General features: G+C 46.6%; 3 protein-coding genes across 4 annotated transcripts in view; 1 reads left to right on the top strand and 2 right to left on the bottom strand.

Moving 5' to 3' along the window:
* LOC310769729 (maestro heat-like repeat family member 5) overlaps positions 1-29372 on the bottom strand; it is a 57861-nt gene extending 28489 nt beyond the window's left edge. The window contains exons 1-18 of the mRNA XM_083629400.1: positions 29334-29372; positions 20692-20759; positions 20377-20545; positions 19556-19697; positions 19359-19477; positions 19107-19256; positions 18551-18693; positions 18283-18397; positions 18035-18171; positions 17729-17848; positions 17481-17595; positions 17079-17213; positions 16763-16927; positions 16305-16469; positions 16092-16196; positions 15869-15974; positions 15561-15623; positions 14830-15012 (exon numbers count right to left, since the gene is read on the bottom strand). Coding sequence (XP_083485526.1) covers positions 14830-15012; positions 15561-15623; positions 15869-15974; positions 16092-16196; positions 16305-16469; positions 16763-16927; positions 17079-17213; positions 17481-17595; positions 17729-17848; positions 18035-18171; positions 18283-18397; positions 18551-18693; positions 19107-19256; positions 19359-19477; positions 19556-19697; positions 20377-20545; positions 20692-20759; positions 29334-29357 — 2224 coding nt within the window. The 5' untranslated portion in view covers positions 29358-29372. The remainder of the gene's footprint in view (positions 1-14829; positions 15013-15560; positions 15624-15868; positions 15975-16091; positions 16197-16304; positions 16470-16762; positions 16928-17078; positions 17214-17480; positions 17596-17728; positions 17849-18034; positions 18172-18282; positions 18398-18550; positions 18694-19106; positions 19257-19358; positions 19478-19555; positions 19698-20376; positions 20546-20691; positions 20760-29333) is intronic.
* Positions 29373-40783: 11411 nt separating this feature from the next.
* Positions 40784-52322, top strand: LOC310769858 (surfactant protein C-like). 2 transcript variants are annotated; one of them, XM_083629699.1, is made up of 7 exons: positions 40784-40928; positions 41966-42292; positions 43034-43171; positions 44948-45049; positions 46190-46292; positions 48601-50954; positions 51320-52322. In XM_083629699.1, the coding sequence occupies exons 1-5, from the start codon at positions 40866-40868 to the stop codon at positions 46286-46288; spliced, it is 729 nt and encodes a 242-aa protein (XP_083485825.1). In that variant the 5' UTR covers positions 40784-40865; the 3' UTR covers positions 46289-46292; positions 48601-50954; positions 51320-52322. The 2 variants fall into 2 exon arrangements, with proteins under 2 accessions (XP_083485825.1, XP_083485824.1); XM_083629698.1 differs by having other exon boundaries at positions 46181-46292.
* A 2932-nt stretch (positions 52323-55254) lies between these two features.
* Positions 55255-67242, bottom strand: LOC310769888 (uncharacterized protein). The gene is made up of 2 exons (XM_083629753.1): positions 66658-67242; positions 55255-55878 (listed from the first exon to the last, which is right to left on the bottom strand). Exon 2 carries the CDS (start codon positions 55866-55868, stop codon positions 55398-55400), a length of 471 nt encoding a protein of 156 aa, XP_083485879.1. The 5' UTR covers positions 55869-55878; positions 66658-67242; the 3' UTR covers positions 55255-55397.
* Positions 67243-70367: the final 3125 nt, after the last annotated feature.

The raw sequence follows: 70367 nt of genomic DNA, 5'->3' as shown, positions 1-70367 counted from the left end.
AAAATCCTATTAAAGAATAGAACTGATCCCTTGTGTATAGAGGGCAAAGTAATCGAGATTATGAAGGAGATCCCAACCAGGTTGTTGAAGAGGAGAGATAATTCTAGATTCTTAACGTCAGCGCTGAAGAAGAATACAATTTTGTTCAGGTGGGAATTTCCCGAAGGACTTACCTTTACATATAAAGAGAGAAGAAGAACCCTTAGATCGGTGGAGGAGACCAGAATTTTTTGGAGGAAGTACTGGGAGGAGCTGGGAGGAGAAAGGCTCCAAGAGTGAGAAGAAACAAGATAAAGCTAGAATTATTATAACGACTTCTACCGTTTGTGCCATTATATTATTATTATTATTATTATTATTATTATTATTATTATTATTATTATTATTTCCTTTTCTTTTTCTTTACCAACTATCCCCGATTTTAAAGTAGTTCATATAAATTTAACAAAACTGTATGGCCTTTAAGTGTATTTCCTGGAATATTAATGGTTTGAACAGTAAATTGAAAAAGAACAAAGTAGAATGTACCTTAAAGAAAGGAAAATGGGATATAATATGTCTACAAGGGACCCATGTATCTAAAAATCATATACGGGTACTAAAAAACAAGAACTTGGGTCTGGAGAAAAAAGATTGCCCAACAGTAAAGAAATTTGAAGAATTAAAAGAGAGGGGGTGAATTGGTTAGAATATTTCCAATTAAAAACAATATTTGAGAAGGATCATAAGCTTAAGGGGTTTGATTAAAAAAATCTCGGTATGGGAAAAAGAAATTTTATATAACAACCAACAAAACCCATACCGAGAGTGCCTAGGGAGTGCCTAGTTGATGTGCATCAGCAAGGCTCCCCCTGCTGGTGTTAACCCTTCCGGGTCTTCAAGTAAGCAGGCCGAAGCCGGATAATCGGATAGGACCAATAAAGTTGTGGCCAATTTTAGCCCATTAACCTTAAAACAACGGTGTCATGTGTCTTTATTCTTACTGGTGGGAGGTGGGAACTCGCCACGCAACCTGACTTGGCCAATTCAGCTCACAATGCGTTCTCAAAGTCTATGGGGTCAGTTTGAGACCCCTTTTGAAAGCCCTTTTGAAATCTGCTATCATACAGCCCAGTGGAGTGCTTGAATTACAAGCTGTTGAACACTCCCCCCGCATCGCTATGTCCCTTGTGAAGTGCTACTCACCAGATTCTCAGAGATTCGCTTCCCTTTGTTCCCGATCAAAATGCAGTCGCCTGATTTGGAAATGTGGTAGTGAAAGGTCCACATTCAGTGCCCCGGCGCCCTGTTACCATCAATTCTGTTGGAACCGGTTCAGACTGGTTGGAAACCAGTTGGGAAAAGTCCATGCGGGTTCCAACTTGCCCAGACCAGTTTGAACTGGCCCAGACTGCTTGGAACTGGCTCAGACTGCTTGGAATAGGTCTAGGCTGGTTTGAACTGGTCCAAGTCGGTTGAAATAGGTCCAAGCCGGTTGGAACCAGTCTAGGCCACTATAAAACGGTCTAGGCAGGTTTGTGCCAGTCCAAGCTGGTTTGGACTAGCTTGGACTAGGTTGGTTTGAACCGGTCCAAGCCGGTTGGAACCGGTCTAGACCAGTTTGAACCAGACTAGGCCAGTTGGTGCCGGTCCAAGCCGGTTTGAGCTGGTCTAGGCCGGTTTGAACTGGTCCAGGCTGGTTTCTGCCGGTCTGAGCCGGTTTGAAGAGGTCTAGGCCGGTTGGAACAGCTCTGTGTCACTTGGAAGCAGCCCAGACCTGCTAGGACCCCTTAGGCTGGTTGGATCCAACCCAAGCCAATAGGAACCAGCCCAAAGCAGTTTGAAAAAGTCCAGGCGGATTCTAAGTTCCCAAGGCCGGCTTTCTCCCGGGTAGACACTTGTCGGACAATACAAGGAACATAATCAACATCTTGGAGAAGTTGCAAGTGAATATAAACACCAAAGCAGTTTTAATCTTTATAGATGCGGAGAAAGCCTTTGACAACATTTCTTGGAGTTTTATGAAGAAAAATCTTCAGGGGATGGGGGTGGGTCAAGGGTTTGAAAATGGTATAAGTGCAATTTACTCAGAACAAAAGGCTAAATTAATTGTGAATAATATGGTGACAGAGGGATTTAAGATAGAGAAAGGTACACGACAAGGCTGCCCAATTTCCCCATTGTTATTCATCACAGTCCTGGAGGTATTATTGAACATGATTAGAAGGGACCGTTTGATAAAAGGCATTCAGGTCGGAGCTAAGCAATATAAATTGAAAGCTTTTGCAGATGACTTAGTTTTAACATTACAGGAGCCAGAATCTAGTTCGAAAAGAGTTTTGGAAGTGATCCAAGAATTTGGGCAGATGGCTGGTTTTAAGCTGAATAAATCTAAAACAAAAGTTCTTGAGAAAAATTTAACACCGATTGAGAAAGACAGGTTTCAGAAGGAGACAGGCCTAACAATAGTAAAGAAGGTTAAATATTTGGGGGTTAATATGACTGCTAAGAATCTAAACTTGTTTAAAGATAACTATGAGAAATGTTGGCTAGAAGTGAAGAAAGATCTAGAGATATGGTCAAACTTGAAGCTTTCCTTGTTGGGAAGAATTGCGGCTATAAAGATGAATGTATTGCCAAGGATGTTATTTTTGTTTCAATCTTTGCAAATTGTGGACAAGATGGACTGTTTCAAGAAGTGGCAGAAGGATATTTCTAGATTTGTCTGGCAGGGCAAGAAGCCTAGAATAAAATTTAAAATACTAACCGATGTAAGAGAAAGAGGTGGTTTCGCCCTGCCAGACCTGAAACTCTATTATGAATCGGCCGCATTTTGCTGGCTGAAAGAATGGCTGCTTCTTGAAAACACAGACATTTTGGATTTAGAAGGTTTTAATAATGTCTTTGGGTGGCATGCATATCTGTGGTACGACAAGGTTAAAGCTCATAAAGCATTTAAAAATCATATTGTCAGGAAAGCATTGTTTAATGTCTGGTCAAGATATAAAGACTTATTGGAGAACAAAACCCCAAGGTGGTTGTCACCAATGGAGGCAAAGGCACTTAAAAAGTCCAATATGGAGGCCAAATGGCCGAAATATTGGGAAATACTGGAACAAGAAGGAGATAAATTGAAATTGCAGAGTTTTGAGAAATTAAAAGATAAGGTGCGAGATTGGCTGCACTATTTTCAAATAAGAGAAGCCTATAACATGGATAAAAAAATAGGTTTCCAGGTGGAAAAATCAAAATTGGAAACTGAGTTGTTAGAACCCAAAACTAAAATACTTTCAAGAATGTATAACTTGCTGCTAAAATGGAATACGCAGGATGAAACAGTTAAATCTGCTATGATTAAATGGGCACAAGATGTTGGTCATAACATCATGTTTGCTGACTGGGAACGGTTGTGGACCACAGGTATGAAATTTACGGCATGTAATGCCCTAAGAGAGAATATTATGAAAATGATATACAGGTGGTACATGACACCAGTCAAGCTTGCAAAAATCTACCATTTGCCTGACAATAAATGTTGGAAGTGTAAAGAAAGTGAAGGAACATTCTTTCACCTTTGGTGGACATGCCCAAAGATTAAGGCTTTCTGGGAGATGATATATAACGAAATGAAAAAAATCTTTAGATATACATTCCTTAAGAAGCCAGAGGCCTTTCTCTTGGGCATGGTGGGCCAATTGGTGCCAAAGAAAGATAGAAATTTCTTTATGTATGCAACAACAGCAGCAAGAATTCTCATCGCAAAGTATTGGAAGACACAAGAGCTACCCACCCTGGAAGAATGGCAGATGAAGCTGATAGACTATATGGAATTGGCGGAAATGACTGACAGAATCCGAGACCTGGGAGAAGAGTTGGTGGAAGAAGACTGGAAGAAATTCAAAGACTATTTTCAGAAATATTATAAAATTAATGAGTGTTAAAAATGTGCTTGGATGGGTAATAAGTGGTAATTAGTGATAAAAGTTATTAAGATTATGCAAAAAAGGTATTGATAATTGGTTGAAAAATAGGGATATAGTATATGTTATGGTACAAAGTTTAAACATTTGATAAAGGGTAAGAATTTGCTGAATTAAATATTTGAATGGGAATACAAAAAGGGGAAGGTGCGAGGAGGTCAAGAACATAAGCATATGAAATTGAGGTTATTGGAAAAATGGAATGGTTTTATTTTTTCTTTGTTTAAATGTAATTTTTCTTAATTAGTTGTGTTTTTCTTTCTGTATTTTTTGTTTTTTTTTCTCTTTTGTGTGTTTCTTTTTTCTGTAATTTATGGTTTTTTATTCTGTGAATTTCTATTTTTCTTTTTTGTAAAACTTTAATAAAAATCTTTTTTTAAAAAAAAAAAATGAATTGGCCCAGACTGCTTGGAACTGGCTCAGACTGGTTTGAACAGGTCTAGGCAGGTTTGAACCGGTCCAAGCCAGGTGGAACAGGTCTAAGCCGGTTGGAACCGGTTCAGACCGGTTGGAACTCGTCCAAGCCGGTTTGAACCAGCTGAACCCAATTGGGAAATGTCCAGGCGGGATCCAACTTGCCCACACCAGTTTGAACTGGCTCAGACTGTTGGAAGTGGCTCAGACTGCTTAGAACTGGTCTACCGGCCTAGACCGGTACAAAACTGCTTCAACCAGTTCAAACCGGCTTGGACCGGCAGAAACCGGCCTGGACTGGTTCCAACTGGCCTAGACTGGTTCCAACCGGCTTGGACCTGTTTCAGCCGACTTGGACTGGTTCAAACCAGCCTAGACCTGTTCCAACCAGTCTGGGCCAGTTCCAAGTGGTCTGTGCAAGTTGGAACCCGCCTGGACATTTTCCAACTGCTTTGGGATGGTTCCAACCGGCGTGGACCGGACCCAACAGGTATGAACTGGTTCCAGTTGATGTGCATCAGCAGGGCTCCCCCTGCTGGTGTTAACCCTTCCGGGTTTTCAAGCAAGCAGTTGGAAAATGTCCAGGTGGGTTCCAACCTGCCCAGACCAGTTGGAACAGACCCAGACTGGTTGGAACAGGTCTGGGCTGGTTTGAACCAGTCCAAGTCGGTTGAAACAGGTCCAAGCCGCTTGGAACTAGTCTAGGTCAGTATGAACCGGTCTAGGCCGGTTTGTGCCGGTCCAAGCCGGTTTGAACCGGTCAAGTCAGGTTTGTCTAGGCCGGTTTTAACAGTTACAAGTGGGTTGGAACTGGCCCAGACAGGTTGGAGCAGGTCCAGGCCAGTTGGAGCAGGTGCAGGTCATTTGAAACTGGCCCAAGCTGGTTACAACAGGTCCAGGCTGGTTGGAACAGGTCTATGTCGCTTGGAACCAGCCCAGACCTGTTGGAATCATTTCATACCAGTTGGATCCAGCCCAAGCCAGTTGGAAGCAGCCGAAACCAGTTGGAAAAGGTCCAGGTGGGCTCCAACTTGCCCAGACCAGTTTGAACTGGCCCAGACTGGTTGGAACAGGTCTAGACTGGTTTGAACCAGTCCAAGCCGATTTGTGCTGGTCAAAGCCGGTTTGAACTGGTCTAGGCTGGTTTGAACTGTTCAAATTCAGTTTCAAATGACCTGCACCTGCTCCAACTGGTCTGGACCTTCTCCAACCTGTCTGGGCCAGTTCCAACCCACTTGGAACTGCTCAAACTGGCTTGGGCCTTTTAAAACCGGCCTAGACCTGTTCAAACTGGCTTGTACCGGCAATAACCTACCTAGACCGGTTCAAACTGGCCTAGACCAGTTCCAACCCGCTTGGACCTGTTTCAACCGACTTGGACCGGTTCAAACCAGCCTAGAACTGTTCCAACCAGTCTGAGCCAGTTCCAACCAGTCTGGGCCAGTTCAAACTGGTGTGGGCAAGTTGGAACCCGCATGGACTTTTCCCAACTGGTTTCAGCTGGTTCAAACTGGATTGGACTGGTTCCAACCCATCTAAACCAGTTCCAACTGGTTTGGACCTGTACCACCCGGCTTGGACTGGTTCAAACCAGCCTAGACCTGTTCAAACCAGTCTGGGCCAGTTCCAAGTGGTCTGTGCAAGTTGGAGCCCACCTGGACCTTTTCCAACTGGTTTCGGCTGCTTCCAACTGGCTTGGGCTGGATCCAACTGGTATGAAATTATTCCAACTGGTCTGGGCTGCTTCCAAGAAACATAGACCTGTTCCAACCAGCCTGGACCTGTTGTAACCATCTTGGGCCAGTTTCCAACTGGCCTGGACCTGCTCCAACTGGCCTGGACCTGCTCCAACCTGTCTGGGCCAGTTCCAACCCACTTGGAACTGTTCAAACCGGCCTAGACCGGTACAAAACTGCTTCAACCAGTTCAAACCGGCTTGGACCGGCAGAAACCGGCCTGGACTGGTTCCAACTGGCCTAGACTGGTTCCAACCGGCTTGGACCTGTTTCAGCCGACTTGGACTGGTTCAAACCAGCCTAGACCTGTTCCAACCAGTCTGGGCCAGTTCCAAGTGGTCTGTGCAAGTTGGAACCCGCCTGGACATTTTCCAACTGCTTTGGGATGGTTCCAACCGGGGTCACTATACTATGTAATGCAAATCTTAGGCCGGAGGTTCTGAGCCGAAAAAAGATAATGATGGTAGGTTTATATTCTTAAAAATTAAACTGTCACAAAAAATCTTTACAATAGCTAATATATACAGGCCTAACACAAGACAGAAAAAAATTATAAAGAAAACCTTCAATAGACTGCAGCTTTACGCTGAAGGGGAAGTCATCGTTACAGCAGACTTTAATTGGAATATAAAGAATAGTACTTTCAGATTATCTAAATGGGGATTAAAGGATGTTTTTGAGAGGGGAAACCCCAATACCAAACCTACCTTCTTTTCCAACAGACATAAGACTTTCTCTTATATTGACTATGTGCTAATTAAAGAAGGGAATGAAATCAGTGTTAGAACAGCAAAGACTATGGGAATATGGATTTCAGACCATGCTCCACTATTTGTGGAGCTGGGACTGGAAGAGGATGGAAAAAGTAGGAGATGGCGGTACAATAACCTAATGATGGCAAAAGAGATTGACAGGGAATATATTAGAAAACCAATTGGTTGGTATTTTAAAGAAAACAATAGTTCAGCCGAGATCCTGATAGTATGGGACGCTTTCAAAGCTGTTATAAGAGGACATTGTATACTGAAAGAGATTGTGATTAAGAAGGATTGGTACTCGGGGAGACAGGAAAAAATTAAAGAGATTGAAATCTTGCAACAACAGCAACAAGTTACATTTCTACGGAGGAGACAGGAGCAGTTAAGAAAGTTAAAACAGGAATTGGATGAGCTGGATATAGTTGGAAGAGAGATAATATGATCAAAAATGATTTTCAGAGAACCTCAATAGGATCATATAAGAATCTGGCAAACAATTTAAAGAAAAGAAGGGATCAACAGAGGGTGGAGGCCATTAAGACCAGAAGGAAAATACATACACAAAGCTCTAGAGAAATAAGGAAAGAATTTGCAGGATTCTATCAATCTTTATATAAAGAAGAAAATAAAAATATAAGTAGGGAAAGTTTAGGGTTTAAAATCGAAGAAAGTGATAGATTAAGACTGAAGAAGGAAATTTCTCTGGAAGAAATAGAGAATGTAGTTAAATCATTTAAAAGTAAGAAATCCCCAGGATTAGATGGAATTACGCCAGACTTTTATAAAGAAACAATTGATATCCTGGGCTCAGAACTGAAAAAAGTATTTAATAATATCTTAGAAGGGGGGGGGTAAGCCCCAGACACTTGGAAACTAGCGGAAATAGTAGTGATAGAAAAACCGCAAAAGGACCCTACAGAGGTGGGGTCATACAGACCAATTAGCCTAGTAAATCAAGACTATAAGATATTTACAAAGATCCTGGCAAGGCGACTGGAAAAGGTGTTACCTAAAATAATTAAGGAAGATCAATATGGATTTGTTAAGGGAAGATACATAGGCCATCCTATAAGAAATGTGTTTTAATAAACACATTTAATAAATACATTTTTATTTTTTATTTTTTATTGTTTTTTTATTTTTATTGTTTTAATAAATACATTTATTAACAAGCAGGGTAAAAGGAAAATTGGTGGTCTTAAAATTGGATGTGTATAAGGCCTTCGACACAATTAGACATAAATTTTTATGGACTATTATGCAAGAGGTGGGATTAGGAGAGAACTCTGTCGAAACAATCCGGGAATTGTATAGAGAAGGGAAGGCTGTGGTCAGAGTGAACGAGGGGGTTTCAGATCAATTCAATATACAAAGAGGTGTTAAACAAGGATGTTCACTCTCACCACTACTATTTGCATTGGGTAAGGAGTACTTGGCAGACAGAATACGAAACTCAGTAAGGATAAAAGGATATAAGGAAGGAAAGGAAGAAATTAAGTTAAAGATTTATGCAGATGCTATCCTATTATTATTTACAAACCCCTTAGAGGGTGTAAGAGAATTTATGATAATCCTGAAGAACTTTAAAGAAGAGTTGGGATTGGGAGTAAATTTGGAGAAGTCTGAAATTTTATTTGGGGATGTAAATAAAGAGGAGAAGAAGGAAATTGCAAAAATGACAAAAATGGATATCAATAGCAAAAGAATTGAATACTTGGGGTAAATATTATTAAAAATAGTGCTAGGATTCCAGATGTAAATTACAAAGAAGCGTGGAGAAAGATCAAGACAGATATAAAATCATGGAAAAATAAGAATTTATCTATTCTAGGTAGGGTTAGAGCAGTTAAAATATTTTATTTTTATTTTTATTTTTATTTATTTTTTTTTATTTATTTTTTTTATTATATTTATTTCAAGTAATTACACTACCCATTAGGAAAATATGGTTCAAAACATGGAATAAGGTATTTAAAAATTGGATTTTTGGAAGTAAAAGAGTTAGAACCCCAGACATAGTAAATTATTCATCTCAAGAAGAGATGGGATGGGGAATACCGAACTTAGAATTTTACTATGAAACGTTCCAGTTGAAAAATCTAATAGATATTGGATATATGGAAGGGAATAAATGATAAGGCTGGAGAATGAAATAAATGAAGGAATAGGAAGAGAAGGGCTATTTAATAGAGATATTAACATGGCTTTTAAGAAGATAATAGGACCAAGGAAAACTGCGTTAGGAATCTGGAAGAACTGGAATACAAAATGGATGCCAACATACTCAAGGTGGATGCCGTTAAAATATATGCAGGAGGGTCAAAGGGAGCCTGCTTGGTGGAAGAAATTAGAAGATCAGGGATTTTATAAATTAAAAGATATGTTTGATGAAGAGGGGAATTTAATTACAAAAAAAGTTTTTAAAGAAAAAATAGGAAAACAATATTGGGTGAAAGTGCAAGGACTTTATGATTTAATAAAAATGGAAAGAGCAGATGAAACGATGAGGACACAAATGAAAATAGATATGGTGCTGAACAAAAGACAAATGACGAAGAAAGGGATAGTCAGGATGTTATATAAACTGATGATAAGCAACAAAGAAAGAATGATAAGGATTATTCAGATTAACTGGGAGCAGGAAGGTATGATCCATCCAAACACGGCCCAAGAAATTGTGGCACTCACTAGGGCCCTACAGCTATCAACAGGCTGCTGTGCCAATATCTATACTGATTCAAAGTTTGCCTTCTTAACCCTGCGTGCCCATGAAGCCCTATGGAAGGAGAACGGACTCATTGGTACAAAGGGCAAAGCTCTCAAATACGGCCCACAATTAGAAAATCTCTTGGAAGCTGTATGGGCACCCAAGAAAATTGTTGTAATGCACTGCCGGGGCCACAGTCCACCAAAACGGCAAAGGGCAATCATTTGGCAGACAAGGCAGCAAGGAAATCAGCCCTGGAGGAACCTCCACCAGACTCTATGACTCTATGATAGCCTCCCTTTTGCTGACAGTTATTAATATGCAGGAAATGAAGCCCATTTATACAGAGAGAGAAGCAAAATGGGCCCACCAGGAAGGAAGAACCAGTTTACCTCCCCATAAAGGGTGGTTCATATTGCCAGATCAGCGGGTTTTTGTCCCAGAAACCCTAGGCAGAGAGGTGGTGAAGCGGTACCACGAGTCCACTCATTATGGAGCCACAGCGTTGGGAGAAGGCCTAGGCAGGCAATTCTATATCGCCAGGCTATCTCAGCTGGCTGAGGCCGTGTCAAGAACGTGTCTCCTATGTGCCAAAAACAACCCCAAGCAGGGCCCAGTACTTCCTCCAGGAGTACAGCAGACAGGCTTAATGCCAATGGAGAACATGATTGTGGAATTCACGGAAATGCCTGGGGCAAGAGGCTATCATTATCTGCTCATCTTTGTAGATACTCCAATGGGGTGGGTTGAGGCCTATCTCACAAGGACTGAGAAAGCCCGGGAAGTTGTTAAGCACCTCTTAACCGAGATCATCCTGAGATTTGGGCTACCAAGCAGTATAGGCAGTGATAATGGACCAGCCTTTATCACTTTGTTAGTGGCAGGTGTATGCAAAGCCCTGCAGATACAATGGAAACTGCATGCTGCCTACCGACCACAGCGTTCCGGCAAGACAGAAAGAATGAACTGGACTCTTAAATCACAGCTGGCCAAATTGTGCCAGGAAACTCATGGCAATTGGGTGGACTTTCTACCCGTAGCCTTGCTCAGGATCAGATGTGCACCCACCAAGAGGCTAAAGCTCTCTCCCTTTGAGCTTTTGTATGGAAGACTTCCTCCACTTACCACAGAAATAAGAGCAGACTTGGTGCAAACGGGAGGACAGATTACATCAGAACAAATCGAGTCTCTCTCTCGTGTTTTGATTTCTCTCAACAGGTGGCCCCTTGAACGTATGCCAATCAGCCTGGCTGAACCCATACAGCCCTTACAGTCTGGAGATGACGTGTGGGTGAAGGAGTGGAAGAACAACCCATTGGCTCCTAAGTGGCATGGTCTTGCTTGCAACGCCATCTTGCTTGCAACGCCTACCACGGTGAAAGTGGCCGAGGTGACCCCCTGGATTGGTCGCTCTTGTCTGAAGTGGTCTGAGGATCATCGGAACTGTGAGCAGAATCCTTCGGACCCCCTGAAGTTGAAGATCACCAGGAACCCCTGCCCCTAGCCCCACCGGGAGTGGGTTAGGGCACGAGCCCCAGACACCCGGTCTGTTCTCACTGCACCGGAAGCCAGTGAGTCTACGCACACCTGAAGATTGAGGAACTGCACCAGCAGATGGGAGGATCTTTACCAGTTGAATTATCAGCCAGTCCTCAATTTGTGCCAGATTTAAATACAGACCAGCTGTACAGATAGTAGTAAGGAATGTGGATGGGCTAGGGAACATAATTGATAAGTGGGTAGAGTTGTTGGAGGATTACGGATGTCATATCCCCTTGTATTTTCATGATTGGTACATACCCGTTTGGGTACAAGCATTACCAAGGCAGCTGTGCCATATACCCATATACCCTTAGAAGGGTTTTGGCCGAGACCAACCTATCATAGGAGGTAAATGCCCGGAGAACCTAAAAGAACTGTTGTCGGGTTCTCTCACCCACCACCCCAAGGTGTACTTCCTCCCACCATACTGGTCACAGTAGCCTTCTTTCCTCCCCCCACCCAAACCCTTTTTGAGTAGCAATAGGAGAGTGTATACAGTGTGAATTGACCACTCCAGTTCAACCAGAACCCGGGAACCACTAAGAGGCTCTACTGGGTGCAGCTGAACGGAGGGTTGGCTCACTCTCCAGGTATGCTCTGGTCTTGGTTACCTCCAGTTCTTCTTACAGTAATAATAACTGTTCTCCTTATCTTCTTTTACATATACAGGAAGTATTTCTTCGGAAAGACTACCCACGAGGAATTGTTGATATCCTTGGGCTCCTTGAACCCATGGAGTTCCTTGATCATGATGAAGTTGATGTTAACCCTGATGTGCATCTTGACCTTGAGGGGACCAATGACAAAAGAAAATGTTTTTGTAAAGCATGCTAAGCAGATGTTTAAATATATGGCGAAAATGTCACCCTTTATTATGAACACCCTAGAAAGGTAGCTGACATATCCCAGGACTAATCAGGGACCTTGACATTGTCTTGGCAGGCCTACTGTATAATCATAGTGGCCTTTTCGCGACACCTCCTTCTGAAATGAATGATACCTCCTACCGATATTTCCAGTTCTCCAGAACCACCCAGGGCTTGTGCTTTTGTTGTTATGCCTCTGGATCATGGAACACCAAATGGAAAGATTGGCCGAATGTCCAGCACCACCAACATAAAGGTTGGCTGGGAAATTACACACAGTGCACTGCTAAGTTTTGGTTGTGGGGTTCCTTCAACGCCTCTTACCAAAGCAACACCACCTCCTCAGATCTGTACCCATACTTTCCCAGTCAACTTCACTGGACAGGGATCCATCTGCTCTGGCTGGCTGATCAAGGACCCCAATCTTTGGTTCTTGTATAATGGACTAGCCACTAATTACCACCCTGGTGATTATCAGTGTGTGGGAATAGGTGCCTTTACTTTCCCTGTGACTGTGGAGGCTTTTCCTCCTCTACCCTCTCTTAGAAACAGAAAGAGGAGAGAAGTCCAAGGGGAACAGTGCAGGGATGAGATTTTCCCGGCCCGCTCTGTGGGTGCTGTTGGTGGAGGCTTTGTTAGCATCCTCACCATCGGCATACATCCGGGAGTTGTGGCTGAACAAAACCGTGAAGCACTATTTGCCCTAACATGCAGGTTGGAGAAAACCATCAATGCCGCTACACATATCCTCCGACAGTTGCAGTCTGAGATTGAGGATTTGAACCAGATAGCAGCAGCTAATAGACTTGCTCTTGACTATCTTCTCGCCAAATCAGGAGGTTTTTGTAAAATAGTCCCGGAAGGCAAATGCAGAGTGAAGTTTCATGACCTCAACAACACTATTGAGGACGAGTTGCCAAAATTACAGGCCCTTATAAATGATAACCAACCCAGTCAGAATCCTTGGGAATGGATGTGGTCTTGGGTCCCAGGAGTAGGATGGTTACATAGCCTTTTGACCGCCATTGCAGTAGGAGGATTCGTCTTCCTAATACTTCTTTGCATCACCCCTTGCTGCATATCTCTAGTCAGAGGAATGGTGGCCCGAAGCATTAAGAATCTCACTGAAACCCACATCATGGCCATATACCGAGCCCCGCCCCCTCTGCCAGAAGAAGAGCATGAGTACGCTCAACTAATTCGTGAAATACCCCCTGAAGAGATCCCCTTGAGAGACACAGTTGTCTATACCGGGGTTCAACATGAGAGTCAAGCTGGAGAAACAACTGTGACTTGTTTCTAAGCTTGAAAGAGGGGAATGTGGCAAGGCCACCTGGAAGAGTTTTATGTATAACCATGTATCCTAATAATGCTTAAATTGTTAAGGCTAGAAGTGCCTAAAAATCTTAAGAATCAAGATTATATGCTTGCAACATACGCTTCTGGTTTCTTGTTGAATGATTTTTTAAAAATCTTAATGATTTCTTCATGAACTTGTTCCAAAAGCTTTTTATCTCCTTACACCCCACCATATATGGTACATTGTTCCTATCTCGGTGTTACATCTCCAACACACATTGTTTTTTTGCTTATAGATTTTTGCCGATTCCTCGGGGCAGGGGTTAGGTACCATCGGTAGATCATTTTCAGTAGATTCTCCCTTATTGTATAACATGCTGTGAACCTGATGTCAAATTTCCACAGCTAGCATTATGTTGTGGCCAAAATCCTGCGCCCACTTTATCATAACGTCCTTTAGCATCTCATCCTTGAGTTCCCATTCCAAAAGTAGATCATACATCCTAGATAGGGTCTTTTTATTAATTTGTACTAATTCCTTTTGTAAGAATGACTTCTTTTCTCCAAAACCAATCTTCTTTTCTCCAAAAGCACTTTTCTTATCCTGATTAAATATATGCACTATTAGGTGATAGTGAATCCAGCCGTTACAATACTGTTTAATTTCTTCATACAATTTGATTTTTAATTGGCCCTGTTCTACCTTTATTAATTGTTGCTAAGTTGCCCAATTTGTGTCCATGTTTGTCTTTTTTACCATTATCATCTCCACTGGGGATACCCACCAGGGTATTTTGGGCTCTAATTGTCTGTAGTACTTATCCCAGACCTTGTATAATGAAATTCTGACTATATGATTTAAAAAGTCCTTATGCACTGCCACTTTGTTGTATGTTAGGTAGGCGTGCCATCCAAACCTCGTATTCCAACCTTCTAAATCTAATATATCAGCCTTCTTCAAGAAGGTGGGGTTGTTTAAAATGATTGTTAAATGTGTTGTGCTGATTTAGATTTTGTATTTGTGGGCTGGAGTGCTGTTTCAGGGCTCTTGTATTGTTTATTAGTGTGCAAACATTAGTCTTGTGGCTATTTTTAGTATGTTTTTATTATTTTAATTTATATTATGTTCTGATATTTTTATTATGAATTTTGTGCAGTGATTATTCTTATTATGTATTTTGTGCTTCGTATACTTGGTGTTGTGAACCACCCTGAGATTCAAAATCAATAAAATCAACAATCAAAAACAGCATCAACAAGAAACACAACAACAACAAAAAGGTTTCGTACCGCTGTGTACGGAGGGTCGTGAGGCCAGCACCACTCCTCTTGGTCCATCCTGATGGCGTTGATGTTCCTGGCGCTGGTCCAGACTGGATCCCGCGGAGAGCAGAAGATGGTATCTCTGCAGCACAACTCTGATGTTATGTTGCCTTGGCCTGGCGCTGCTGCGGATGTTCTGTCAGGAGGAGAAAGGGGCTCCTTGAGAAACGTCACCTCCAAACAGCCCACCAGATGTCCCAATAGCCCACCAGATGCCTCACTCACCTGGCATGCAGCTCAGGAAGTCCTGCGGGTAAGGTTCCCTGTGAATGCAGTGGAGCAGCCTCCTCAAAAAGCGCTGGACCCTGCCTTTCTTCCGATGTTTATAGGCCCGCTGCATGATGTTCAGGCAGCTCCTCCCTGTCTGCCTGAGCCCTTCTTCCTCGTGCTGCTGCATCTCTTCCAGCCCTGAGTGGCAAGGGAGAAAGGTTGAGCAAGGCGGAGATACACAGGAAAAGAGCCATCCATCAACAATATGAAAACAGCCATCAGGTGTGTTTGTGTGTGAGAGAAGAAGAAGAAGAAGAAGAAGAAGAAGAAGAAGAAGAAGAAGAAGAAGAAGAAGAAGAGGAGTTTGGATTTGATATCCCGCCTTTCACTCCCCTTCAGGAGTCTCAAAGCGGCTAACAATCTCCTTTCCCTTCCTCCCCCACAACAAACACTCTGTGAGGTAAGTGGGGCTGAGAGACTTCAAAGAAGTGTGACTGGCCCAAGGTCACCCAGCAGCTGCATGTGGAGGAGCGGAGACACGAACCCGGTTCCCCAGATTACATGACTACCGCTCTTAACCACTACACCACACTGGCTCTCAAGAGAGCAGTGAAGTCACATTCCAATTCTCTTTGCATGTTCATCTTGTGGCACCTCTGTCTGAACATACATCTGGGAATTTGCCTTCCCCTGAAGACCTTTCTCAGCAGAAGCATCCCTCCCTGCCCTCCGTACGTCTCACTCACATGTTCCGTAGGATGCCATGTCTTGATCGTGGATGAAACTGGCATCCCGGAAAGCCATATGACCTAGAGAGAGGGGGGGGCAAGAAAAGGGACATCATCTCAGTGCAAAGCAAGTGGAGACAGAGGCAGCTCGGCAGGAGGACAGGTATGCTCTAGAGGTCTCCACCCTCGCGGAGCACTCAGAGCAAGATCTGGGCGCAGATGGAGGCCTACCTAGCAGGTGGCCTGGGGACATGCCCATCCTCCCTGGCATCGTTACCAAGACGTTTCTGTCCATCCCTACCAGGGAAGAACGTTGCTTGACTTACCCAGAAACAGAGCTGCCACCCTGGAGACTGATGGCAGCCTGTTGGCGGACGGCTTCGTACATGTTAAGGCAGCACTCCGAAGGGTGTCCTTGCTGAAGGTCTTGCTCTGTGGGCAAAGACAAAGGAGAAGTGGCATCAGAGAGGCTTGAGAGCACGGCAGAAGAGCCTTGCACTGCCAAAGACATGCCTGGGCAAAGGTGCCAACGAAGCAGAGGGACCTTACCAGATGCTTGGCAGCCTGGTGGAGAGCAAAGTGGAGGCTAAATTTGTTGGGATGAGCCCACCACTTCACTTGTGGGGCTAGATGGGAAAGAGCCCTCCTTGCAGCCTGCAACACAAGAAGAGAAGAGGGTTACAAATTGCAGCACATAGTCTCGTAAGCTCCTGAGAACAATCCCTCCCTCCTACTGTGTAAGTCCACCTCTTTGGCCCTCACCTTGGCCACCTCGTCCTCGTCTTCGAGGTGGATGAGGACCACAACCAGTTCGTGAATGGCTTCTTCTTCTGTTGTTGTTGTTATTATGGGAAGCCTTTGGTCTCTCACCCAGCCCCGAAGCAGCCCCAGATGTTGGATGGCTGATGTCCGGACGGAGGCTTCCTCCTGTAGGCAGAAAATATCAGAGGTTGTGTTTCTCATCAGATCAGTTTCCTTTCTCCTGCCCACTGGGGTGTTTTGAGGCTGCTCAGCCCCCTATCCTCCTCCTGGGGGAGACTGGGGGCAGGGGTGACTCTCTCCCTGCGTTTTCCAGGCAGGCTTCCAAGAGAAGGTGTTCCAGAGGAGCACCCTCCTGAAGCCAGAACATCTCCGCTGCATGCCAGTCTAAACCCCACCCTTCCTCTTCCAAAGCATTCCTCCTCCACCGGGTGTGGTGTCATGTTTCCCCTCATACTCACATGGGCAGCCAGACCGCAGTAGGTTGCCGCCAGCATCTTCAGGTCTTCCTCTCCCAGCTCCCTGGAATGGTAGGCTTGGTCTACCAGCTCTATCAACTCTGGGAGGACATCAGCTTCTGCAGAAGGGAGGGAATCCAGCAGCAACAGCCGCAGAAGCGAAGGGTCCTACACAAAAGAGAGAATCTTTTCAAAGGTCTGAAAGGCCTCACGCCTTTTAGCACAGGCCCTTCAGTATTGTGCCAGCAAAAGAGTGCTGGACCATGATTAGAATCAAGATCTGTACCCCCCTCCCTCCCTCCCTCTGAGCATCACTTGCCATGTCAGAGTCCAGAAGCAGGGATATTCCTCTGACGCTGAGCTTCCGGACTTGCAGGTGGTCGTGTGCCAGCCAGTTGAGGAGCTGCTCCAGTGTATCTTCACAGGGATAGACCTCCAGACGGCAGCTGAGCAGCTAAAGAGGCCCAAAGAGAAAGAAACTCTTCAGTGATGAGAGGCTGAGGCAGGTTCTCCTTTTACCCACCATTTGCAATTCTGCACAGAGCAAACCCACTGAAGTGGATGGACCAAAGTTTGTCATGTACATCAAATCCAGTGGGTCTACTCTGAGGAGCACTAAAACAGGCAACAGTCCGTAGGCTCAAAGCAGCCCAACACTCGGCAGAAACCAAGCCAGGGCCTCCTTGCTGCACCCATTTCCTCCCGCGTCAGTCCCCCTCACCTCGATGTAGATAGCTGCCGCGACTTGTGGCATTCCGGCAAAATCCTGGTCCTTGAGAGCAGCGATGATGCTTTCCACCATGGGAGGGATCCACCAGTGTCGCTTTCCGACAGCTCTGAAATGGAGAAGGAGATCTCAGTAAGGAAGGGAAAGACACCGCAGGAAGCAAACAGGGGCACAGTCCGATCCCGTGCCTTCAGCTCCATTTGCCAGACCACTGGGGAAGGTCACCGCGTTCTTCCTCTTACCTCACCATGGCAGACAACCCCTGGCTGAAAGTCTCCCGGCAGAAAAGTTGGTCAACGATGGCCGCCTCCACTTGCTCTCCAGTGGTGCCAAGAAGGAGGTGCAGAACTTCCTTAGCCCCTCTGCAACAAAAACAAGGCCAGTTTTACCAGAAGGGTCATTGCCACACACTCAAATTCCTTCCCCATCTTTCCCTCCCTAGCAGCCGCCTGAAGGAGAGCCTCCCTTGCAAAACCAAGCTGGACTGGAAACCCCCCAAGGCTGAAGGGGAAAAGACTCCATTGGTCCCTTTGCAACACACTACTCACCCGAGGAATTCCTGGTCGTAGTGGAAGTTCATAACCATCCCCAGGAGAGCGATGAGCAGCTGTGGGAAGTTCTGGCGCACAGCTGCCTTGTAGTCCTCCATCCTGAGGATGGCGTGCAACAGGCTGATGAGATGTTGCTGGAAGAGAGAGAGGTGCTAGTCACTTTCCCTGCTTTTCTGCAGAATACAGGAATCCCTAGATATTACCCTGGGAAGAAGGAAGCCAGAAAGCAGGTGCTAGGTCCTTACCACTTCGGTGGCAGATTCTGCCAAGGGGCTTTCGTAAAGCTGCTCGGCCGTGAGATGGATCAGTTGTTCTGGGTCGGCCGATGCTAAAACCTCCTTCCACACTCTCTCGCAGTCTCTGTGAATGCAAAAACAAGAGCAATGGTCAGATTCAAGTCTTCTGCTTGCTGCCATGCTCCAGAGAGAGGAAATGGCAGCAAGGGCTTTCTGAGCAAGCCCTGCAGCTTACCAACCTCCCCCTTAGCCCAGTAGAACCTGGAGGGCTCCATACCTGAAAGGAAACTGGAGGAGATATTCAACCACTGTCGCCAGGTGGTGGTGCGACAAGATGGACAGAGCGAAGACGGCCATGCTTCTGCCTTGCACTGCAGGCCCCTGGCTGATCTTATAGAAGCCCTCCAGCAGCACCTTCACCTGTCAGAGAAAAGGAGAGGGTTGCTTGGAAAGTACAAGGAAGCGGGGCTGTCTGCAGGCGGATCCCTCCATCCCTCATTGAAAGAGGAACCTTTGACCTGTGCCACCACAGCCATCTTCCTTCCAAGGTACCACTCATGGTCCTTGGAAGTACTGAACCCAGGCAGCTCCAGGGCGCCAGTTCCCCTATCCATTGTGGACCAAGAGAAGAAGCTTGCCAGTCTGCTCCCAGAAGGAGGAGGATTCCCCATTCCTGAATCCATGTTTCTCAGGACCCTTGGCTGAGGTTCTTCTCCTGACATTGCCAGACCCCTCTCAACTAACATGTGTCCTGGCCACCCAATGGCATGAGGTGGCCTCCCCTACACCAAAGCAGAGAATCTTCTTCTCTCCTACCTTTGCAGACGCCTTACCTTCACTTTTGTGCCGCCAAACTGCTTGAGGAATTCTTGCAGTAAGTGGGAGATATCCAGTGGGTTGAAGCTGCTCTCGACAACCAGGTCTCTGGCCAGGAAGCACATGGCCTCCAAGAGCTGCTCCGCAGGGAGAAAGGCACCAAAGACCTGAAGCAAGAGAGGAAGGTCAGAGATGCCCGCAGGGCAGGGCTGGGGAGCAGAAAGCCTCTGCGGAACCCAGAACATGTGGCTTGAGAGACAGCGACTTACCCTGGCAAGATGGTAACAATTATTCACGAACAATTCAGGAACCGGTCCTCCGGTGGATTTGAGGACCTTCTCAGCTCTGGTGATAAGTGTTTGGTTCCATGACGTTCGTGGCAGCATCTCTGCAAAGGAAAGCCAAAGGGTTAGTTTGGGTCTTGCTCACCCCCACCCCATGCTGGGATGCATTCTTCCAGTCTTACCTTCGTTGCGCCGCAGGATGGGCAGAAGATGGCAGAGAGCCTCTGCTGCCCGCTGCCTGCTCTCCGGGTCCGGATCCAATGCACAAAGGCAGGAAATCGCCACCAGTTGGCCAAAGGAGCATGCAGGAACCGCTACCGATGGCTGAGAAGAAACCCAGAGAAGGGACTGATAAGAGAAGCAACCCATCACCAGCGCTATTTAGGGCCGGCGCGCCTGAGGATTTCCCTTTTTCTCCCAGCGCCCCAGCAGCTCCGGTTTTCCCACCCTCCCAGCCTTTAGGTTTGGCTCTTTGACATGGCTGTGGACTTCGGTTGGTCGCTGTCAAGGGGCCTGGTAGGAATTTTTCCCACTTGGCAAATTGGCACCAGCCATTTGGTTTTTTGCCTACCTCGTAGCAAATCATCACAACTTCCTCGGCATTGGCGGTTAGGCATTGCTATTGTTCTGCAGTTGGAAGAGGGGAGGAAGCGCCATCGCCTGCCCCACATATTGAAAGGTAGTCCGGTAAATGATTCCGGGGGGCGTGGCCCCGTCCGAAGCCTATGGAGGCCAGGGCCCAAGGCACGCCCCCGAGTGGTGACCCCGGGGGAGCTCCTAGTTGATGTACATCAGCAAGACTCCCCCTACTGGTGGTTAATCCTTGCCGGTCTTCTAGCAATCAGGCTGAAGCCGGTTAGTCGATAGGACCAATGCCTAAGCCAATACCGCTCAATTCCTGTAATCAATAAAGTTGTGGCCTAATTTTGCCCATTAACCTAAAATACTGGTGTCCCGTGTCTTTATTTCCGTGGGGGAGGCGGGAACTCGCCACGCAACTCACAGATTCCTGGATCTTCTGCAGGAGGGCGGAAAGATCTCGGAGCGCCTTCCTTCGGATCTTCCCACTCTTCATCGTTGCGACGACTTCCGTAAGTCTGTTCTTCAGCTGGTCCCTGCTGTCGCTTTCAGGAAGAAGATCAGCCGCATCCAGAGAAGCTGTGGTTCGGATGCTGAGGGGAGAGAGGAGTAGCACTTTTGTCAAAAGGGTTTATTTCCTCCCATCCTTCACAGACCCCAAGCGCCACCACCATAGAAATGGACCGGGTTGTTTTTTAAAAGCAGTTGATTATGGGGGAGGGGATTAGCACAGGATTACCTTGGAGAAAGATCCTCCTCATCTTCCAGGCTGATTTCTGGTATTTGATCTTCATCAAAATCAATTCCCTGTCCACAAGAAAAGAGAAAAGAGAAACAGGAACGTCAGAATGTGAAGAATGGATCAGACCCATTCATGTTTTTGTGTTGATCAGGAAAGCACAGACGAGGTAGGTTGGGAAACAAACTGAAAATCTCTGGCCTCCATTTCCTTAGAGACCTTATTCATCCTTCTATTCTTTTAAGCCTTCCGTTAAGAGTTTGGGTGTAATCCTTGACACCTCCCTTTCCATGGAGGCGCAGGTTACAACAGCCAAGGCGACATTTTTCCACCTTCGCCTCATCAAGCAGTTGGTCCCTTACCTTTCCCGCCCCAACCTGGCCACAGTGATCCATGCGATGGTCATCTCCAGGCTTGACTACTGTAATTTGCTCTACGTGGGGCTGCCCTTGAAGCTGTCCCAGAAACTCCAGTGGGTGCAGAATGCTGCAGCGAGGCTCCTCACGGGGTCTCTGCCATGGGAGCATATTCACCCAGTGCTTTTCCAGTGGCACTGGCTCCCAGTGCAGTACAGGGTCAGACTGAAGGTGCTGGTTTTGACCTTTAAACCCCTTCACAGCCTCATACCCTCGTACCTATGGGACCGCCTCTCCCGGTATGCCCCACGGAGGACCTTAAGGTCCATATATAGCAACACCCTAGAGGTCCCGGGCTCTAAGGAAGTTAGATTAGCCTCAACCAGAGCCAGGGCCTTCTCAACTCTGGCTCCAGCCTGGTGGAACGCTCTGCCTCATGAGACCAGGGCCCTGCAGGATCTGATTTATTTCCGCAGGGCCTGTAAGACAGAGTTGTTCCACCTAGCCTTTGGGCTTAGAATCAGTTTGATTCCCCCCCCCTCTTTCTTTTTCCTTTCTCCTCCTGTGAAGAGGCTGCATCCTAATGTTTTAATGTTGTATCTTAATCTTTTAAATTGTATTTTAATCAACTTTTTTATTATTGGTTGTTAGCCACCCTGAGCCCGGTCTTGGCTGGGGAGGGCGGGGTATAAATCTATTATTATTATTATTATTATTATTATTATTATTATTATTATTATTATTATTATTATTTTGAGCATTTGTACCCCTCTCTTAAGCCAAAAAGGCTCCAAGAGAGCCTTCCATGAAATCAAATGCAACAAACTCCCTAATGGCAGACTTCTATTGTAAGAAACAATCTGACCAACAGAACACCCAAGGAAAGGGGGCAAGGAGGGCAGAGGAAAAGACAACTCACAAGCTCAGGCCCCAGTGTCTAGAATGCTGTTGTCATCTCTCCCACTGAGGCAGCCTGCTGAAATGGCTGCCGCCAGATGACAGTTGGGGGAGAGGAGACCTGAGGGAGATGGCCTGTCTCAGCAGAGCCCATGGCGCTGTTTCTCATCCGTCCTTCCTCCAGGAGCAGAGCTCCGCCAGGGCCCCTGTCTCTCCCTCGCCTGCACCTGGGAGCAGCCCTTTCCTGTGATGGACTCTGTGGACAGGTGGGCAGCAGGGCTCCCTGCCTCAGCTCTGCAGAAAAACCAGCTCCACCCGGTACCCCCTTCCCCTGAACTGGGCCAGCCACTCATACTTTCTTTTCTTCTTCTGTTTTTCCCTTCCAAACTATAGTACAAAGATAACATCCAGCATGTATAAATAGAAATGAAGTCTCTTCCAGATTCACATGTACATAAATCAGAAGGAATCCTCTGTTCAAAATAATATTCAATCGACTTCAATATAGGACACTGAATTTCCCTTTTTGGCATTCCTTCTCCCCTTCCAAAAACTTGGGCAAAGCTCAACCCTTTCTTTGACTTTGGATAGCTCTTTGCCTAACTTGGTGATACCATTAATCTAGGTTCCAGATGCCGATGATGCGGTAATTCTATCTAGAACCCCCATTGGACTCAAAAGAGCACTAAGAAAGCTCGCAGCATACTGTGAATCTGAATGTCTCAAAATCAACTATCAAAAGACCAAGATACTCGCTTTTGGGGGAAAACCAAAGCTTAGAAGCTGGGAACTCCAAGGCCATAAATTAGAACAAGTCACAAACTACAAGTATCTAGGAATGGTGGTACAGCCCTCAGGAACCAACAAACTACACATAAACTCCATCGGGAGTTCAGCGGGGGAAACTGCAAATTGTATCCTTAAATTCTTCAGAGCACAAGGGGGCTTCTTCGTCCCCGCAGCTCTAAAATGATACTAGGCCAAAACTTTGGCGCAACTCCTGCATGGTTCCTTTTTGGGTCCGCCTTCCTCTGCTTTCTCCCCCCTTGAGAGAGTTCGATCTAGACTTCTTAGAGCTCTCCTCCAAGTCCCCAGATGCATGGGTGAGATTGGAAACGGGGATGATGAGAGTGGAGGCTACCATCTACCTAACATCAATCTACAAATGGCTGACATTGAATCTGCTCCCCCGAGGGATAGCCCCTTTGATCCTCTGTGACCAATTCCAGTCGGGCTGGCAGACTGCAGTCCTAAACACCCTCCGGAAACTGGATTTTACCCCTCAAGCCCTTCTACGTCTGGGCTTGGGCCAGGCAAAAGCTACGGTCAGGCAAAGAATATTACACACCGAGAGACAGCAGGACTGTGCAAGGTGCCCCGACTATAGAATTGGAAAAATCGAGAAATATATAGCCGCACCGGCAGCATATCTCTCCTTTCTTGTATCTAGGGATGCAAGAAGGGCCTTTACACTCGCCAGAAGCACGGCTTTTCCCTCGCCGGTCCTGGATGGAGCCTTTAGAAGGGTATGCTCAGAGTCTTTGCACATGTCCATTGGGAGAGATAGGAAGCCCAGAACACTAGTTCTTTGTTGTTGTTGTTTAGTTGTTTAGTCGTGTCCGACTCTTCGTGGCCCCATGGACCAGAGAACGCCAGGCACCCCTGTCTTCCACTGCCTCCCGCAGTTTGGTCAGACTCATGTTTGTAGCTTCAAGAACACTGTCCAACCATTTCGTCCTCTGTCGTCCCCTTCGCCTTGTGCCCTCCATCTTTCCCAACATCAGGGTCTTTTCCAGGGAGTCTTCTCTTCTCATGAGGTGGCCAAAGTATTGGAGCCTCAGCTTCACGATCTGTCCTTCCAGTGAGCACTCAGGGCTGATTTCCTTAAGAATGGATAGGTTTGATCTTCTTGCAGTCCATGGGACTCTCAAGAGTCTCCTCCAGCACCATAATTCAAAAGCATCAATTCTTCAGCGATCAGCCTTCTTTATGGTCCAGCTCTCACTTCCATACATCACTACTGGGAAAACCATGGCTTTAACTATACGGACCTTTGTTGGCAAGGTGATGTCTCTGCTTTTTAAGATGCTGTCTAGGTTTACCATCGCCTTTCTCCCAAGGAGCAGACGTCTTTTAATTTCGTGACTGCTGTGACCATCTGCAGTGATCATGGAGCCCAAGAAAGTAAAATCTCTCACTGCCTCCATTTCTTCCCCTTCTGTTTGCCAGGAGGTGATGGGCCCAGTGGCCATGATCTTTGTTTTTTTGATGTTGAGCTTCAGACCATATTTTGCGCTCTCCTCTTTCACCCTCATTAAATGGTTCTTTAATTCCTCTTCACTTTCTGCCATCAAGGTTGTGTCATCTGCATATCTGAGGTTGTTGATATTTCTTCCGGCGATCTTAATTCCGGCTTGGGATTCATCCAGCCCAGCCTTTCGCATGATGCATTCTGCATATAAGTTAAATAAGCAGGGAGACAATATACAGCCTTGCCGTACTCCTTTCCCAATTTTGAACCAATCAGTTGTTCCATATCCAGTTCTAACTGTAGCTTCTTGTCCCACATAGAGATTTCTCAGGAGACAGATGAGGTTGATCAGGCACTCCCATTTCTTTAAGAACTTGCCATAGTTTGCTGTGATCGACACAGTCAAAGGCTTTTGCATAGTCAATGAAGCAGAAGTAGATGTCTTTCTGGAACTCTCTAGCTTTCTCCATAATCCAGCGCATGTTTGCAATTTGGTCTCTGGTTCCTCTGCCCCTTTGAAATCCAGCTTGCACTTCTGGGAGTTCTCGGTCCACATACTGCTTAAGCCTGCCTTGTAGAATTTTAAGCATAACCTTGCTAGCGTGTGAAATGAGTGCAATTGTGCGATAGTTGGAGTATTCTTTGGCATTGCCCTTCTTTGGGATTGGGATGTAGACTGATCTTCTCCAATCCTCTGGCCACTGCTGAGTTTTCCAAATTTGCTGGCATATTGAGTGTAGCACCTTAACAGCATCATCTTTTAAAATTTTAAATAGTTCAGCTGGAATATCATCACTTCCACTGGCCTTGTTATTAGCAGTGCTTTCTAAGGCCCATTTGACTTCACTCTCCAGGATATCTGGCTCAAGGTCAGCAACCACACTACCTGGGTTATACGAGACATCCATTTCTTTCTGGTATAGTTCCTCTGTGTATTCTTGCCACCTCTTCTTGATGTCTTCTGCTTCTGTTAGGTCCTTTCCACTTTTGTCTTTTATTATGGTAATCTTTGTACAAAATGTTCCTTTCATATCTCCAATTTTCTTGAACAGATCTCTGGTTTTTCCCATTCTATTGTTTTCCTCTATTTCTTTACATTGCTCGTTTAAGAAGGCCTTCTTGTCTCTCCTTGCTATTTTTTGGAAATCTGCATTCAATTTCCTGTATCTTTCACTATCTCCCTCGCATTTTGCTTGCCTTCTCTCCCCCGCTATTTGTAAGGCCTCGTTGGGCAGCCACTTTGCTTTCTTGCATTTCCTTTTCATTGGGATGGTTTTAGTTGCTGCCTCCTGTATAATATTACGAGCCTCCATCCATAGTTCTTCAGGCACTCTGTCCAGCAAATCTAAATCCTTAAACCTGTTCTTCACTTCCACTGTGTATTCATAAGGGATTTGACTTAGATTGTATCTTACCGGCCCAGTGGTTTTTCCTACTTTCTTCAGTTTAAACTTGAATTTTGCTATAAGAAGCTAATGATCTGAGCCACAGTCAGCTCCAGCTCTTGTTTTTGCTGACTGTATAGAGCTTCTCCATCTTTGGCTGCAGAGAATATAATCAATCTGATTTCAATGTTGCCCATCTGGTGATGTCCATGTGTAGAGTCGTCTCTTGTGTTGTTGGAAAAGAGTGTTTGTGATGACCAGCTTGTTCTCTTGACAGAACTCTATTAGCCTTTGCCCTGCTTCGTTTTGAACTCCAAGGCCAAACTTGCCAGTTGTTCCTTTTATCTCTTGACTCCCTACTTTAGCATTCCAATCCCCTATAATGAGAAGAACATCCTTCTTTGGTGTCATTTCTATAAGGTGTTGTAAGTCTTCATAGAATTGGTCAATTTCAGTTTCTTCAGCACCAGTGCTTGGTGCATAAACTTGGATTACTGTGATGTTAAAAGGTCTGCCTTGGATTCGTATCGAGATCATTCTATCATTTTTGAGATTGCATCCCAGTACAGCTTTTGCCACTCTTTTGTTGACTATGAGGGCCACTCCATTTCTTTTATGGGATTCTTGCCCACAGTAGTAGATATGATGGTCATCCGAACTGAATTCGCCCATTCCTGTCCATTTTAGTTCACTGATGCCCAGGATGTCAATATTTATTCTTGCCATCTCATTTTTGACCACATCCAACTTACCAAGGTTCATATCCGCAACTGAGCGTCCTTTCGGCTTTGGCCCAGCCGCTTCATCAGCTCTGAATCTCCTTGTACTTGTCCTCCGCTCTTCCTCAGTAGCATGTTGGATGCCTTCCGACATGAGGGGCTTATCTTCCAGCGTCATAACTTTTATATGCCTGTTGTCTTTGTCCATGGCGTTTTCTTGGCAGGAATACTGGAGTGGCTTGCCGGTTCCTGCTCGAGGTGGATCACGTTTGGTCAAAGCTCTCCACTATGACCTGTCCATCTTGGGTGGCCCTGCACGGCATAGCTCATGGCTTCTCTGAGTTATTCAAGCCCCTTCGCCACGGCAAGGCAGTGATCCATGAAGGGGACTTGTTCGTTAGATGTCCCTTTTATGAAGAGGCACGTAGTAAGATCATGGATCCCCTACTGGTGAGGTTCACCGACCTCCCGCAAAAGCAAAAATTTGAAATTTGCTGTTAGGCAAAGAGCAGAAGATGACCTGGATGGTCGCCAGATTCTGTGTACAGATCTGTAGGCGCAGACCATCGCCCAACTCAAAATAGTCCGGCATGAAAAGCCCTGACTCTGAGTCAACTCCCTGGGATAGTTTATTGTTGTACATTTGTAGTGAAGTTAAGGATTTAAAACTTTGGTCAAGAAAGGAGCAGAGTATGGTGGGTAATCAAAAAGCCACAAGAGTTATGGGAAAGAGGTCTGTTGCTTTAACCCTGCAGACCGACAGTCTCCAAATGTGTAAATTGTTATCTTAGAAAGGAAGTTCTCTATTTTGATTTGGGGGCTTGACACCTGGGGCTCCAGCTATTCACACCCACCTAGTGTTGTTTTCAGTCTTTTAATTACCTGGGAATGTGCATCTGTGAAACATCCGAGGAAAGGGGTGAGCCCTTTGATCCAGGTTCTGGGAACTTAATGAGCTCAGTTGTCACAAGTTAAAATTATTAGCCCATAAGCTGGTCATTGGTGAATTTGAATGTAATCAAGAATTGTGATTGGGTCTGGGTTCTGGTTCCACGTGAGATTTGTGAATAAAGATCCTAAGAATGGCTGAGAAAGCACGCTCTGCAACCTGCGATTCACGATTCACTGTTAGCGTACCACCTTGCTGGCAGCAGTCCTGTGTCTCTTTGTAATGGAGATTCCTGCTGACTTTGTAATGCGGATCTACTGAAGGACTTTGAAACTATCCTATCTCTGCCTTTGTTCTTAGAAGTGAGTATCTTAGTTAGCTATACTAAACAATGTCTTTATTTTATCTGCCTGAAAGATACAAAAGATGTGCCTGCTTTTTAAGCATGTTAACTTTGTGGGGTTTTTTAAATAATTTTTAAAAAAAGAATCTTTCTTTTGTCTTATGTGCCAATCTGAGGGAAAATCTAAGTCCAACGCCAACTACCGTATTTTTCGCACCATAGGGCGCACCGGACCATAGGGCGCACCTAGTTTTGGGAGGCGGAAAACAAGAAAAATTTATTCTGAACCCCAGAAGCCGGAACAGCAAGAGGGATCTGGCTTCTGGGATACCGTGCGGCTGTTCTGGCTTCTGGGATAACCGCGCCAAGCCTCTTCAGGGCAGCGGGATGAAGGCTCCCCCTGCCCGAAGAGGCTGCGCAGGGCTAAAGCAGAAGCCAGGACAGGCGTGTCGCTGAAGGGGCGCTGCGCCTTCTCCCTCTCTGCGCAACGCCTCTCCTTCACAGGAGAGGCGTTGCGCAGAGAGGGAGAAGGCGCAGCGCCCTTCAGCGAAGCTGGAGAAAGAATAGAAGGAGACCCTTCTGTTCCTCCTTGGGCTTCGCTGGACAGGTGCGTCGCTGCGAAGCGGGAGGAGGAACAGAAGGAGTCCCTTCTGTTCCTCCTCCGGCTTCCAGGACAGGCGCGTCGCTCAAGGGGTGCTGCGCCTTCTCTCTCTCTGCGCAGCGCCTCTCCTTCACAGGAGAGGCGCTGCGCAGAGGGAGAAGGCACAGCGCCCCTTTAGCAAAGCTGGAGGCCTCCGGCTTCCAGGTCAGGCACGCCACCGCGAAGCCAAGGAGCCTACATTCGCTCCATAGGACGCACACACATTTCCCCTTCATTTTTGGAGGGGAAAAAGTGCTTCCTATAGAGCGAAAAATACGGTACTTGGTTACGCTATACCTGATGAATTTCTGCCTGCAAGTTTGTGGAAGCAGCTTGCAGAGTGGGGCAACCGGTAACAAAGGAGCATAGTCTTCTCCCTTGGACTGTGCCTTCCAGTGCCCTGAGACGGAGTGGTGGCTGCATTACCATTTCTGTTGCGTTTTGTTTTGTCAAAAAGTAAATGGCTGCCGGCCTCCGTTCCAGAAACCTGACCCAGCTGGAGGGTAAGGGCAGGTGAGGGAGGGGCGAGTGGCCGGAGCCCCTTTACTACAATAAATTATTTCTAAATTTATTGTTGTACATTGTTTCAATTGTCTGTTTTAACCATATTTGCGCAGCAGTTTCTAATGTTGTGAGTGTCCTCTATTTCAGAGGCTTCTACTCTGCAGCCTCTTACATTTGTTTTAACTGCGTGTCTTTGTTTTTTAGTTCTTATCTGTTTTAATTGTCAGTATTTATCCATCCATTATCCGTGTTTAATCTTGTATTTTATTCAGATGTTTTATCCTATGCCTGTTTATTTGTCCTCATTTTCTCTAACAATTATCGGTTTAAAAAAAAAATCCTAACTGCTACTTTATTTATATGCTCTTTCTTTTTTTTATCCTGGTCTGTGACAATAATAATAATAATAATAATAATAATAATAATAATAATAATAAATTTCATTTATACCCCGCCCTCCCCAGCCGAAGCCGGGCTCAGGGCGGCTAACAACAATAAAACAGTACAACAGTACAACACAACACTCTAAAATCATTCATTATAAAATTAATTCGAATCAATCCACTGGCAACCATTGGGCCAGAGCTCATAGAGCTCATAAAGTTCATACAAGTAGGTTCCAGAGTTAAGTCCTCTGGCCATGGCAACCTACACTTACCTCCAGGAGTCTTCGGGATGCCATCCTCTCCTGTAGTGACAGAGCGAAGGTCACTACAGGCGACCTCTGCCAATGCCAACCTCGGGATGCTGAGGAACTTCAAACGGTCACAAGCTCCGTTGCTAGGCAACGGCAGTTGAGAACATGGAATTCCCGGCCTCAGTGCCAAGGCTCTAGGAGAGTCCGTGTGGCCTAGTGGTTAGAACTATGTTAATGCCATGCAACGCTAGGGTGATATATATATATTCTTTGAAATGTACAATTTAATACTTTTTCTATTATTTGTATCCTGCTTTGCAGGCTCTTGTTGTCTCCTAAAGAAGCTGACAGGATTGCTCCCCTGTACTTATGTCTTTGCCATGTACATTTATGAACGTTTATTTTATATTTGGGGCCTTTGAATTCTTAACTCTGAACTCTGGATTAATAACATTTTAGGAATCTTCCAGAACGGCTAATTCTATTGCTGGGAAGGACTCAGTGACCCCGGTCTATTTTAGGCGAGAGGGTGGTATGGGGTTGGGGGCAGGTGAGACGGAGCTGCTTGGCAGTGGGTGTGTTGTATGCAGAAAGCGTACGCTTCAATTCCCGTGACCCACCTCCTTTCAGTTACTAGTTTCTTGGGGTTGGGGCTAAATCCATGATGGGTCAGAGAAAAATGAGCGGTGGCAGGAACCAGTCAAAGCAAGGCAGATCTGAATTTTACTGTTGTGACAGAGTTTCTCGCCTTACATGTTGCATGGAGGTGAGGAGCCAAGACAAGCGTGTGTAACAACTTTTAAAGACTTGATAATAATAATAATTTATTTTTTATACCCCCCCCCCTTCAATCTGGCTGGGTTTCCCTTAGCCCAGAGGTTTTGGACTTTTTTGAGTCCACGGCTCCCTTGACCAACTACATTCTTTCTGTGAGGCTCAGGAGCCCAGCTATGTCACCCCTTGCCAGCAGAGCTGGCAGCCTCTCGTCCTTTTTCTGACTCCTTCCTTTGTGGAGTGTTCCTTCTTCTCCTCTCCCCTCTCCTTAGGAGTCCTCTGGACAGCCACAGCTGCCGCCCCTTCCCTAAAGAGAGGTGCCTCCTCACGCTGCCCCACAGGGGCCTGGGAAGTACCCCCTGGCCAGCTCCAGAGGCACCGTTCGCCTGGGGAGCTTGTAGCCAGGGGTGCTGCAACAAACAGCTGTGCAAGTCTTTGGGAGGCAGAGATGCAAGAAGGCATGGAGGGAGAAAGAGGGACAGAGGCCAGTGTTGCTCCCAGCATCCTTGACCATCATTCAAGGCACCAAAGGGTGCCACAGCACCCTGGTTGAAAACCACTGCCCACCCAACAAGCATCATACATGCATCACAGAAAGAGGCAGTCTTGTCTCCTGGCTTGTCTCTTGTCGTGATACCTGACAATGTTCACTGGTTGCCCTTTCCTGACCAGTCTGAGCCTTTCCCTTGAAATGGTAAATACCTCAGTTCTTGAATCCATTGTCACAGATCTACCCCTATTTATGTGAGATGTTTATAGCTTTTGAAGGATTTGTAAGTGAAAAGAACTATTGGGAAAGGTTTTTCCTTCAACTGCAGAGTAAATATCTGGGGTCATTAAGAGGGCTTCAGGATTGCTCTGTGAACTCAAAGAAAGTGTCTTTTTTTTCAGGGAATATTTTATCATTTTTGAATGGTGAAGGATTGTTTTTTCTCTAGGGTGCGTGTCTGCTATGTGTGCACCTTAAGATTTGTGTAACACTCATGCCAACTTCTGTTGCCCAGTGCCTGCAAGCCCCCTACTGTGACATATAGAATGCTTGCAGTTGTGTGTTTTTTAAACCGCACCAGCCACTGCTCATCAGGAGCAGAACTGAGCAGCTTCTGTGAGTGAAGTGAAGAGCTGTTTCTCAGAAGGGGAAACCCTGGGAGAGACTAGGGTTCAAATACCTCCTTATTCAGCTGTGTAGCTCACTGGGTGACCTGGGGCCAGGTTGTGGGGATTAAATGAGAAGGTGAGAACTATGTATGTCATCTTGAGCTCCTTGGAGAAAAAGATGGGATATCAATGCAGACGCCCTCAGAAGGTGGTGGACTCTTCTTCTTTGGAGGTTTTTTATACACAGAGGTTGGGTGGCCATTTGCAAGGGATTCTTGAATTGGATTCCTGTTTTGCAGGCAATTGGACTAGATGCACCTTGGGGTTCTTTCCAAATCTACAATTCTATGATTTTGTTTAAGTGTCATTTTATTGATTAGATAGGAAACCCCTTCGAGACTGCTCTGAGGTGCCAGGTTGGATATAAGCACCATAAATGAGAAAAGAGAGAGACACGTCAGCCTGTGAATGACCCCAGGCAGCTGGCAGAAGGACTCGGACACAGAGGCAGAGGCAACCTGGAGGCTTCAGGACGACGTTGCTGTTAAGCACTGGACGCAGTGCCGACTGGAAAAAGGTGAGTGGCCATCTGCAAGATCTTACAGAGCTCATGAGATCTTGTGAGATTTCAGGAAGATCTCACAAGATCTTGCTAGTGTTGTAAACAAAAATTGCCCTTTTCCCTTGTGGGGTATCCAAGAGCCCATATAGAGTCCTTACATAGGTTCCCTATTGGTAGGAGAAAATAACAGAGGCCAACCAGAGAATATTGAGAAGCAAAGCAGCTAGTAAGCTTAATCTTTATTGATCTGCTGCAACAGGGTGCTCCCCTCACACGCAGGAAAGGAGGAGGACCCAGAAAAATGGTGTACAAGGCCTTATAAAGACTTTTGAAATTGCCACCCTGTAGATCAAGACCACCCCCAGAAACATACATACATCACAGAAGGGGTGTAACCTAAGACCACCCCTCAGATACATCACACCTACATCACAGAAAAGGTGGTCTAAACAGAAATTTAAATGTTGTTTATCTCTTGTCCTTGTTTATCTCCTGTCTGGCAGGTTACTTGATTGGATTGCCTGGGGAGCCTGGCCATTCTTTTGTAGTGATAAATACTTAGTTCCTGGGCCATGTCACAGGTTCACACCCTATTCAAACAGAGACATACCCTTAAGACAGGATTTGTGAAGGAAAAGACAATGGGGAGGCTTTTCCAGTTTGACCTTGCAGAGAAAACATTTGCTCAGTTTAGGAATCAAAATGGTTCCAGGTCGGCCCTCCCATGCTGATCTATGTACGTGCCCGGTTGGTACACTCACAAACATTACCATGTATCTAAGACCTCAAAATTCCTATCACACTAGCCTAATACTGCTATTAAACCAACTAGATTTAGTAGGATTATGCATAGGGTTTCCATGTTGGGTTGCAGCTAGCACTGTGGGCAGGGTAAGGTCCTGGCACTTACATGACCTCCCATTACTGACATTGCTGGTCCTGGCAGGGTTGAGTAAGGTTGGCACAGTGCAAACACACTGGTGCAGCCAAACTCGTGCTCATGCCAGTGTGTTCACACCACGTCAACCTCACCTCCTTCCTCCTCCACCTTCTTGTAAGCCACAGTGATGTCAGCGTTGGGAGATAAGCTAAGTGCCTCCCCCCCACCAAATGCTACTGCTTGTGGGTGGCCTATGATTTTAAAAGGTTCCACCTTCTCCCCAAGTAATGTTTTCAAGCGTCCATTGTAGCTGTGCTTTTAACAGCAGCTCGACATGCAGACATAGGGTGATATTCAATTAAATAATTGCATGAGTGGACCACAGTAGGACTTTCATCTCTCTCTTCCCCCTGTGATCCCCCTAAATCCTTTGTATGGGTTCCCCCAAACCCAGATTCGGGGACAGTGCAAGGTTGGAAGAGAGGAAGAAAGGTCCCATTGCAGAAGTGGAAGTTGCTCTGCTAATGAATTTATTCCACCAAATACTGCCTATAATCCTGATCTCAAAGGTTGTCCAGAACAGGCCAGGCAGTCTTGTTGACTTTTTCCAGACCAGTTGGCAACAAGATTCTGCTGCCAAAATAGCTCCTTCTTGGAGCCTGGGCAGGCCATCGGCCTTTTATATACCTGCTGGGATTGACAAGTCATATGACCCTCACCTGAATCTCATTTAACTCTTGGGGGGGGGGAATTAGCATCAGACGTCTTGTGCATGGAAGTTGCCAAATCTATTAACCAACTCGGGTTACTGTTAATAGCACCAGTTTTCTTATAACTTGATATTGCTGGATAGTTCTGATGAACTGCAAAAGCATTTTTAGTTTGCTTTCTGTTGCCACCCTGGAATTTTTCTTTATTAGCGCCGCTTTGTTTTGTACGATTCCTTGCAAATGAAGGAAAACAACTTTTCTCCTTGTATATGTTGATAATATGTTTTGGTTACTGAGAACAAACAAGCGTGTACAGAAACAAGATTGGGTAGAGGACATAGGCGTGACACACCTGTGACAAAGGTGACCTGTGTGCTTGCTTGCTTGATTAACAGCTGTTGGGAATGTCAATGTCCCTGCTCTCCCTTCTTATGGTCTTTATATTGGACCTGGAAACTCCAATAGAGAGCATTCCATGTCAAGAAGGAGGGCAAGTGGGCACCCTATCAAATGACAAGGCAGGAGCTACACGGAGCAGGGCCTTTTCACTGGTGGTGCCCATTGTATGGCTTGCTCTTTCCAGACCTGCTCTCTTTTGGCCTGTATTTTGGAGCTTTATAATCTAGGAAGACTTTGGAATAACAGGTTGACAAGTCATCAGTCACTGACGTATGAGCAGATTTTATTTGTTGTTATTCTGGGTTTCTGGCGCACCAGGGTTTACACCAGCGTAATAGAGTTGGCCAGGATGAAAGAAGGGATACAATTTCTGAGCTTTTTCCATTGTCTGCGCAGCAGGGGGTGTTCAATCAACAGTGCAAAGGCTGAGCTGAAGCGTTTCCTGCTGGTTACCTGCTTTCAGCACTAGGGGTCGCTGTTTGGTAGTACCCAGTTGGTTAGTTGTCAGATTCTAGAGCTCCCTATTGGTGGCTCTTAGGTAATTCCAAAAATACAGTCCATTAATAAAACACAGTGTTCATTCAGAAAGCGGTACATAAATCTCCATTGCTACATATTGGGTGTGTATTTCAGCGGTTGAATGTACAGCTTTATGGCCAGGCTGTAGTGTAGTGCTTATGCAACTGTGAATAAAAGGTGGCTGGGCTCATCGTCCCGGGGTTTGGGGGGGGGGGTGACAAAACTGATTTTGAGTCTGTACTCTGAATAGTGACACCAGGGACCTAGAAGGTGCAGGGCTTGTCAGTCCAACCCCTGCACAGACTCATCAGGGCTGACCTTAAGGGAATTGGAACAATTGGGCCAAATTGGGCCCTGCGGGCCGCTCCTAAAGGGGCCCCCACACCAGGGCAATCTAGATGGATTTTATTTATTTCTATGAGATTTTGCAGACTTTGGCTGTGAACTGGGGCCCTACAAAAAAACTAAAGTTGGGCCCCACTTCTTCAAATTGGGCCCCCACTGGCTAGCCCTGAGTCTCATAGTTGCTGGGCCTGAGTTTCCCTGCCCTTGCGTGAAGTCTTGGGTTTCCAATTTTGAGAGAGGGGAGACTGCGGCACTGGGGAGATGGCAGGCTGGCGAGACCCCCTAGATTTAGAGGCCCAAGTTGCCCTGCCCTCGCATGAAGTCTTGGGTTTGCAATTTTGGGAGGGGGAGGTTGCCTGCTGGGGAGCGGGCAGGCTGGCAAGGCCCCCTAGATTTAGAGGCCCTAGGATTCAGCCTACTTAGCCTATACATAAATCTGGCACTGGCTATATCCTATACAGGAGCAGGGCCATCTTAACCATTGGCACTAAGGGTGCACGGCACCAGGGCGCCGGGCTCTCAGAGACACCAGGCTGAGTCCGGGGCCGAGCATTGGAGTCCGGGGAAGAGCCGTCGACAGTCAAGCGGAGCAGAGCCCTGAACTCGCGCCCAGCCGCAGCAGCAGAAGAGCCCATGGCTCTCCAACAGGCTCAGCTCAGCTCGGCTGTTGGCTCTTGCCCCAGCTGCATGGCAGTTAACTGTTTTGGCACTGCACCCAGAGTGCCATGTAACATTGTGGTGGGATCTGCCGTGCGCCGACAGCACTGAAGGCAGCAACAAAACCCGATAAATAGGAGCATACAGATCCTGTCTGAAGATGTTGCCTCTGATGCCGCTTGCATTCCCCATCGTTCTGCACTGGCACCCCATGTTGGACAGTGCTGGGAGCGTGCGCTGACAGCCAAGGAACCCACAGCTTGGCACACGCAACAGGATGCGTTGCACAGTGCCCACAATGTTACACGGCACTCCGGGTGCTTCACGTGCAGCCAAAACAGTTAACTGCCATGCAGGAGGGGGCAGCAGGTGGACAGCATGGCGACTGTGTGTGCTGCCCGACATTTTGTCCCCCCAGCATGGAACCCACACACCCCTTCGTACACCCCTGTGCCTGGGGTGCTGGCACCCCTTTTGGTTGGCGATGGGAGTCCCTGTTTCCCATAACCGTTCTAAAGGTTCTAAAGGTAAACAACTATTTCTTTTAAAAAGCCAACAACTTTGGGGTCCCCCACCTCTAAATAAAAGGTCAACAACAAACCTCTTCTGATCAGCAAGTCCTAGGCTCTGTGGTTTAACCCACAGCACCACCCGTGTCCCTAAAGTTAAGATACTGACAGGAATATTATCTGAGAAACCATAAACTTGTTAATGTTTGTAAAATAAACTTGGTTTTTTGGTTCACTTTTAACAGCTGACTGGACCATAGCTGTCAACTTACAGATTTGAAAATAAGGGACCAGCAGCCTTGAAAATAAGGGACCAGCAGCCAAAATAAGGGACCTGCTGCCTCACCTGTTCCAGGCACTCCAGTCTTCCTGTCCTCCTGCAGTCTGGTCAAACTCATGCTGGTAGCTTCGAGAACACTGTCCAACCAACTTTGTAACCAGAGGTTCAATTGAATAGAATCTGAATCACATGCACCACAAGGCCTATGCAGCCTCAACTTAAGATGGCCCCCCGGCCTGGCTTTGCACTGCAAAGTTTGCAGCAGCACGTGCAACAAAATGGCGTCCAGCATTCAAAACCCCCCTCAGCTTGCATTAACTAGCCACACACAAGGCATGCAAGCTCCACCCCCCAGTCGTTCTTAGACTTCTTATTGGGTGAGCAACACAGCCAAGCAACACAGTTGGAGCCTCCCTCCTCCCTGGCCGGCAGGGAGGGAGGGAGAGGAGCTGCTTCCTTTGAAATTTAAGGGACATCATTTAAGGGACATCCATCAATAAGGGACAGCAGCGGGACATGGCGCTGGAATAAGGGACTGTCCCTTCAAATAAGGGACACTTGACAGCTATGGACTGGACTCAGTGTTTTACTAGAGAGTAACTGGTTGGTGGCAGCAGGGAAGCGAGCACAGTGGTGGCACAGGGATCAAAAGACCGTTAAACGTCCGGGGACCCTGTGTGATCGCCACACCTCTGAAGACCAGTTGCTGGAATTCATAGGGAAGGAAAGGGCTCCTGTGCTCAGATCCTGTTTGCAGGTTTCCCAGAGGCATCAGGGACTAGATGGGCCCTTGGCCTGATCCAGCAGGCTCTTCTTACGTTAAGGCCTTTTAAAAAACACAATATAACAATGCAGCCTATTTCTGGATCGCACTCACAGTGGGGAGCAGGCATTTGGTGATGTTGTAAGAGTGCTTCGGTTGTCAGCTGCCCTCTCTGGAGGGCACCCTCCTTGCTCGCAAGCATCACCCTCTTGGCAGGAACATCAGGGAAATTTAGTGGGCAGCCCATGACAGGATTGGGAAGCACTTAACCCAATGGAGAGGGTGGGCTCAAGGAGGGCACAGGCATGGCTTGGGTTCCTAGAAGGGTCCTCACTTCCCTCAAGGATCTCCTTGAGGGCTCGTTGAAGCCTTCCCAGAAACCCAGGCCAGGATGTTGTGCTAACAAATACACCTAAGAACATGGGCATATCCAATTATAAAGTTGGTAGGATTCAGAAAAGCAAACACTTTTCCTCTTTTCTTTTCTTTTTTTTTTGGTATAATTTTTTATTAAGTTTTTCTATTTTACGTTTTAGAATATTCATTCAAACAACCTTAAAATATCAATGACTTCCCTCCTTCCCTTTCCATTGTTCAGTTTGCGAGCCATAAATCCCTGCATATTTTACATAAACTCAACCATTCAGTATTCCATTATTACATCCATCAAAACTTATTTACACTGTTGAATTTATCTTAATGCTGCCAATGTTTTTAAGTGTACGCAATTCCCCCCCCCATATATTCAATAAACATTTTCCAATCTTTTTTAAACATATGTTGTTCTTGTACTCTTATTCTATAAGTAAAGTCTGCAAGCTGCGCATATTCCATCATCAGTTTAAGTTGCCATTCCTCACTCGTTTTCCCTTTTACACTTTAAGGTAAAGGTAAAGGGACCCCTGACCATTAGGTCCAGTTGTGACCGATTCTGGGGTTGCGGCGCTCATCTTGCTTTACTGGCCGAGGGAGCCCGGCGTACATGTGGCCGGCATGACTAAGCCGCTTCTGGTGAATTAGAGCAGCGCACGGAAATGCCATTTACCTTCCCGCCGGAGTGGTACCTATTTATCTACTTGCAGTTACAGATAGGTAGCCGTGTTGGTCTGCCATAGTCAAAACAAAAAAAAAAATTTTCTTTCCAGTAGCACCTTAAAGACCAACTAAGTTAGTTCTTGGTATGAGCTTTCGTGTGTATCTGACGAAGTGTGCATGCACACGAAAGCTCATACCAAGAACTAACTTAGTTGGTCTTTAAGGTGCTACTGGAAAGAAAAAAAAATTTTTTTGTTTTATCTACTTGCACTTTGGCATGCTTTCAAACTGCTAGGTTGGCAGGAGCAGGGACCGAGCAACAGGAGCTCACCACATCGCGGGGATTCGAACTGCTGACCTTCTGATCAGCAAGCCCTAGGCTCTGTGGTTTAACCCACAGCGCCACCCTCTTTCCAAATCCCTGGAAAAGGACTTGTGGAAGGGCTGTCTTCAAGCCCCTGGAACCTGCACCTTTGGAATTGCTTAGAGGGGCTGGTTGAGGGGCACAAGGTCAAGGCTAGCAGTGGGAGCAGAAAGAGTAGTGAAGTCAAGAACATAAGAAGAGGCTGCTGGATCAGGCCAATGGCCTATCTAGTCCAGCAACCTGTTCTCACAGCGGCCAAGCAGATGTCCTAACGGGAAACCCACAAGCAGGATTTGATCACCAGAACACTTTCCCCTCCTGGGGCTTCCAGCAACTGGTAATCAGAAGCATTTATTGAGGCAGAGCATAGTCATCATGCTTAATAGCTGTTGGTAGCTGCTGCCCAGAGCCGTCTTTCCTATTGGGCTTATTGGCACGTTGCGCCAGGGTGCTGGCCTCTCAAGGGCGCCCCAGTGAGTGGGGGAGCTGCGTGGCTTTGCTGACGACCTCCCCTTTCCCTGCATGCCCGCCAGCTGTGCCCCGTCAACCATATGGCTGGCTGGCGGGGAATGGGGTAACTGTGCCCCTGAAGAACCAGGCGCGCAGCCTGGGAGTCATTCTGGACTCACAACTGTCCATGGAGGCGCATGTCAATTCTGTGTCCAGGGCAGCTGTCTACCAGCTCCATCTGCTATGCAGGCTGAGACCCTATCTGCCCACAGACTGTCTTGCCAGAGGGGTGCATGCTCTGGTTATCTCCCGCTTGGACTACTGCAATGCGCTCTACGTGGGGCTACCTTTGAAGGTGACCCGGAAACTACAACTAATCCAGAATGTGGCAGCTAGACTGGTGACTGGGAACGGCCGTCGAGACCACATAACACAGGTCTTGAAAGACCTACATTGGCTCCCAGTACGTTTCCGAACACAATTCAAAGTGTTGGTGCAGACCTTTAAAGCCCTAACCCGCCTTGGTCCAGTATATCTGAAGGAGTGTCTCCACCCCCATCGTTCTACCCGGACACTGAGGTCCAGCGCCGAGGGCCTTCTGGCGGCTCCCTCATTGTGAGAAGTGAGGTTACAGGGAACCAGACAGAGGGCCTTCTTGGTAGGGGCGCCTGCCCTGTGGAACGCCCTCCCACCAGATGTCAGAGAGAAAAACAACTACCAGACTTTTAGAAGACATCTGAAGGCAGCCCTGTTTAGGGAAGCTTTTCATGTTTAATATATTATTGTATTTTAATATTTTGTTGGAAGCGGCCCAAAGTGGCTGTGTGAAACCCAGCAGATGGGCGGGGTATAAATTATTATTATTATTATTATTAATTTATTATTATTATCCCCGCAGAGGCTTAGGATGGAAGCTGCGCCCCACCAACTATATGGCAATCCCTGCAGAGGCTTGGGAAAAGGTCGACAACTCTGGGAAACGGGGGGGGGGGGCGCTGCCAGAGGGATCTTTGCACCATGGCCCCTGGATATGCTTCAGACGGCCCTGCCCGCTGCCTCTGTGAATTTGTCCAATTTTTAAAAATCATTTTAATTTTGACTTTTAAAATGTTGTAACCTGCCCTGGGACCTTAGTGTGAAGGGTGGGTAATAAATTAAGATAACATCATCATCAACAATAACTTCAGGGTTGAACCCCTCTGCTCCCTGGAACAAATGGAGAACCTGATCTCTGCTAAACGATATGGAATGCTCCCTGGGAATAATGAAGAAATGTCAAAAGAATCATGCTGGACAAGAGGCATCAATGTGAAGACTTCAAATTGCTGGATTCCAACTCCCATTTCCCCTCCTCATTGACTGTGCTGACGGAGGATGATGGGAGTTGGAGTCCAACCAAGTGCAAGTGGAGTAATCCGTATGACCTACTCCTGAGACTGGAGGCTCCCTAGCCCAAAGGCTCATGGGAGGAGGCTGGCTTGTTCATTTATTCATTTACTTATATTGCATTTCTAGCCCATCTTTTTCTCCAACTGCTCAAGGTGATGTCCATAGCTCTCCCCGTCATTTAATCCCCACAGCAACCCTGTGAGGGAGGTTAGGCTGAGAGGCAGTGACAGGCCTTCAAGGGCACCCAGTGAGTTTCATGGCCAAGGGGAGATTTGAACCCTGGTCTTTCTCCCAAGTCCAAGTCCGGCACACTAACTGCCACACCACCACGGTTTCTCAAATGATTTCGAAATGATTACTTTGAACATTTCAATCTCTTCAAGAAAGATCTGGTCAAGGACGTGAAAAGAGGGCACCTTAACCATGAGTAGATATGTTCGTCATGAGGACAAGGTGGCCCCATCATAAGGACCTCACTTAAGTCCTCAGGAGACCAATGTTTGCAGTTCTCTAAACCACAAGGGCTCTGTTCCTGGGGACAAGGGTCCTCTGAGGTGGCTTAATGGCAAGGACCTCCCTGGCCACTTCTGTGGAACTTGGCTTTGAAGTATGAAGGGCTGGTGGTGGAGAACTAGGTTTTCACACCCGAAAAGCCAAGGGAAGGCCTGGCTCTCAGCCAGGTCAGGAGCCTGGAGGACTCACAGCCCACCTGGGTCACTGCCCCTCTAGGCTGCCACATATCTCTCTCTACATATATATAACTGACATGCTCCCTTCAGAGAGCAGGCTGGGAGCAGGGATTGCAGACACAGCCAGGCTATGGAGATCAAGGAGACGATGGAAATTGTCACGCAAGAAGCTCTGCTCCGAGCACCAGCAGTGGTGAGTCCCTCCCTGCATTGAAATGGGAGTCTCTTTCTTTCTTTCTTTCTTTCTTTCTTTCTTTCTTTCTTTCTTTCTTTCTTTCTTTCTCTCTCTCTCTCTCTCTCTCTCTCTCTCTCTCTTTCTTTCTTTCTTTCTGAAAATAAATATTCTGATTTTTAGCACTCTGTAGGCTGTTGCATATGTGTGGGATCATGCTTATTATTATCTGCATTCTTCAAAACAACTACTTTATTTCTTAAGCTGCAAATGTAACAAGACTGCGACGGCAATAGAAACCATAAGAACATTCCATTAATCCTAATTTAAATGTATACATTTATCTAGGCAGCTCATATGTCCAAAAAGGTATCTAATCAAGACCGAGAACTAAATACCTCATTGGAGATGCTACCTATTTATATTTTTATTGGGTTTTGCAAGATAAATGAAACCACGCATCACATTTTACAAACAATAACAACAAAAACTAACATACAAATGGGAAAGTCAGTACTGAGATGTATAAATCAATCAGAGAAGTGTAGAATTGGGACTCAAAGGGGTTCTCCAGTCCAACCTCCTGCAATGCAGGAACCTCAGCTAAAGCATCCATGACAGATGGCCATCCAACCTTTGCTTAAAAACCTGCAATGAAGGAGAGTCCACAACCTCCTGAGGAAGTTGACGCCACAATGTTATACAGGTAAGTATAATCGTTTCTGGATGTTTAAAGTGTTGTATTCCTCCAGAAGTCCACATGTCTTTTTTCAGTCTACATGTTTACATGAGTAGAATGTGTCCTTTTATTTAAAATGCATCTGTTGGTTATTTGTGGGGCATAGGAATTTGTTCATATTTTCCCCCCGAAATATAGTCCAGCCCCCCACAAGGTCTGAGGGACAGTGGACCGGCCCCCTGCTGAAAAAGGTTGCTGACCCCTGGTCTAGACTGACACACACTCCAACCCAAGTTGGCATTTATTTGGGATTTGTGAAGCACCTGAAAACAAGTCTCTGCCTGTATCACACCCACTTCCCTCTCTTTATCCCTGCAAGGACTACCATGCCCTGGACCCGGAGTTTGTGGGCTGCCCCTGCTGCGGCTGCTGCGACTGCTGCGGCTGCGACTGCTGCGGCTCCTGCCCCACCTGCTGCGGCTGCTGCCCCAACTGCTGCCCCAGCTGCTGCCCCCCCAGCTGCGCCTGCTGCTGCCGCTGGTGCTGCTGCCTGCCCAGGCTCCTGCTCCACCTGCCCAAGATGCCCAGCTGCCCCGTGCACATCAAGAGGCTCCTGATCATCGTGGTGATCGTCGTCCTCATCGTGGTGATCATCGTGGGCGCTCTCCTGATGGGCCTGTACGTCACCCAGGCGCACACAGAGGCGGTGAGCAGAGCGAGGATGCCATGGGACATTTGGGGCAGGTGTTGTGGGACACCAACCAGCATGGCCAACGTTCAGGGGTGGTGAAGGTTTTCAGGGGGTTGACCTAGGTGACCCTCCAACTCTACCATTCTGTGGTTCTAGGCCAGGCATAGGCAAACTCGGCCCTCCAGATGTTTTGGGACTACAACTCCCATCATCCCTAACTAGCAGGACCAGTGGTCAGGGATGATGGGGATTGTAGTCCTCCCGAAACATCTGGAGGACCGAGTTTGCCTATGCCTGTTATAGGCTGTAGTACCAACAAGATCAGGATTAGGAAAGGTGTGAAATGAGCGGAGCCTAGGACAAAATGTTGCAGCGTGATGTGTTCCTGTTCGAGGCTCCAGCCAGCCATGACCTTTTCCAGGATATTCCATTACATATCCTCCCCTGGTTTTCTGCCTGCCTGTCCTCCAACCAGCAGTGAAAATTCAGTGTCCGCTAAGAGGTCCGCTACCCACCAGGAAGGGATTCATACCTCCACAAACTGTGAGGTTCTCCAAGTTTGATGATACTTCCAGCCTTTTGGCACGGATCGTAATCTTTTAGCTATGGAAGTCTAGGCCCTCGGTCAGTGAGTTTGCTAAGGATTGGGGCCCGCAGCAAGGCAGGGGATGCTATTCCTGGAGTGGTTGTTGCTGCAGAATGCTGGGAAGAAGGGGGAACAAGAGACCTCTTGTTAACACACTCCATCACTTGCAGGTTTTGCAGATGACCATCCAGGGCCTGGAAGGAGGAGACTCGCAACTGAACCTCTCTGTCAATATGGAAGAAGCGGCCACTTTCTATGTCAAGGACCAGACTAACGACCCAGCCACAGTCATTTATGACTTCAGCAAGGTGAGGGGCAACTGGCAAGGGAGTTGTGCCACATCAACACTGCACCAGGGCATAGCTGACTTCCGCCGCATCAGGCTGTTTATACTTTGCTTCTGAATGCTCAAAAGCCAAACCACCATTCTCCACCCCACAGCATTTGCCGCCTGAGGCCATCACCTCACTTTGCCCAATGATAGGGCCAACCCAGGCTGGGTGGGAGCCAGATTCCCAAATTCATGTAAGAGATTTTTAAGGAGTTTTGCCTGGCAACTTTTAGCTTTAGCACAGAGGGATTTTACAGTCTGAGCTGACCTAGAAAACGAAGCCACCATCCTTTCAGACATTGCCTTTTTCTTTCTTTTGTTTTGGTGGCAGGACTCATTGGTACAGAGTACTGGCACACACACACACACACACACACACACACACACCCTTTTTGCTGTCCATGGTAGTCATTTTGACCTAGCATCCACAGTATTTTTATCAAGGTGTGAGTACAACCAACACCTCCATTTTTACCAAAAAAAAAAAAAAAAGAGCACACCCATTTCCATGCCATCTGTAGCCAAACCTGAAAACTGGTACAAGAACCTAAGACAGATATGCCCAACCTTCGGCCCTCCAGATGTTTTGGACTACAATTCCCATCATCCCTGACCACTGGTTCTGTTAGCTAGGGATCATAGGAGTTGTAGACCAAAATATCTGGCAGCCCACAGGCTGGGGATGTCTGACCTAAGAAGAGGCTGCTGGGTCAGGCCAATGGCCCATCTAATCCAGCATCTTCTCCCCCCCCCCCATACCGCTTTATATTTTTAATAAAAATCTCAAAGTGGTTTACAGCATATTAGATCAGGGGTCAGCAAATTTACAGCGCCTTTGGCCAGTGTCTACAGCGCCAATCGCACGGTGGGCCAAAGGGCAGGGGAGCGAGTGCCCATACGCTATTTCTGGCACACTTCTGGGTCGGAGGAGCACCAGAAATTGCTTGTGCGCATGTGCATGGGCCTCCTCTGACCCGGATGTGCACCGGAAATAACGCTTGCACATGCGCAAATAACGCATGCGCACAAGCTATTTCCGGTGCTCCTCCGACCTAGAAGTGGGCAGCCGTGCAGCACAGTGCCAGTAAGTGTGGGCAGTGGCCGCGGATGGCGGGGGTCATTGCGGGCCGGATAAATGAGTCCCTCGGGCCTTATCCGGCCCACAGGCCTTAGTTTGGGGACCCCTGTATTAGATCAATCAATCAATAGCTGGGTGATGTTCCTCCGGCCTCATGAGGAGTCTCTTCAATAGGTCTGGATGGGTGTGGGCCACAGTGTGTCACAGTAACCAACCAGATGCCCCAAAAGGAAACCCACAAGCAGGATTCAATCACAAGAGTGATTTCCCTTCCTGTGGTTTCTGGCAACTGGTGTTCAGAAGCATCGTTGCCTCTGACTGTGGAGGCAGAGCAGAGCCATCCTGGCTAGGAGCCATCGATAGCCCTCTCCTCCTCCATGAATTTGTCTAACCCTCTTTTAAAGCCATCCAAGTTGGTGGCCGTAACTGCCTCATGTGGGAGGGAGTTCCATAGTTTAACTTTGTGCTAAGGACTTTCGTTTTTCTGTCCTGAAACTTCCATCATCCAGTTTCATTGGACACCCGCAAATTCTAGTGCTATGAGAGAGGGAGAAAAGCTTTTCTCGTCCACTTCCCTCCTGCCTTGGCATCTGACTGTGTACATACTACATAATATCAAAGGTATAACACTGGGTGATGCAACATAACTGAAAACACCTGCTCTGTCGCTCCCAGTTGCTGATTGGCTACAAACCTTGGCCCGGACAAGCCTGCTATGTCACCAAGATGGACAAGGAGAACATCCAAGGCCTGGACACGATCCTCAAGGAATTCCAGGTGAGGGCGGGAACCTTGCTGAAGGCAGAAGTGGTTGGAAGAAGAGCAGTGGCTGCTCCATTTGGGCAAGGGGGTCCCTGCCCCACAAAACTCAGCCAGCCCTTACTCGCTTCCCCCTAACTGACAACCAGGCCAGAGGGGTAGACCTAGCAGTTCGAAAGCACATCTAAGTGCAAGTAGATAAATAGGTACCGCTTCGGCGGGAAGGTAAACGGCATTTCTGTGCGCTGCTCTGGTTCGCCAGAAGCGGCTTAGTCATGCTGGCCACATGACCCAGAAGCTGTACGCCAGCTCCCTCGGCCAATAAAGCGAGATGAGCGCCGCAACCCCAGAGTCGGTCACGACTGGACCTAATGGTCAGGGGTCCCTTTAGCTTTACCCAGATGTTTAGAAAATTGGTGCAAGTTTTTATCTGCTTTTAGCATGTTGTTACTTTAACTTTTCAGAAGTCTTAAATTATTATTGTAATTTTTTTCTTCATGATAATTTTATTGTTTTATCTTTTTTTCTAAACCTCTTTGAGGCATTATTATTATCTATTTATTTATTTCATAAAATTTATACACTGCTTGATTGTTAAAAAGAAGAAGCTCAAAGTTGTTTACAGAAGATAAAATAGTAAAATCAAGAAAAAGAATCACAGCCCTTCTTTAAAACATGCAAAAGTTAAAATACTCACCCGTAGGACTATAAGTCATTTAATGTGTTAATGCGGATGAAAGTCGTTAAAATTGCAGCTGCGGTATAAGGGTTTGTTATTCTGACTGGAGTGTAAAGGAAATTTGTAAGATTTTGGAATGCAGAAATATAGCAAATCATCAAACCATCAATTCTAGCACGCGAGGGGGCCACCTAAATTATATAATTTGGCTTTTGAATGATTGGTATTTTTAATGGTATTATCATTTGGCATTGTTATAATGAGACTTTTATTGGATTATTGTAATTGAAAACTAACATGAATTATTTTTCCAAAAAAAAAGTTTAAATACTAAAACAGATTAGCATTACCTCAACTTTCTAAGCAACTGGGTGGGCTTATCTATACAGGATTTTTTTTTAGCATGCACCAAAAAGAGTACATTTATTCATGAAATTAAAAATAACAAAATAACCTCGCCTGTCTTCTAGACTTCTCTGAGGGAGAAGGAGGCATTCCTGACAACTCTGGTTGATCGCTCCATCCTGGGGACCACGTTTAACATCCTCTGCAGTCACGTTCCAGTCTTTCAGACTTAGTGAGGTGAGTGATAAAGAAAGGTGTGGATTAGAGGTTAGAGATGCTCAGAAATTGAGGAGGAGTTATAACTTTTGGTTTTTATGGAAGCCGCCCAGAGTGGCTGGGGAGGCCCAGCCAGATGGGCGGGGTATAAATAATATATTATTATTTTTATTACTAACAGCTTCCACTGAGACCAAGTGCTGTGCTGCAAATTTCTCTGACCCTTTCCCATTTTTTAACCATTAACAAGTGAAATATACTCGGAGTCAAGAGTGGATTTCATGCTGTTTATTCAGCTCATAGTGGTAAGGAGGAATGGAAGTTCCCCCAGACTGTCTGCTTTATATACATTATTTACACAATGGGCCCCACATGATTGGCTAATTCCGGGATTCTCCTGTAGGCCAATCAGGTTGCGGATTCTCTTCCACCTGGAGTTGAATTGGGTGGCTCCTGTGGACCAATCATACTGCTGCATTCTGGATCCTATTGTTCTAGGACCAATCAGACTGCTGCATTCTGAATCCTATTGTTCTAGGACTAATCAGACTGCTGATTCTGGATCCTATTGTTCTAGGACCAATCATACTGCTGCATTCTGGATCCTATTGTTCTAGGACCAATCAGACTGCTGCATTCTGAATCCTATTGTTTAGGACCAATCAGACTGCTGCATTCTGGACCCTATTGTTCTAGGACCAATCAGACTGCTGCATTCTGGATCCTATTGTTCTAGGACCAATCAGACTGCTGCCTTTTTGATCCTATTCAACTCAGTACATAACAACAAAAAAGGAAACTGATCCAAGGGGAGAGAAAATGTCAGTGAAAATCTTGAGTGAGGGGTGCAGGGTTTGGGGTCGAGCTTCCCTCATTTCTGTGTCAGCCCAGAAATTGTGAGTGTCCCTTGGGTCGTCCTACGAATGATCCTACCCATGGCCTGTGCTTCGTCCACCTCCTTGGCTGCCCCCTTGTGGGCCTCTGTTTTGGATCAGGAAATGTAGGCACCAGGGGAGGCTGCAGGCGGATAGAGGAAGGAAAACTCTTATACGCCCTGAGACCAGTGGGTATAGGATAGCATAGAAATTAATAATAATAATAATAATAATAATAATAATAATAATTAATAATATCCCAACCTTGGCAACCTAAGAATCATAGAATTGTACTCTGTGCTGCTTTCAGCATATACAAAAACATAATAAGGCAATAAACATAAAAAACATCCCTATACAAGTGGTACCTTGGTACTTGAACGGCTTGGCTCCCAAACACTGCAAACCCAGAAGTAAGTGTTCTGGTTTGTGAATATTTTTCAGAAGCCAAACATCCAACACAGCTTCCACTTGAGTGCAGGAAGTTCCTGCAGCCAATTGGAAGCTGAGCCTTGGTTTTCGAACGCTTTCAGGAGTCGATCGGACTCCTGGAACGGATTAAGTTCGAGAACCAAGGTACCACTGTACAGGGCTGCCTTCAGATGTCTTCTAAAGGTTGTATAGTTACTTATCTCCTTGACATCTGACGGGAGGGCGTTCCACAGGGCAGGTGCCACTACCAAGAAGGCCCTCTGCCTGGTTCCCTGTAACCTGGCTTCTCGCATTGAGGGAACCGCCAGAAGGCCCTCAGAGTTGGACCTCAGCGTCCGGGCAGAACGATGGGGATGGAGACTCTCCTTCAGGTATACAGGGCTGAGGCCATTTAGGGCTTTAAAGGTCAGCAACAACACTTTGAATTGTACCTGGAAACATATGTAGAAAATGGAAGCCTCTTTCGCAGGGGTTGAAAACTCCCTAGAAATTGGAGGGCAGATTTTGGCACAGCACACATACACACACCCCTCCATATGCTCACAAGTCTATGGGCCCACAAGCTAAGCACATGTACATGTATCAGTTGGGACTTACCTGTTGCTGGAAACCATAAGAGGGCAGAGGGCTCTTGTGTCTGAATCCTGCTTGCGGGTTTCCCATAATGGGCATTTGGTTTGCAGCTGTGAAAACAGGAGGGTGGACTAGATGGGCCATTGGCCTGACTCAGCAGGACTGTTTTACCGTATTTTTTGCTCTATAAGACTCACTTTTCCCCGCCTAAAAAGTAAGGGGAAATGTGTGTGCATCTTATGGAGCGAATGCAGGCTGCACAGCTATCCCAGAAGCCAGAACAGCAAGAGGGATTGCTGCTTTCGCTGCACAGCGATCCCTCTTGCTGTTCTGGCTTCTGGAATTCAGAATATTTTTTTTCTTGTTTTCCTCCTCCAAAAACTAGGTGCGTCTTATGGTCTGGTGCGTCTTATAGAGCGAAAAATACAGTACTTTCTTATGCCTTGCAGGTGCATGCTGGAAGCGCTTCAACTCTCCAGAGAATTGCTTCCGCTGGGCTCCCCTTGCACAGAGCTCATCCTCAGGTGGCTTTCTGGGTTTTTGCTTCAGGAGAGATCACACAGCTAATTCTGTAAGAGATTTGACCTATGGTGGTTTTGGACATTATTGAGGGGCACAAAGGCAGGAAAGTGGCTTCCTGGGTTTCTGATGGGGGTGGGGGAAGAAATCTGTTTCGCTCTGCATTTGAATAGGAACCGGCTCAGTTCACAGAGAATCCAAAACAGCCTTTGAAATCTGCACTTCTCTGAAGTTTGCAAGGAAATTCTCCAGCCAAGATGTGCACACAAAAATATATATCTGTGGCTTAGGAGAAAAGGCGCATTAAAAAATGTGCTGCTGTTGTTTAGTCGTTTAGTCGTGTCCGACTCTTTGTGGCCCCATGGACCAGAGCACGCCAGGCACTCCTGTCTTCCACTGCCCCCTGCAGTTTGGTCAAACTCATGCTGGTAGCTTCGAGAACACTGTCCAACCATCTCGTCCTCTGTCGTCCCCTTCTCCTTGTGCCCTCCATCTTTCCCAACATCAGGGTCTTTTCCAGGGAGTCTTCTCTTCTCATGAGGTGGCCAAAGTATTGGAGCCTCAGCTTCAGGATCTGTCCTTCCAGTGAGCACTCAGGGCTGATTTCCTTCAGAATGGAGAGGTTTGATCTTCCTGCAGTTTTTTTTTTTTTTTTTGCTTTTTTTGGTGCAAATAACATACAAGAATGCATTATATTAGGAGAAATTGCTTGCAATGATGTGTGTATTGAGCAAAATTGCATTAAAATTGTGTGTATATGGGGAAATGCCCATTAAAACGGTGATGAGATTTTGTGAGGCCCCTTTAAAAAAATAATTTAAAAGGCTGCAAACTGATGTGGAAATGGGGAGAACTGAACTTCAGATTAAATATGGGAAACCAATACTGACAGATTCATCCTTCCCGAGTTCATGCGTATTATTAACACCTCAAGGTGGGACCACAAAGGCAGTCCTGAGCATGGGAGGGGAGTGAGCCCCCTAGATTGCAGGCTCACTGGTGCAGTCGTGAATTTCAGTGGCCACGCCAACATGCCCAGGTGCTTGCTCTCTCTCTTTCAGGGCCCAGGTCTCCCCTTCCTCTTCTTGCTCTTATCTGGACAGCAGAAAGCCCAACTTGCTCTTGCCAATGCTGCCTGGCATAATTAGCATCCAGACCCACTCCCTCACATAGGGGAGGGATGTCTCTGCATGTGGGGTAGGGGAGAGAGAGAGAGAGAGAGAGAGAGAGAGAGAGAGAGAGAGAGAAGAATTCAGAAAGAAGCTGGAGCTTTCCCCCAAGCTCCTCATCTCCCCAGGTTATTATCACGTCTGGTTGGACACAAGCAAAAATGGGAAAGCACTTAAATAAATGATAGCTGCCCAATTTACACTAACCCAAAGTGGCAGCTGTAGAGTTTCAGAAAGTGGTGAATAATAGATTGTTACGGGTTATTGCCTCCTTGCAGGCAGCTGATCTGAGAAGAGGCAAGATCCAGGAGAAAGAGTTAGCTGTCGCTTGGAAGAGGGGGGCAATTGACTGTTCCATCCTCCTTCTTAAGTCTTGGTTGTCCCAAGACTTCAATCATGGGGAGGTTTGGCCGAGCGCATTTTCCTTTGAACTAGCCTCCCTCAAATCCTGGTGCCCTCAAGGAGCTTTGGGACCCCCAGCACCACATGGCCACGATCCCTGGGGCTGGTGGGAGTTGTAATCCAAAACATGTGGAGGGCACCAGGTTGGGGAAGGCAGCTCCAGAGGAAAAGGAAAGCTGTGGCTAGAAGCAACCTCTAAGAGTACCCCAACGCTGGCCCTTCAAATGAGGCACCTGGGATGCTGTTTTCAACAGAGCATACCTTAAAGAGCTCAGTGGGGAGCACACTCAGGAACAACCCCCTAACTCATCTTCCAAGTCTTCAGGTTTGAAGTTTCCACACAGACCCATCGACCAAAGAGAGCTGAAATGGTGCAGTGATTTCACTGTCCGACTGGCACCACCTGGGAGACCAGGGTTCGAATCCCCACTCAACCATACGGCTCACTTTGGGGGCCAGTCACTGCCTCTCAGCCTAACCTACCTCACAGGGTTGTTGTGGGGACTAAATGAGCAAGGGGAGAGGCGCGTACACCACCTTGAGGGCCTTGGACAGAAAAGGTGAGATATCAATGTGATAAATAATAGAAAACTAGGACTTCCCGGAATATCCCATGGCACATTCCGAACTGTACATTCATTTCTTGTGGGACATGAGCTGGACACCCCCCCTTGCTCAGTGCTCAAATTATTAGATCAAATCTATGCTGTCAGGTGGTTCGTGGATGGTGCTGTGGTTTAAACCACAGAGCCTAGGACTTGCTGATCAGAAGGTCAGCGGTTCAAATCCCCTCGACGGGGTGAGCTCCCGTTGTTCGGTCCCAGCTCCTGCCGACCTAGCAGTTCGAAAGCATGTCAAAGTGCAAGTAGATAAATAGGTAGCCACTCCAGCGGGACGGTAAACAGCGTTTCACGCGCTGCTCTGGTTCGCCAGAAGCAGCTTAGTCATGCCCGGAAACTGTACCCGGAAACTGTACACCGGCTCCCTCGGCCAGTAAAGCGAGATGAGCGCCGCAACCCCAGAGTCATCCGCGACTGGACCTAACGGTCAGGAGTCCCTTTACCTTTTATGCTGCCAGGTGCCATAAGAAAGCTGCAGAGATAGCGCAGGATAGTACACACCCCGGAAATGATCTCTTTCAGCTTCTGCCTTCTGGAAGAAGGTCCAGGGTTATAAAGACCAGGACTAGCCGCCTGAGAAACAGTTTCTACGCAAATGCAATTCTGGTTCTAAACGCAGCACAAGGAGTCTCTATAGTATATTGTATTTTAAAATGGGGTTTCAGAGGTTTTTAGGGGTATTTGAATGTTTTATGTGGATTTCCAATTTCATTGTTCTGTATGGGACAATGACAATAAAGATATCGTATACCGTATTTTTTGCTCTATAAGACTCACTTCCCCCCCCCTAAAAAGTAAGGGGAAATGTGTCTGCGTCTTATGGAGTGAATGCAGGCTGCGCAGCTTTCCCAGAAGCCAGAACAGCAAGAGGGATCACTGCTTTCGCTGCGCAGCAATCCCTCTTGTTGTTCTGGCTTCTGAGATTCAGAATATTTTTTTTCTTGCTTTCCTCCTTCAAAAACTAGGCATGTCTTATGGTCTGGTGCATCTTATAGAGCGAAAAATATGGTATATCGTAAAGGGTTGGTGGGTCCTCAGTTAAGCCCACAGGCTCCAACCTCCCATTCCTGCTTCTCCCACCAGAGACCTACCTAAGATGTGGGGTGGAAGCCCTCTATGGCCTCTCATACAAGGGCTGTGCTGCCCTTGTGGGACAGGATGAACCTAAACCGCCTTCAGTGACCTTTGCTTGGCCTCATTAATTGGCTGCCGGTTAGCTCTGGCCAGGAAATGGAAAGAGCATACAGTAAATTCCTTTTCTGTCCAAATTTGCTTGGGGACTTGCTTTGCTCCACCTGCAGAGGGCGCCCTTGTGCATGCGATTCGCTTGCAAAAAAAAAACCACCTCCGTCGCAGATTATCCTCACCGCTTTCATAACGTTGTTATTTACATGGAAAGTTTGTGACTTTGCTACTTTGTTTGGATTGAGAGTTACTTTCAATAAAAGCATTTGCACCTGCTGTCCTGAACGAAGTTGCTTTATTACAATGTGAAGTGGGCAGAGATTATTAGGGTTGCATTGTCCCAACACAACAGCACCTATAAATAAAAATTAGGTTGTTTCTGTGACTGATCCTGTTGAGGCTGACAAGGGAAGCAAACAAACAGAAAAGGGACATATTTATTTGGAGCACAAGTAGCCGTTTGATTATTAAATCCAACATTTATTTCCTTAAAAACAGCAAAATAAAGTGAATTACAGGGGTGCAGATATTTGCAAATATGTCATAATTCTTCTGTTAAAATTATGCCACCACAGAAAACCCAGAAGAGAAATATCCCACCAGGCCCCCAGTCAAACCATATTTGCACACATTAGCAGGTTGCAACATAAGCTGCTACTACTCTTAATAAAAGCACCCTCCAGCACCTGAAAGAAGAACCCATCAATATCTTCAGCAATGGTGCTGAGCATCTGCTTGGTGCAGACAAGGGGGGCTGCAATCGGTCATCACCCCCTGCACTCCTTGTGAGCAGCATTAATGCCAAGGAGCAGTTTTCCAAAGCCCAGAAAAACAGTGGGACTTCTATTCATGCCTGAGCCCAGCACAGACTCTCTTTTCAAAACTTTGCAGGGGGTTGAACTGGATTCCTTCCAGCTCCACAATTCTGTGATTATATGAACACCTCCCTTAATAGCATGCAGGGAACATGCGCTGTTATTTTATGTTTGGACCAGGCATGGTCAAACTTGGCCTGCCAGATGTTTTGGGACTACAACTCCCATCACCCCTAGCTAACAGGACCGGTGGTCAGGGATGATGGGAATTGTAGTCCCAAAAACATCTGCAGGGCCATGCCTGGTTTAGAACATTTGAAAGGAGCAGGGAAGAACCTCTGGCCCGGGGTGACACCACTGTCCCTGGTCCTTAACCTCCTTGGGTGATTTGGCCTGTGCCCTGAAACCCTGGCCAGGCCTCTTGATCACCTGCACAGAGAGATGGGCTTTGGAAAGTCCTCTAATTGGACTAATTAACCAAGCCTGGTTTAAAGAAGGGAGGGGGAGGAAGGGGAGGCAAGTGGGGCCTTGAAGTGGCCATCAGTACTCGACTGAGATCACATTCACCCAGTGCTATACCAGCTGCACTGGCTCCCAGTGGAGTACAGGATCAGGTTTAAGGTGCTGGGTTTAACATTTAAAGCCCTATACGGCCTAGGACCCTCGTACCTACGGGACCGCCTCTCCTGGTATGTCCCACAGAGGAACTTACGGTCTTCAAACAAAAACATCTTGGAGCTCCTGGGCCACAGAGAGGTTAGGCTGGCCTCAACCAGAGCCAGGGCTTTTTCGGCCGTGGCTCCAATCTGGTGGAACGCTCTTGTCACAGGAGACTAGGTCCCTGCGGGACTTGACATCTTTCCGCAGGGCCTGCAAGACAGAGCTGTTCCACCAGGCCTTTGGGCAAGGCACAGTCTGACCCCCTTTCTCCTTCTGTAATCCTCATAGAACTCTAGCCCAATGGTTGCCATTAACTTGATTCTGAATTGATTTTAGAATGAATTGATTTCAGAATGTGTATCATTTTATTGTTTTAGCCGCTCTGAGCCCGGCTTTGGCTGGGGAGGGCGGGATATAAATAAATTATTATTATTATTATTATTACTATTATTATTATTATCCAGGCCACCAGAGGGAGGTGTTCTGCAGAGCTTTGCTGCCCGTCCCTGTCTTCCCCTAGAAGCTGGGGAGACCAGCAGCAGAGCTGGGTGGCCTATTGTGGGGTTCTCCTGGAGGTGCCTGCTTCACCCAGCCTCATGGGAGTGTGGGGTTGACGTGTTGCAGTTGCGCAACGAAAGGGAGTGTGAGAGGCTTCTCTTGGGCGCCCTCCCCTTTGATGCAAGGGATTCTCCACCCCTGTTTTAAAGCTACCACCTTCACCGGACTGGCCCCTCCAATTACGCCACCTGAGGCCAAAGAGAAAGGTTCGCTCTGCTGCCGAGGTCCCCCTGCCCTGCCAAAGCTATGGGCTGTGGGGCAGTGCCAGCAAAGCGTGGACAGCAGCACCGGGTTCCAGTTAGAACTTGTAAGGTTTTGGCGAGATGTCTCGTCGTGTTGCAGGAATTTATGTATAGGTTTGTGGGGAGGGGGTTGCCCCTCCAGCAGATATCATGCACATGCAGCCCACTACCAAAAGCAGCACAATCACTTTTGCGACTTTTGTGATTTGTCCCCACAAACTTTTCATCACCGTTTCTTCCTGTCTATTCAAAGGGCCTTTGCTGCACAATACCAAATGTAAGAATTCACTGATAAATGTATCTATGCACTGGCTCACTGGGAAAATTTCAGAAATGCATATAGACATGTGAGCTCAGCTACTCAGCAGCCCCTCTGCCTGAGTGATAATTCCTGGCATCCTGATACCTGAGGGCCAGACAGGTAGCCATTCCAGAAATAACAAACCCAGATGAAGACAAAAGGGTGTGATTAACTTGGCTGGGAAACAGGGAAATGGAAATATCCTTTTCGTTGCACTTGATGGGTGTTTGGTGGAGGGCAAGGAGAACCATGGGGCAGGGTCCAGGATGCTCAGATTACTTCCACCAGACCTCCCCTTTCATGATGTAACCATGATGTATTAGTGATGTAGTTTTTTTGGGGGGTGTAACATGGGGATTAGCAGCTAATAAAAGTTTGGGGGCTCTTTTGTTTAGGGCTTCCATCTTGTTCCACCTTGTGGCAGGTGGGAGTCCTGCCGCGACAGTCTTCAATAAAGACCAAACCTACTGTTTTGCTCTGGTATTCCTGGCTGGTGTCCTTGTTTTTTTGTCCAAGGGGGCCCTCAGATTTCTCCGTTAACAGTTGGAAGCTGCCACCCCTTCTCCACTGGCAGTGGGGCACCGGCATGGGCACTGCCTCTTGGGGTCTCGTTGCCTCAGCCTACCTCATGGGCAGGCTGGCCCTGACCTTTGCCACCACTGAACCTCACATCAGCCTCTTTCTCACTACAAGCTACCACAAATGTCATCCATCACAGCACAGCACACAATGCCCTCCCGGGCCTGCTCCTCTCTGGGGATGATAGGGCTCTTCCTCAGCCCTGGAGCAGGAGGCAAGTGACCCCCCACACCACTGGGGAGAAGGTCAGGAGGGTCCCTGCCCGGGGGTCCTTGGCCGCTTGACTGTAGAGCTCGCCTTCCATCATGGGGTCCGACCAGTTGGGGTTCTGGAACCCGGGCTGCGACATATGCTTGCCGGCCGACGAAGAGCCTTGCCCTCCTCGGGAGAAGCGAGACCTCCCGAGGGAGCTCAGGCCGTATCCCACGGCTGCCCCCACTGCTGCGGCCCCTGCAACCTTCGCGCCGCGGCTGCCGCTGGAACTTTGCCCGCTGCTGCTGCTCTTTGGCAGGGAGTGGAACCCGCCGCGCGATGACCCTCCGCTTTTGCTGCCCCCGCTGCCACCACTGCCTCCTCTTCCTCCTCCCCTGCGGCAAAAGGCCGGCTCGCTGACGAGAGCGACCAGGAGCACCACGACCCAGTACCAGGCAGCCCAGTTCTTACTCATGGTGCTGCACCTGAAACAGAAAGAGAAGGTGGAAGATCCTAGAATTGTAGAGTCGGAAGCGACTTCCAAGGTTCATCCAGTTGTAATTGTGATAGGAATTTTATGGTCTTAGATATATGGCAATGTTCATAACCACACGTACATAGATCAGCACAGGAAAGCCAACCTGGAACCATTTTGATTCCTAAACTGAGTAAATGTTTCTCTGCATGGTCAAAATGGAAAAGCCTCCCCATTGTCTCTTCCTTCACAAATCCTGTCTTAATCTGTGTTTGAATAAGGGTGTGAGCCTTATCATTACAAAAGACTGCCCAGGCTCCCCAAGAAATCCAATCAAGTAACCTGCCAGACAGGAAATAAACAAAGCGACAGGAGAAAACAACATGCAAATGTTCTGTTTTAGACCGCCTTATCTGAGGGGTGGTCTTAGGTTACACCCCTTCTGTGATGAATGCATAATGTTTCTGGGGGTGGTCTTGATCTAGAGGATGGGAATTTCAAAAGTCTTTATAAGCCCTTGCACAGCATTTTTGCGGCTCTTGGATACCCCATAAGGGAAAAGGGCATATTTTTATTTACATCATAATAAACACAGTGGCGTAGCATGGGGGGTGCAGGGGGGGGTAGCCGCACCGGGCACAACATCTGGGGGTTAGGGTTAGGGGGCACAAATCCACGGGTTAGGGGGCGCAAATCCACGGGTTAGGGCGCAAATTACTTGCCTTGCCCCGGGTGCTGACAACCCACGCTACGCCACTGAATAAACAAAAATCTGCCCTTATTCCCTTATGGGGGACACATGAGCCCTTACAGAGTCCTTTGCAGGTTCTCCATCGGTTGGAGGAAATAACAGAGGCCAACCAGAGAATATTGAGAAGCAAAGCAGCTTGTAAGCCTGATCTTTATTGAACTGTTGCAACAGGTTGACCCCTTCACACGCAAGAGAAGGAGGAGGACCCAGAACAAAAGTGTGTCTGCCCTTATATAGACATTTAAAATTGCCCGCCCTGGAGTCCACGACCACCCCTAGAAACATCATACAGACATCACAGAAGGGGTGTAGCTCAAGACCACCCCCCAGATACATCATACCTATATCACAGAAAGGGGTGGTCTACAACAGAAATCTGAGTGCGTTGTTTACCAGAAATCTGAGTGTGTTGTTTACCAGAAATCTGAGTGCGCTGTTTACCTCCTGTCTGGCAGGTTACCTGTTAATGCTTACTTGATTGGATACCCTGGGGAGCCCGGCCAGTCTTTTGTAAATACTTAGTTCCTGAGCTAGGTCACAGGCTCACCTTATTCACACACACACATACCCTTAAGACAGGATTTGTGAAGGAAAAGACAACGGGGAGGCTTTTCCATTTTCCGTTGACTTTGCAGAGAAAACATTTGGTCAGTTTGGGAGCAAAAATGGCTTCATGGCTGTTCTCCTGTGCTGCTTCAGACATGTGGTTTATGTATTTATGTACGTGTTTGCTTGGTACATTTATGAACATTTATTATATATATATAAGACCTTAATTTTTTATTTCACAGTCCAGCAGCAAGGCAGGAATCCCAGCTCTCTGGGTCCTCTGCAGGCCCTGAAGTCCAGCCCTCGCGGCACTGCTGTGCTCCATGGGCAGACCAGAGCTGAGGATCCATTTCCCACATTGCTGCATTGCAGCTGCACTGCACTGGTCAGTTGGCAACCCTAGCAGGCAGGTGGCTGTGCTGGCTGGGGCTGGTGGGGGATGTGGGCCAAAGCACCAGGTGTGGGAAGGCAGACCTGGACTGAGGCTTTAGCTGAAAGTGTTAAGTTAGCTAAAACAGGCATAGGCAAACTCCGGCCCTCCAGATGTTCGGGACTACAATTCCCATCATCCCTGACCACTGGTCCTGTTAGCTAGAGATGATGGGAATTGTAGTCCCGAACATCTGGAGGGCCAGGGTTTGCCTATGCCTGAGCTAGAGGGAGCCAAGGGAAGGCCTTGGTTGGCTCTGTAGCTGTAGCAGAGCACAGTAGGCTAAAGCAACAGTCCTGGCCTTTTCCCTGCAGCTTGAGTGACTCCCCACAGAATAGTCCTGGATTCTAACCCTGCCTGCTCCTGAGAGAGTTGCAGCCATTCTGGGATGCCTCAGCTTAGAGTCTGGCATGGGATGCGTCTCAGGCCCCAAAGGCATTTGCTTTACTGGTTTCCAGGCAGAAGGCTGGTTTATGTGGCCACCGAGACCACATAACACCGGTCTTGAAAGACCTACATTGGCTCCCAGTACGTTTCTGAGCACAATTCAAAGTGTTGGTGTTGATATTTAAAGCCCTAAACGGCCTCGGTCCAGTATACCTGAAGGAGTGTCTCCACCTCCATCGTTCTGCCCAGACACTGAGGTCCAGCGCCGAGGGCCTTCTGGCGGTTCCCTCACTGTGAGAAGCAAAGCTACAGGAAACCAGGCAGAGGGCCTTCTCGGTAGTGGCGCCCGCCCTGTGGAACGTGTCACGGCTAAAAATTGGCTGCTGTTTCTTTAATGCTTAAAAAGCTGGGTCAGCATGAATCAGCGGCCTGCACTGGGTTGTAATTGTATATATAGAGTGTGAAATGTTAGTTTGGTGTTGGGTTGGCTGGTTGGTTAGTGAAAGCTGGTAGTGTTGATGTGTGTACAGCTGGTCAGTCGCTTTTGCAGAAAGACTTTTAAGAATAAAAGCAGAAAGTACTCTGCAAGGACTCTTTTATGCCGACAAGGGTCTGAGGACCAGGCTGAGGCGACAAAGGGAGGTCAGAACCTTTTTTGCTTTTTACAAACACTGACAGAACACCCTCCCACCAGATGTCAAAGAGATAAACAACTACCTTTAGAAGACATTTGAAGGCAGCCCTGTTCAGGGAAGTTTTTAATGTGTGACATTTTAATGTATTTTTAATCTTTGTTGGAAGCTGCCCAGAGTGGCTTGGGAGACCCAGCCAGATGGGTGGGGTACAAATAAATCATCATCATCATCATCATCATCATTATTATTAAGAACATCAGAACAACAGAAGAGCCTGCTGGATCAGGCCAAAGGAGCCCCATCTAGTCTATCATCCTGTTTTCGCAGTGGCCAATGAGCAGGATCCCAGAACAAGTGCCCTCTCTCCCCTCCTGTGGTTTCCAGCAACTGGTGTTCAGGGGCATCGCTGCCTCCAACTGCGGAGGCAGAACAGAGCCACCCTGGCTAGGAGCCAATGATTGCTTAATAATCCTCCATGGATTTGCCCAATCCTCTTTTAAAGCCATCCAGGTTGGCACACACTACTTACTCCCAAAGCTCCATAATTCAACTCTGTACTGCGGGAGAAACCCTTCCTTTTAACTGTCCAGCCCTCAGCTTCATTGGATGCCCACAAAGCTGAGTTTTATGAGAGAGGGAGGAAAACTTTTCTCTAAACACTTTCTCCAAGCCATGCATGATTTCGTAAACGTCTATCATGTTGCCTCGCCACTTTCCCTGCAAAAGCCTCCTCTTTCACGGAAAACCCAGATTGCCATTTGCTCTGTACAGTGGTACCTCGGGTTAACTACTTAATTCATTCTGCAGGTCCGGACTTAACCTGAAACTGTTCTTAACCTGAAGCACCACTTTAGCTAATGGGGCCTCCTGCTGCCGCTGCACCACCGGAGCACAATTTCTGTTCTCATCCTGAAGCAAAGTTCTTAACCTGAAGCACTATTTCTGGGTTAGCGGAGTCTGTAACCTGAAGCGTATGTAACTTGAAGCGTATGTAACCAGAGGTACCACTGTAAAGGTAAAGGGACCCCTGACCATTAGGTCCAGTCGTGGCCGATTCTGGGGTTGCAGCGCTCATCTCGCTTTATTGGCCGAGGGAGCTGGCGTACAGCTTCCGGGTCATGTGGCCAGCATGACTAAGCCGCTTCTGGCGAACCAGAGCAGCACACGGAAACACCATTTACCTTCCCGCCAGAGTGGTACCTATTTATCTACTTGCACTTTGACGTGCTTTCGAACTACTAGGGTGACAGGAGCAGGGACTGAGCAACTGGAGCTCACCCCTCGCGGGGATTCGAACCGCCGACCTTCTGATCAGCAAGCCCTAGGCTCTGTGGTTTAACCGACAGCGCCACTCTGATTCAGCATCAAAAGCAGGTTTTCTTGGGCCATGCGGTAGGTAGGGCAAAGAAAATGGAAAAAGTGCTCAGACACAAACCAGGAAAGCGCAGGCCTGTGCCTAGAAAGCGCAGGGCAAAAGTTACGTGTGAATGAGCCCTTACTGGCCATTCCTGTAAACTGAAAAGTCCCTGCGCTCAACACAATAATCCAGGCCTAATGACAGGGCAGAACCTTCTGGGAACAGCAGCACAACAAAGAGGGTGAAATTGCTGAGCCATTGGCACTCCAGGGCTTGCCACTCACATGACACGTTTGCACAAAAGCCTGAGTCCCAGGAAAGAAAACAATACTCCAGTCCAAACACACATACACCCTTCAGCTGCTGTCACCCACAGGCCAACTGCCAGAGGCTTCTGGCTCAGCAGTTCTTTGCTGTTGCCCCCAACCCTCCCCCCAAAAAAACTCCTTTTGCAAGAACTCCAAAGGGAAGAAGTTGGAGTGACTCGCCTGAGGGGCCGCTGGGGGGCAATAAAGTCAAGTCAAGTCACCTTTATTGGCCTCGCATGAGAACATTCAGAATACATTCAGAATAGCTAGGCCAGTGCGATCTCGTCGCCATCCCAATGGCACAGTCACCCGCCAAAGGGCAGAAGAGGCGAGCAATCCGCCTCATCTCTGTGGGTTTCCAGCAAGGGCATACTTTGGCGACAAAAAATCAAATAGAGGAACTTAGCTACTGTCTTGGTGAGCTCCTGATCTCTCCCCTGTAATAAGAAGCGCATAACCTTTGGTTTCCCTGTTGGAATACATAGATGGTCTAGAAATTGTTGGCGGATGTTATAACATAACATAACATCATGTTTGCTGACTGGGAACAGTTGTGGACCACAGGTATGAAATTTACGGCTTGTAATGCCCTAAGAGAGAATATTATGAAAATGATATACAGGTGGTACATGACACCAGTCAAGCTTGCAAAAATCTATCATTTGCCCGACAATAAATGTTGGAAGTGTAAAGAAAATGAAGGAACATTCTTTCACCTTTGGTGGACATGCCCAAAGATTAAGGCTTTCTGGGAGATGATTTATAACGAAATGAAAAAAATATTTAAATATACATTCCTTAAGAAGCCAGAGGCCTTTCTCTTGGGCATGGTCGGCCAATTGGTGCCAAAGAAGGACAGAACTTTCTTTATGTATGCAACAACAGCAGCAAGAATTCTTATCGCAAAGTATTGGAAGACACAAGAGCTACCCACCCTGGAAGAGTGGCAGATGAAGCTGATGGATTATATGGAACTGGCGGAAATGACTGGCAGAATCCGAGACCTGGGAGAAGAGTTGGTGGAAGAAGACTGGAAGAAATTTAAAGACTATCTTCAGAAATATTATAAAATTAATGAATGCTAAAATTATGCTTGGATTGGTAATAAGTGGTAATTAGTGATAAAAGTTAATAAGATTATGTAAAAAAGGTATTGATAAATGGTTAAAAATATTGTCGTATAATATGTTATGGTATAAAGTTAAAATATTTGAAAGAGGGTAAGAATTTGCTGAATCAAGTATGTAAACGGGAATACAAAAGGGGGGAGGTGTGAGGAGGTCAAGAACATAAGCACATGAATTTGAGGATACTGGGAAAAATGGATTTGTTTTATTTCTTTTTTCAAACTTAGTTTTTTTAATTAGCTGTTGTTTTTCTTTTGTGTATTTTTTGTATTTTCTTTTTTGTAATGTTTATTTTTATCTATGGCTTTTTATTCTGTGAACTTTTATTTTTCTCTTTTGTAAAACTCCAATAAAAAAAAAATTATTTAAAAATAAAAAAAAATTATTTAAAAATAGAAATTGTTGGCGGAGATCATCATGTTGTTTAGTCGTTTAGTTGTGTCTGACTCTTTGTGACCCCCAGGACCAGAGAACGCCAGTCACTCCTGTCTTCCACTGCCTCCCGCAGTTTGGTCAGACTCATGCTGGTAGCTTCGCGAACACTGTCCCACCATCTCATCCTCTGTCGTCCCCTTCTTCTTGTGCCCTCCATCTTTCCCAACATCAGGGTCTTTTCCAGGGAGTCTTCTCTTCTCATGAGGTGGCCAAAGTCTTGGAGCCTCAGCTTCAGGATCTGTCCTTCCAGTGAGCACTCAGGGCTGATTTCCTTAAGAATGGATAGGTTTGAGCTTCTTGCAGTCCATGGGACTCTCAAGTGTCTCCTCCAGCTCCAGAATTCAAAAGCATCAATTCTTCGGCGATCAGCCTTCTTTATGGTCCAGCTCTCACTTCCATACATCATAACTGGGAAAACCATAGCTTTTACCATACGGACCTTTGTCGGCAAGGTGATGTCTCTGCTTTTTTTTAAGTTGCTGTCTAGGTTTGTCATTGCTTTTCTCCCAAGAAGCAGGCATCTTTTAATTTTGTGACTGCTGTCACCATCTGCAGTGATCATGGAGCCCAAGGAAGTAAAATCTCTCACTGCCTCCATTTATTCCTCTTCTATTTCCCAGGAGGTGAGGAGATCACCATACATTTTACATTTAAGGGCCATGTGAGCTAGAGTTTCCACCAGGTGGGCATCACATGGGCAGATCCTATCCGCTTCTGCCAAACCCGCAAACCTACCCCAAAGGAGGTTAGAAGGATTAGAACTGAACCTAGCCAGTGGAAAGGCCCTTCTTTCTTGCAGTAAATAATTAAGATTAAATGCCTGCACCCAAGAGAGTAGAAAATAAAAGGGGAACACGTTTTTCCCACAGCTGAGATCAGTTCCTGGTGATATATGTCCCACAGCCTAGTTTTTAACATGGTCTTGGTGAATGGGAAAGCCACAGCGCCCAGGAGATCCTCTGAAAGCCCGAGTTGCCGTATCTTTCTGCAAAACAGTTGTAGCCCTGGGGAACTATGGAACTCCCTCCTGCAGGAAGCAGTGGTGGCCACCAGCCCAAGGTAAAGGTAAAGGGACCCCTGACCATTAGGTCCAGTCGTGGCCGACTCTGGGGTTGCGGCGCTCATCTCGCTTTATTGGCTGAGGGAGCCGGCGTACAGCTTCCGGGTCACGTGGCCAGCATGACTAAGCCGCTTCTGGCGAACCAGAGCAGCACACAGAAACGCCGTTTACCTTCCCGCCGGAGCGGTGCCTATTTATCTACTTGCACTTTGACGTGCTTTTGTTAGGTTGGCAGGAGCAGGGACCGAGCAACGGGAGCTCACCCCGTCGCGGGGATTCGAACCGCCAACCTTCTGATCGGCAAGTCCTACCACCAGCCTAGATGGCTTCAAATGTGGATTAGACAAATTCATGGATGACTGTGCTCTGCCTCTACAGCTGGAGGCAGCATACCAATTGCTGAAAACCACAGGCGGAGAGAGTTGCCCTTGTGCACGAGCCCTGCTTGCAGGTTTGCCAGAGGCATCGGACAAGATGGCCTGATCCGCAGCACAAATTCCAGCTTGTCAATAGCTCTACTCCACCCGTGCGCCGTGACACCCAGCTGTGCGTCGCTCCATCCACCATGTCCATGGATGGGGCTGAAAGGGCGGAGCGGAAGAGATGGCCTCTTCCATGGTCAGAGCCACCATTCAGGCCATGAGCAAGAGGAAGATTCAGGCCACTAGAGCTGCCCTTACACTGACCCCATCTGCTGTGCAGAAGATACAACAACTTAATAAAGACAAACCTGACTATGTAGGCGTTAAAGTTGGTGTCCGTACAAGAGGCTGTAATGGACTTTCTTTTACAGTGGTACCTCGGGTTACATATGCTTCAGGTTACAGACTCCGCTAACCCAGAAATAGTACCTCAGGTTAAGAACTTTGCTTCAGGATGAGAACAGAAACCATGCTCTGGTTGCATGGCAGCAGCAGGAGGCCCCATTAGCTAAAGTGGTGCTTCAGGTTAAGAACAGACCTCCAGAACGAATTAAGTACTTAACCCAAGGTACCACTGTACACTAGAATACACAAAATCAAAGGTGGACTCTGATGAGGAAGTAGTACAAGATGATGTTAGAGTGTTTATTGAAAAGAAAGCGCAACTCACACTTCTAGGAACTGAAATGGACTATATAGAAGACAAACTGTCCGGTGAATTTGTTTTCAATAACCCAAACATCAAAGGAGTGTGGGGTTGTGGAGAAAGCTTTAACATTTAAAACATCAGGACTGTAACTTGTAAGACCACAAAACTGCTTTCTGAAGTAATCACTCGGTGTGTGTGCATTTTCACATCTTTAGGCTTTGTCATATACCTGCCTTTCCAGGAGAATCAAAGTACTGTGTTTTGAAAGCGAAAAAACAAACAAACAAACAAACAAACAAACTCTACTCCAGGTCCGACCAAGGCAGAATGGAGTAGTTCTATTACTTGCCTTGATCTAGAATTGCGATAGCTTTTTCTGCTGCTTCATCACATTGTTGACTCGTGTCCTACTGTCAAGCCAGCTGCCCCCACACCACAAATTTCTGCATCTGGTTATCCATGCCAAAGTGTCCCTATTGAAATTTATTTGAGCGCAGTTTGGGCCAGTAATGTTCCATTAAAAGGCAGCCTGGCTGTGCAGGGTCTTGATAGCTTAGGGAAATCTGAGGCCCTTTCTCTTAGTGGTGGGAGCCCCCTAACTTACAGCATAAAGGTTTCCCCCTTGTATAGGGTCAGGCCTCTGACTCGCGACCTATGCCATGTCATTTGTGCTGAATGTACTGCTGTCTGCTGGGGTTTTGTTTCCAGTGAGAAAAATGTCTTGCAACAAGGGAAATATGAGAGCGCTGATTCCCGATGAGCTTTTGACTTTACGCTCCTTGAGGATTAATAATCCCTAAAGCATGTGAAACTGTGTGTGTGTGTGTGTGTGTGTGTGCGTGCATCACATTTCTTAAGTGCAAATGTGGAGCAGAAGCAGAGCAATTATTGTGAGATTAGATTCAAGCTCATTTCCCCGTCCTAACTAGACATGATGCTCAATAGCATGTTGCAGAGAATCAAAGTGGATAAGCATATCGTTGTAGGTTTGGGCTGGGGGAGGGTCAGTCTGCATGATGCCACAAGTCCCTTCCAATTCTTGGGGTCCAGTATTGGGGGGGGGGGAGAGAGGTAGACGTTATGAGAGCAAACTTGGCACACCATGGTTGTGGCAGACTAGTCAAGCATCATGATTATCCTAACCAAAGCAGTTGCTCTGTGCCATAGAGCAAGTGAATGGGCCTTTCACACACACACACACACACACACACACACACACACACACACACAAATGAGAGAGAGAGAGAGAGAAACTTGAAGGCATTGGTTTATGTCCTACTCTCCAGAGCAGGAGAAGACAAGCTTGCTCCATTTTCCATGTGACAGCCCTTAGTGTTCTCTTCTTTTTTGTTGTTGTTTAGTCATTTAGTCGTGTCCAACTCTTCGTGACCCCATGGACCAGAGAACGCCAGGCACTCCTGTCTTCCACTGCCTCCCGCAGTTTGGTCAAACTCATGCTGGTAGCTTCAAGAACAGTGTCCACCCATCTCGTCCTCTGTCGTCCCCTTCTCCTTGTGCCCTCCATCTTTCCCAACATCAGGGTCTTTTCCAGGGAGTCTTCTCTTCTCAGGAGGTGGCCAAAGTATTGGAGTCTCAGCTTCAGGATCTGTCCTTCCAGTGAGCACTCAGGGCTGATTTCCTTCAGAATGGAGAGGTTTGATCTTCTTGCAGTCCATGGGACTCTCAAGAGTCTCCTCCAGCACCAGAATTCAAAAGCATCCATTCTTCGGCGATCAGCCTTCTTTATGGTCCAGCTCTCACTTCCACACATCACTACTGGGAAAAGCATAGCTTGAACTATACGGACCTTTGTTGGCAAGGTGATGTCTCTGCTTTTTTTCCTCCAGGCTAAACATACCTAACTCCCTCGACTGTTCCTCACAAGGCTTGCCTTCCAGACCCTTGTTCATCTTGGCTGCCCTCCTCTGCACACACTGCAACTTGCCAATATCCTTCTTAAACTGAGGCGCCCAGAACTGGACACAGAACTCCAGGTGGGGTCTGACCAAGGCGGAATAGAGGAGGAGTATAACTTTCCTCAATGTGGACACTTGACTTCTGTTGATGCCACCTCAAATGGCACCAGCTTTTTGCTGCTGCATCACACTTTTGACTCATGTGGTCTATGAAGACCCCTAGATCGTTTTTGCATGCAAGCCGGATGTCCCAAATCTTATATTTGTGCAGCTGGTTATCCCTGCCTAAGTGCAGAACTTTACATTTGTCCCTATTGAAGCGATATCTGTCAGGCTGCTAATGCTGTGAACCCCTCCATTTTATGCTCAGGTTGTATATATGTTTAAATACAACTATATATCCTAAAGACACCACAGTCTCTGCTGATCTTCATTCCAATGAAACCAAATCTAGAACCCTTGGGATCTCTCAGCACTCCAAGTTTGGGTTGGTGTGCAACAATACAGCAGCAAGTGCAAGGGAGGCTATTTGTTCCACCAGACAGGAAGGGATGCTGCCTTTGCTCCCTAACTGGGATATTCATGGAAATCTGTTGCGTCCCGTCCCCCCATGCTGCAATTAGTGGGAGGGAAAAAGTGGTAGGTTGGAATAAGCACAAACTCTCAGAATTGTTTGGATTGCAGCTGAAGTATTAAAACCCCCCAAAGGAAGGCAGAAAACTCACAATCTAAACCAGCAGGTAAGAAAGTCCATTGCACTTACTTTCTCCTAGGAGCAACCACCAGTGGTGGATGAGGACCCTCAGGGAGAAAGGCTCTCTGCCTGTGAAAGGCTGCTGACAGCGTGAATCCTCTGTGAGCTGGAAACAGAGTTGTTGTCAGAGCACATCAGGGCTCCCCAGAATGGAACAAAAGCTTGATGCCTCATCGCCACCTGACTGGTCAATGGAGCAAGCTAGGCTCTTTAGACAGTCACCCTGCACAACTCGTGACCCACACACACACAAAATGTTCAGGATCCTGGCCAAACAACACATCCAGGAGGCTTATCAAGGCCCTGGGGAGCTGCCACAGGTCAGTGCAACCTGCAAACTGGGTCATCTCGAGTTGTACAGGGCTGGTTCACACCCAGTGGATCTCCTCAGGAGAAGAGGGTTGTGACGGAAAAGTTTGTCTTTGCTAGGCAGGTTGGGTCACCAGGTGTTTTCCTTTTTCCCTGCCAGCAAACGGTTAATGAACGGCAGCTTCTGATTGGCCGGGGTTCCAGGAGGGGGAGTTGAAAAGGAGAGGATTTTGAGCAGGCTTCCTCAACCTCGGCCCTCCAGATGTTTTGAGACTACAATTCCCATCATCCCTGACCACTGGCCCTGCTAGCTAGGGATCATGGGAGTTGTAGCCCAAAAACATCTGGAGGGCTACCGGTTGATTAAAGGTATACAGGTTGGAGCCAAACAGTATAAACTGAGAGCATTTGCAGATGATCTAGTTTTGACGTTACAGGAGCCAGAATCTAGTACCAAAAGAGTTTTAGAACTAATTCAAGAATTTGGCCAAGTGGCAGGATTTAAATTGAATAAGTCAAAAACTAAGGTTTTAGAGAAAAACTTAACACCGATTGAAAGAGGGAAGTTTCAGAATGAAACAGGTCTAACTGTTGTGAAGAAAGTGAAATACTTGGGGATTAATATGACAGCAAAGAATGGGAATTTATTTAAAGATAATTATGAAAAATGTTGGGCGGAAGTGAAAAAAGACTTAGAAATTTGGACAAATTTGAAGCTTTCCTTGTTGGGTCGAATTGCAGCTATAAAAATGAATGTATTGCCTAGAATGTTGTTTTTGTTTCAAACACTGCAAATTGTGGACAAGATGGACTGTTTCAAGAAGTGGCAGAAAGACATTTCTAAATTTGTCTGGCAGGGCAAGAAGCCAAGAATAAAATTTAAGATATTAACTGATGTAAAAGAAAGGGGTGGATTTGCCCTGCCAGACTTTAAACTTTATTATGAATCAGCAGCGTTCTGCTGGTTGAAAGATTGGCTACTTCTTGAGAACACAGACATTTTGGATTTAGAAGGTTTTAACAATGTTTTTGGGTGGCATGCATATTTGTGGTATGACAAGGTTAAAGCTCATAAAGCATTTAAAAATCATATTGTCAGAAGAGCATTGTTTAATGTCTGGACAAGATATAAAGATTTACTTGAAAATAAAACCCCAAGGTGGTTATCACCGATGGAAGCGAAGGCTCAGAAAAAGCTCAATATGGAGGCCAAATGGCCAAAATATTGGGAGATTTTGGAACAAGAAGGTGACAAATTGAAATTGCAGAGTTTTGAGAAACTAAAAGATAAAGTGCGAGACTGGCTTCATTACTTTCAGATAATGGAGGCTTATAATTTGGACAAGAAAATTGGCTTCCAGGTGGAAAAATCTAAACTAGAAACAGAACTGTTAGATCCCAAAACTAAGATACTATCAAGAATGTATAACTTGCTGTTGAAATGGAATACTCAGGATGAAACGGTTAAATCTGCTATGATTAAATGGGCACAAGATGTTGGACATAACATTATGTTTGCTGACTGGGAACAGTTGTGGACCACAGGTATGAAATTTACGGCATGCAATGCCTTAAGAGAAAATATTATGAAAATGATATATAGGTGGTACATGACCCCAGTCAAGCTTGCAAAAATTTACCATTTGCCCGATAATAAATGTTGGAAATGTAAAGATAATGAAGGTACATTTTTTCACCTTTGGTGGACGTGCCTAGGATTAAGGCTTTCTGGGAAATGATTTATAATGAATTGAAAAAGGTATTTAAATATACCTTCGTGAAGAAACCAGAGGCCTTTCTCTTGGGCATGGTCGGCCAACTGGTGTTAAAAAAGGATAGAACTTTCTTTATGTATGCAACAACAGCAGCAAGAATACTCATCGCAAAGTATTGGAAGACGCAAGATCTACCCACTCTGGAAGAATGGCAGACGAAGTTGATTGACTTTATGGGATTGGCAGAATTGACTGGCAGAATCCGTGACCAGGGAGAAGAGTCGGCAGAAGAAGAATGGAAGAAATTCAAAGACTATTTGCAAAAATACTGTAATATTAAGGAATGTTGAGTGATGTTGGATTGAAATTAAGTGGTTTCTAGCTGTAATGGTACAAAAGAATATGAAAGAATAGTTATTTTTTCTTTGTATATAAGTAAAAGTTTAAGTTACAATAATTTAAGAAGATGGATAGAAAATAAGGGGTTTTTAGCTGTAATGCTATGAGATAAGGATTTGCTGGATAAACAATTTGAACTGGAATACAAGAAGGGGAGGCGTGAGGAGGTCAGGGAAATATGTTATTGAAAAATAAGTTATGAAACTTATGTGTTTTTATTATTTTTTCTTTTTAATTTTTTTCTTTGTATAAAATGGAAAATTCTAATAAATATCTTATAATAAAAAACAAACATCTGGAGGGCTGAGGTTGAGGAAGCCTGATTTTGAGAGACAGTTTTTTAGGTTGGGATAGAGGTTGGGAGAATAGGTTGGGAGATAGGGAGTAAGAAGAGAGAGAGTTGGTTCTGGGTAGAAACATTCACTCTGAGGAATATATCAAAAGCTAGAAAAAGGAGTCTCTGAGCTTAGTGTGAAGGACAGGGTGTGGTGTCCTGTAAGAGCAATAGGCCAGGAATTAACTGGGAGGCTGAGGTGGAGACAGGAGAAGTAGAAGCTGGAAAGATACAGTCTACTTAGGTCTCATTCTGGTCAGGAGGGGAGAGATTCTACGAAAAGAGAAGACCCCCCAAACCAGTTAAGAGGGGTGTGGTGATCCCTTGGGTCTATTACTTGGAGTACCTCCAGAGTAGGGTTGTCTAAGGGGTGTGTAACTGACAGAAAATACCACCTTGTTTAAGAACCAAAGTTTAAGAACCAAAGTATTTGGTTTAAGAACCAAAGTATTAAGCGGCAACAACTGAGAAAGAACTGAAGTGAAATAACATTATAATCTGAAGTATATTGTGTTTCACCCACTTCGTGTCATAAACTTCCTTTGTTTAATAAAATCTTTCTTGTTTATTTGATCAAATCCTGCCCAGGACTCCAAATTATTAAGTCTTCCCTCACACAAGTCCCCCACAAGATAATCTGGGGTAGTTTGTAGGAATCCGTGGAATTGGTGTTCTGTGAGGGGGGTGCACTATATTTAAGTGAGGGTGGGCCCAACGGAAAAAGTGCCGTCGCAAAGGTCCTCAGGGCTCTCTGTCACCTGCTACTTAAGATGTGCACCAAGGATGGTGAGTGAACATCTTTATTCAGAACAAACTCAAGATGGCATCAGGCATGACAGAAGCTCACCCCTTCAAGGCCAGGACTCCACTTTTGCCTGCGACCATTCACCATGTACGTAGATCTAGGTAGCTACCTGGTTATCCCAAATGCCCCAGACAAAGGGGTTGTGAGCCCATGGGAG

The sequence above is a fragment of the Podarcis filfolensis genome, assembly GCF_964270895.1.
Source record: "Podarcis filfolensis genome assembly, chromosome: 8".
Lineage (NCBI taxonomy): Eukaryota > Metazoa > Chordata > Lepidosauria > Squamata > Lacertidae > Podarcis > Podarcis filfolensis.
The sequence above is the reverse complement of the archived record's forward strand: the minus strand, read 5'-3'. Positions and strand labels throughout refer to the sequence as shown.

Bases quoted from the DNA above. Each gene is read 5' to 3' on its own strand.
- LOC310769858 (XM_083629698.1), top strand. From the start codon at position 40,866: ATGGAGATCAAGGAGACGATGGAAATTGTCACGCAAGAAGCTCTGCTC. The intron at 42,293-43,033 runs GTGAGCAGAGCG...CATCACTTGCAG, and splicing joins CCCAGGCGCACACAGAGGCG to GTTTTGCAGATGACCATCCA. The intron at 45,050-46,180 runs GTGAGGGCGGGA...CCTGTCTTCTAG, and splicing joins CGATCCTCAAGGAATTCCAG to ACTTCTCTGAGGGAGAAGGA.
- LOC310769888 (XM_083629753.1), bottom strand. From the start codon at position 55,868: ATGAGTAAGAACTGGGCTGCCTGGTACTGGGTCGTGGTGCTCCTGGTC.